Source organism: Homo sapiens, chromosome 9 (genome assembly GCF_000001405.40).
Source record: "Homo sapiens chromosome 9, GRCh38.p14 Primary Assembly".
NCBI lineage: Eukaryota > Metazoa > Chordata > Mammalia > Primates > Hominidae > Homo > Homo sapiens.
In genome coordinates, this window is record NC_000009.12 from 102,974,398 (window position 1) to 103,046,486 (window position 72,089).

Consider the following 72,089-nt stretch of genomic DNA (forward strand, 5'->3'; position numbering starts at 1 on the left):
AGAACAGCATAGGGCTAAGTACACCCTTTCATAACAGCACCAATCTCACCTCTAAGAGTGAAGCCCTCATAGCCTTATTACCTCTTAAAAGTTCTGCCTCTTAAATACTATTAGAATAGCAATTAAGTTTTAACATGGGTTTTTGAGGGGGGCAAAAATTCAAACCATATTATTCTGACCCTGGCACCCCCAAAATTCATGTCCTTTTCATGTACAAAAGACATTCATTCCATCCCAAAAGTCTGAGTTCAATCCAGGATCAACTCAAAAGTATAAAATCCAGAGTCTCATCTAAATCTGATATGGGTGTGACTCAAGGTGTGACTCATCCTAAGGTGAACTTTTCTCCAGCTGTGAGACTATGAAATCAAACAAGTTCTTTACTTTTAAACTGCAGTGATGTGACTGACACAGGGCAGATACTTCCATTTCAAAAGGGATAAATAAGCAAAAAGAAAGAGATAACTTGTCCCAAGTAAGTCCAAAACCCAACAGAGCACGCTACATTAAATCTTTTTGTCTTTTTGTTTTCTGTTTTTTTGAGACAGAGTCTCACTCTATTATTGAGGACAGAGTGCACTGGTGTAATCATGGCTCATTGCAGCCTCAACCTCCCAATGCCCAAGGAATCTTCCTACCTCAGCCTCCCAAGCAGCTGGGGCCATAGGCATGTGCCACCATATCCAGTTAATATTTAATTTTTATTTTTTTGTCAAGACAGAGTTTCCCTATGTTGCTCAGGCTGGTCTCAAACTGGGCTTAACTGATCCTTCTGCTTCAGCCTCCCAAAGTGCTGGGATTACAGGCGTAAACCACCACATCTGGCCTAATATTAAATCTTAAGGCTCCAGAATAATCTCCCTTGACTCCACATTCCACCTTCCAGACACACTAGCGTTCCCAAAGCCATGAGACTTTGGGAAGCCCCAGCCTGTGGCTTTACTCAGCTCAGCCCACACAGCGACTCTGATATGCAGGAGTCTTTTATCTGCAGCTCTCCCAGGCTCATGTTGCTCACTAGCAGTTTTATAGTTCTGAGGTCTTCAGAGAGACCCATCCCCCTCCCCTGGCCCTACTAGGCATTGGACCTAGGGAGGACTGTCTTTGACAGCTCTGTCCTTGCAGCTGATCCCTGCAGCATTCTTTGAAATGTAGCTGAAGGCTGCCATGCTTCCACAGCTTTTGCACTCTGCAGGCCTGCAAAGTTAGCAGCCCGTGCACATCGCCAATGTTTATATGACTTCTATATTCCAGAGTGGTGACTGGTGCTGCACCCAGGTCCACTTGAGCCATGATTGGGGTTGCCAAGCTATGCTGCACCAGAAGGAGAAGAACATACATTTGAGGTGACACAGGCAACAAACTCTAAGGTCCTACAAGAACCTCCCTGGAAACCTTGCCTTCAAGGCCTTAGTGCTGTGAGCCTGTGATGGAGGGGCAATCTCAAAAATCTTCAAAATACTTTCAGGCTCATTATCCCATTGTCTTAATGAATAGCTCCTAGTTTCTTTCTCTCCATACTAATCTTATCAAAGGGTCACTTGGCCACATTCTTTTTTTTCTCTTGAACAGATCTTTTTATTCTTTACATGGCCAAGCTCCAGATTTTCCAAATTTTTGTTCTGCTTACCTTTTGAAGATAAATTGTATCTTCAAATAATTTCTCCCTTCTCCCGTTTTACTATATGCAATTATGAGAAGCCAGGCAGCCCTTTCAACATTTTGCTTAGATATTTCTCCAACTAGATGTCCAAGTTCATTACTCTTAAATTTTGCCTTCCATAAAGCCCTATAGCACAATTTAGCCAAGTTCTTTTTTTTATTATTTTATTATTATTATACTTTAAGTTTTAGGGTACATGTGCACAACATGCAGGTTTGTTACATATGTATACATGTGCCATGTTGGTGTGCTGCATCCATTAACTCGTCATTTAGCATTAGGTACATCTCCTAATGCTATCTCTCCCCCCTCCCCCCACCCCACAACAGTCCCCGGTGTGTGATGTTCCCCTTCCTGTGTCCATGTGTTCTCATTGTTCAATACTGTGCAGCCATAAAAAATGATGAGTTCATGTCCTTTGTAGGGACACGGATGAAGCTGGAAACCATCATTCTCAGCAAACTATCACAAGGACAAAAAAACAAACACCGTATGTTCTCACTCATAGGTGGGAATTGAACAATGAGAATTTGGCCAAGTTCTTTGCCACTTTATTACAAGGATGGCCTTTCCACTAACTTCCAACACCACTTTTCTAACTTCTGTCCAAGATGTCACCAGAATGGCCTTTACTACCTGTATTTCTACCAGCATTATGATCACAACCGCTTAAGTAATCTCTAAGAAGTTTCAGACTTTCCTGGAAGCTCTCTTCTTTTACTAAGCTCTCATTAGAATTGCCCTTAATGCTTCCTTCATGGCAATCTAGGCTTTTTTGGCCTGTTTCTCCAAATTCTTTTACCCTAGCACATTTCCAATCCCAAAGCCAAATTTACATTTTCAAGTATTTGTTATATTAACACCCCAATTCCCTGGTACCATACCAATTTTTGTCCTAGTCCATTATGTGCTGCTATATCAGGATATCCGCAACTAGGTAATTTATAATGAACAGAAATTTACTGGCTCACAGTTTTAGAAGGTGAGATGTTTAATATTGAGTTGCTGAGATATTGAGCAAGGGCCTTATTGATGCTTCATCACATGATGGACGTACAGGAGCGCAAAGAGAGGGTGAGAGAGAGAGAGAGCAAGATGGGGCCAAACTCATCCCTTTATAACAACACCAACCCCACTCATGAGGGTGGAGCCTTCATAACCTCTTCAGTATCCCACTTATTAATACATTACAATGGCAATTAAATTTCACCATGAGTTTTGGAGTTGGGGGGAACAACTATTCAAACCGTAAAAGGGTCAATGTAGGTTGCTGAGAGGCCAGTGACCTTCATGTAATCAGTACTTATTTTTTCACTATATGCTCTATGTATGTCAAGAACATAATTGGAGCTAAAGATACTGCAATCAATAAAACAGATTAAAACCTTCCCTATCTGGAAATTGTGTTATAGTGCCTCTTAGGGGAACAGTGTGTTGAGGTGCTGATGAAAACAAGCATATAGATTGTATTAATAGAAAGATGGATTTTGTAGTAACAATACCATGAAACGGGGAATTAATTAATTTGATAACTTTAACAAGAAATACAAGAAAATAAGTTGGAGTAGTTTGTTTGTAGATACCTAACGTAGGTATGAAAATTACCAATAAAATATGATATAATCAAACTAATACTTTTATTTTAAGCAAAACATTCAAATCTTCACTCTGGCATAATTTTAGTTTTATCAGACAAGGTTAAAAGTTAGGTAACAAAAAGCCAGAATCCTAGAGCAAGCTAAATGTTACTTTGAGGAGAAGACAACACAATGAATTATTCACCTGACAGAAAGAAATCCCTCATCTATGTAAAAACATAGATGTATAAGACAAGAGAAAAATTTTCTAAAATAATAAAAAATAAATTTTCCAACTATATGTCCTCAAGATTGTGTTGTTAAGTGTATAATTTTCAGATAATGTACTTATAAATATTTTAACCCTCTTCATAGCTTCTCAAATATTCTGTTACCATATAGATCTACAAACAAAACAATACATATTATCATTAGAATTGTATACATTTTTCAGTAATACTGTAAAATGGTAGAGTAAGCTGGAAACAAAATTAAAACTTGGTTCTCAAATCTCCAGAAAATATTTTCATCCTAGATAAATACATCATGCGTATTCTTTCTACATAATGTTTTAAATTTTGTGTATAGATGTAAAACTAGCATTTTCAGCAAAAATAAATTCCTTTTAGAAATATGAACTAGCAATTAGACATCTGTTGTACTGTCTTTTCATTACATTCGTTTTTAAGAGTTAACCATAGAATTTGCATATTTGATATAAATACACAATTCATCATAAACAATTATTTTATAATTTTTCCAAATTCAATGTTATAATAATGAAGGCCAAGTTTTGCACTTGAGAACAATTTGAATGAATAATTTATACATTGCAAGTAAAACAATTATTATTTATATAAGTTTACATGTTAAATCTCTGAATAAAGTTATGTTAAACATATATCCATATTCACTCTTATCTACCATATCACACTGTTTTTCACACTCCATATTAAAGTATGTTTTTATGTTTATTTTCATGTGTAAAGTATCACCTGCTGGAGGACAGAAGCCATCTCTTTTAACCCAGTTTTCATTGGTTTAACTTTTATTGTTGTTTTGAACAAAATGGTCATAAATTATTATGACATATTTGAAGAATCAATAAGCAAAGAGACATCAGGTATAAACCACTGAATACAAAGCAATAATTATTAACATTTAATTAACTCTTAATAAATCAATATAATTTTATTTCTAATAAGAACATATAATTATGTGTATGATTTGGACTTTAATATGTTAATTTTAATATCTTATTATATTTTATAGATAAAAATACAAATTAAAAATTATTTGCCCTTTGTTATGTGACTTCAGGAAAACTCCTATTCAACATCAGCACTCATGCTGTTTTAGACCAGCAGTCTATAGTCAGCATCTTACTCAAGATTAGTTCCCAGGAAGTAGTCTTCAGTGTTTCTAGGATGGTTGAAAGGAGTTTACAAGACATCTCTGTTCTTTGTAAACTAACATTATGCTGAAATTTATAATGAAAGTGTTCTGAATCATAAGGAAGTCATTGCTTGTATTTAGGGCTTACCTGCATGGAGTTTATTATTGTTATTATTAGTACTAATATTATTATTAGTATTGTTGTTCCTCTGGCATTTTGCTGGACATGAGATGAAAAATGAAAAGGGTAAATATTATCCCCATATGCTATTATGAATTCTGTCCTTCATAGTTTGTCTTGTTCCATCTAATCTTAATTTCATCCACATTATAATCCCATAAACCATGTTTTTGAATTACAAAAATGTTAACTTTACAGTGCCCAATTTTAAGTTAAGTAAGTCTAATACTGAACCTGAAGAAACTCAGATGAGTAGAAACCTTTTGAAAGGTCACTTTTTCCATTCTTCTCTTAGAATATTCTCAAGGCGCAGTAGTTTTTTTGTTTTGTTTTGAGATGGAGTCTCGCTCTGTCACCCAGGCTAGAGTGCAGTGGCGCGATCTCGCCTCACTACAACCTCTGCCTCCCAGGTTCAAGCAGTTTTCCTGCCTCAAGCTCCCAAGTAGCTGGGAGTACAGGTGCCCACCACCATGCCCACCTAATTTTTGTATTTTTAGTAGAGTCAGTGTTTTGCCATGTTGGCCAAGCTGGTCTCGATCTCCTGACCTCAAGTGATCCACTAGTCTCGGCCTCCCAAATTGCTGGGATTACAGGCGTGAGCCACCGCGCCCAGCCAAGGCACAGTAGTTTTGAAAGACCTACATTCTCTATTAATATACAACATGAAATAGGTCTCGCTTTTTTTGCTATTACTTTGCTGATTTCTGAAGGACAAACTTAGTTTAAATTGCAGATTATGCTATAAATTTATATATCTCTGTGTGTGTGTATATATATATACACACACACAAACATATATATACACACACACATATAAATTTATAGCATGATTATAATGTTTGCAAATCACAAATGGGCCAAGAGACTTTTTTTTAAGAAAACATTTGTTATAGATGTGAAAAAATGAACTGGGCATCTTTAATATTCCAACAAATCATCTAGTCCAAAGTGGTTTCTGCAGAAACCCATATTCAGAAATACAATGATTTGACATTCATAGTACAAAAGACACTTGGATTTAACAGATATTTGCACTCAAAGAATCATCCCCAAACAAATAAGACAGATGTATATTAATACCAGAGTTGAAAGAAATAGTCGGAAAGGAATTTCAGGTACTAGCTAAAATCAATTATCCTTGAAGCAATGTATTTTGTTCTATCATTGCCATTTATATCACAGCTTTCCTGTGCTTGGCATGGCAGAATTTGCACATATGCTATGTTCTTTTATACATTCTAACAGTTCTTTTCACTGAGAGTTTAATTACTATCACTTAAGCAGAAAAACTTTGTAGAAAAAGAGAGTGAAGCTAATTAAATTTGCAGCTAAGCACAAAGGAAGGAAAGCAACCTTCTAGCTATGCAGTTTCAATTATTTTGTGGCCAAAATTATGTAATAATTCTATTATTTATAGATACAAGTCATCAAGAGTGAAATGTTTATCCAATCACCTTTATATTCTTTGGATTTTAACAGATATATAAAATGTAGTATGAAATGTATTCAGGGCATAATAACAATTCCCTGTATTTTATTTTCCTAGATTTCACCTTATAAAATAGTACTTCAAAATTATGAGTGAATTTTGAATGTGGATGTTTTCTGTGGTGCAGAATATGAAAAACATTATCAGTTTTCTTAAAACAAAAAGTATGATTTGTCATTACTGATAAATGTTTATATATAGTGATCATGATTCCTCTACTTGGGCAATCTCTTACAGCATTAAATCACCATTTAAGCCATTATCTACTCCTAACAGTATGATTAAAGCAATAGTTTTCAAAGTGTGGTCTCTTCACTGAGAGCATCAGTTGCATCTAGCAAGTCATTAGAAATGAAAATTCTCAAGCTCTACCCCAGACTCAATAAATCAGAAACTCTGGAGACAGGTTCTATCAATCAGTATTAAACAAATCTTCCAAGTGATTCTGATATGTGATAAGGAAATATTCCCAAATAAAAAAGATGCATATTATTGTAACAATACTGCAGAGAGCACAGGGCAGGGCAAAGTCTAGCAGAACTGTGGGACCAAGGATGCTGCAGTGACCCCAGACCCATAAAGCCTTTGGCAAAAAACTCCAGCCTGGGAGAGCTGCAGGCAAGCCACTCCAACCCATGAGAGCTGACATGTGGGCCGTGACCAGCAAAGCCACGGGAGTAAGTCCACCTGGAGGACTGGGGACCCAATCCCCACCCCAATGTGTCCAGAAGGTGGGACTTCCAGTTGAAGAAGAATATTGTGGAACCTTAATATTTAATATTTGCCATACTGAGTTTTGTATTTGGTAGAGGTCTTTCATCCCTTTAATCTCTTTCACTTTTCTCTTTTAGCATGGAAATAGCTATCTTGTGACTGCCCTACCATTGTAATTTGGATGTACACAACTTGTTTGATGTCACATGTTCACAGCTCGAGGGCAATTTGCCTTAGGATTAATCATATATTTGGTCTCACCCAAATCTGATTTAGATGATATTTAGATGAGACTTTGATGCCAGGCCAAGTTAAGACTTTGGGGGCTGTAGAAATGGAATGATTGTATTTTATATAAGAGAATATATAATTTTGAATTTCAGTGATGAATGCTATGGTCTGAATGTTGGTGTTCTTCCAAAATTCCTATGTTGCACGTGAGTCCTCAATGTGATAATAATAAGAGGTGAGGCCTTTAATAGGTGATTAAGTCATGAGGGTGGCACCTTCATGAATGAGATTATGTCCTCATGAATTGAATTAGTACAAGGCTTAAAGCTTATTAAGCCTTATACAAGAGACTTGAGGAAGTCTTTTTGCCCCTTCCACCAAGTGAGGACCCAGTAATTAGTCATCATTTATGAGGAATGGGCCCTCAGCACATAGAATATGCTGATACCTTGATCTCAGACTTTCCAGTCTGTAGAACTGTGACTAATAAATGTCTGTTGTTTATAAATTACTCAGTCTAACATATTTTGCTATAGCAGCTGGAATGGACCAACACATACATTAATTTACATCAGAGATGTTTATGACTAATCCTTCCACAGTAAGAAAATGTTAAAGTCCTTTACCTGTATGAATAATAAAAATATATTTTCTGTGTCTTTTCATATTCTCTGTTTTGTTGCTTAGCTCAATACTCTTTTGAGGGTTTCATGTAAACTCTAGTAATGTATGCCATGTAAGTGTTTTTATCTGCAATTATAAAATTACTTTGTATATTATTTTTCCTTCACTCTGCTATTGTAATGTAGTTTATAGGTTTATACATCAGGCAAACCAAGCCCAAAATTAATAGAAGAAAAGAACTAATAAAGATTAGAGCATAAATAAATAAAATTGAAATGAAGAAAACAATACAAAACATCAATGATACAAAAGTTGGTTTTTTGAAAAGTTAAACAAAATTGTTAAATTTTTAGTGATACTAAGAGAGAAAGAGAGAAGATCCAAATAAATAAAATCAGAGATGAAAAAACACACATTAAAACTGACACCACAGAAATTCCAAAAATCATCAGTGGTTACTATGATAAACTGCATGCCAACTAATTGCAAAATCTCAAAGAAATGGACAGATATCTAGACATACAACCGACCAAGATTGAACCATGAGGAAATTCAAAACCTGAACAGACTCATAGCAAGAAACAGGATAATATTCTATATATAAGATTTTTATATGCTAGAATATACATATGTAATATTTTATAAATACGTTATATATAAAATTTGTATAGTTTATATAGTTTATCTTTATAAGATCATACAATCTCCAGAAAGACACAATTTTTCTATTTCCTTCTTATTTGGATGCCTTTTATTTCTCTTTCTGGCCTAAATGTTCTCACTAAAACTTCCAGTATAATGTCACATAAAAGTGAAGATAGTGGGTGCCCTATCTTGTTCCTGATTTTAGAAGAAAAGCACTCAGCTTTTTGCTATTACGTTAGCTGTGAGCTTGCCATATATGGTCTTTATTATGTTTAGGTATATTTCTTCTATACCGAAATTGTTGAGAATTTTTATCATGCAAGTATGTTAAGTTTTATGAAACACTTTTTTCTCCATCTTTTGAGATGATAGTATTATTTTTTTAAAAATTAATTCATGTGAATACATGGTAGGTAAAAAAATTTAATTTATGTGGGTACATGGTAGGTGTATATATTTATGGAGTATGTGAGTTGTTTTGATAAAGGCATGCAGTGCCTAATAATCACATCATGGAAAATGGGGTATTCATTCCCCTCAAACATTTATCCTTTCTTTGTGTTACATATAATCCAGTTATACTTTTCTAGTTATTTTTAAATGTATAATAAATTATTGTTGACTGTAGTCACCCTGTTGTAGTATCAAATACTAGATCTTATTCATTCTATCTAACTATAATTTTGTACCCATTAAACATCCCTCACCATCCCCATTACTCTTTCCAATCTCTGGTAACTATCCTACTCTCTATCTACATGAGTTCAATTGTTTTAACTTTTAGCTCCCACAAAGGAGTGAGAACATGCAAAGTTTGTCTTTCTGTGCCTGGTTAATTTTACTAAACATAATGACCTCCAGTTCCATTCAGGTTGTTGCAAATGACAGAATCTCATTTGTATGTCTGTGTGTGTGGCTGGATATACTCAATTGTATATATGTACCTTTTTTTTTTTTATCCATTCATCTGTTGATGGATGCAGGTTGCTTCCCAGCCTCCAGAACTGTGAACCAATACATTTCTGTTCTTTATAAATTACCCAGTCTCAAATATTTTGTTATAGCAGCATAAATGGTCTAAGAAACTGGTACCAGAGAAGTGAGGTGTTGCTATAACAAATACCTAAAAATGTGAAAGTGGCTTTGGAACCGGGTAATGGATGGAGGCTGAACAATATTAAAGTCAATGCGGGAAAATCCTGTATTGCTGTGAACAGAGCATTAAAGAATATTCCAATGAAGACTCAGAGAATGAGACCTGTAGACAAAGCTTCAGTTTTAGAGGTTATCTAAGTAATTCTGAACAGAATGCTGGTACAGATTATTTAGGTGATTGTGAAGAGAATGCTAGTAAAAACATGAACAGAAAAGTGTCATACTAAGGAGATATTACCTGAAAATCAGGAATGTCTTATTGGAAACTGGAGGAAAAGTCATCCCTGTTAGAAAGTGGCAGCGAACATAGCTGAATTGTGTTTATGTACTAATGCTTTGTTGAAAGCAGAATTAAAGAGTGATTAAGTAGGATATCCGGCAGGAGAAATATATGTGTAAGCAAAGCATTTAGAGTGCTACATGGTTTCTCTTAACTGCTTATAGTAAAGTATGAGGAGAGATAAAGAAATTAAAGATGAAGCTTATAATTAAATGGTAACAGAACGGAAATATTTGAACAATTTTCTGCTTGGTTAAGTTATGAAGAATAAAATGTGATGTTTGGGAGAGAAAATCAAGGCTGTGGCCTTTTATTAAAGAGATTAATGACCAGGTGCGGTGGCTCACGCCTGTAATCTCTGCACTTTGGGAGGCTGAGATGGGTGGATTACGAGGTCAGGAGTTCAAGACCAACCTGATCAACATGGTGAAGCCCCGTCTCTACTAAAAATACAAAAATTAACTGGGCGTGGAGGCGCATGCCTGTAATCCCAGCTACTCAGGAGGATGAGGCAAGAGAATCACTTGAACCTGGAAGGCGGAGGTTAAAGTGAGCCGAGATTGCACCACTGCTCTCTAGCCTGGACGACAGAGCAAGACTCTGTCTCAAAAAAAAAAAAAAAAAGTGAGATTAACATGGATAGAAAGAGTCTAAGTACTATTACTCAAGAAAATGTGGTCATGACAGAAGGCCATAGCCCTACCCAGAACTGGAGCTGATTTTGGGAACAGTGAAAAATATAAAAGTACAAGCAGCAGCAGGAATGCCTTGCAGGCATTCCTAATCTCCAGTGTGGAACAAGGGAAGCCATTCCTTATTTATGTCAGAAGGGAGCTCAGAGAAGTAAGCCAACTAGCTTAGACAGGGGTAGAAGTTTGAAAGAAGCACCCAGCTGAAATTCATGATATAATCTCAAGTAGGTATGAACTCCGTTGATCAGAATCTGAAAGGGGAAAAGTGGGAGGGAGCAGGAATTGTGCTGCAGACAAAAGCACAGAAGCTAAGCACCCAGCATTGTAGTCAGACAAGGAGGGGCATGTCCTGAAAGCCATAGTAGCTATAAGCTTATGGCCTGGGCAGGTCTGAGTTCTGTGTGCAGACTGCCTGAATCTTAACCTGGGGCTACTAGTGAAGCATTGCAGGAGTGAGATTTGCCTTTCCAACGCCTGGGAGCTGGGTGAGACTTACTGCTGCCTGCTACCTCTCCACTCTCCTTGCAAACTCTTCTGTGCAGCAGAGACAGTTATACTCCCCTCTGGAACGTTACCTGAGAGGCCTGAGAACTAGCCATTGACACACACAGGAGCCACATCTTACCTGGCATGTGGAGGGTCAGATTACAGAGCTGTCTGACCTAGCCACCATCTGGCCCTCCACTTGCACTGGTAGCTTAACACAAAGGATATAAAATTGGGGGAGATTTATAGCTCTGCTCATTGCCTGAGGAACCACAATACCCACCCTGGGCAAGCAAGGGTATGCTCAAATCTCACTGCTACTACTGCAGCTGGTGCTTTTTGCAAGCACCACCTTCTCTCTGGAAGCCAACCTACACAGTCAATTACAGCATCTCTGGGTAGAATGACACCGTGCCTAGAAAGGACAAAATGAGTGTGCAACTTCAGCTATCACTATTGCCTACAAATCCCTAGATAACCAAAGGTTCTGGGTCTGTCTACATGATAAGTTCACTACTATTATAACCAGCATTCAAGAAAGCCAGCACGCTAAGCTTTTCTACAACCAAGGAATCTCAAAGTGTGTACATCACTCCCCTGCCACCCCTATTAGAATTGGTGCTGCTTCCCACTGTTGGGAGTCTTGAGGATAGGTTACACCACCAGATCCCTTGCAGATATTTCCCAGCACCAGCCTGGGGTGTGGCAGCCCCACTGGGTGGCTTGACTCAGAATAATAATAGCAGTCACTGTAGTCTGGCTGTCAGGAACTCCTAGTGCCAGGAGAAGGGAGGGAGCACCACATCAAGGGAACTCCCACGGGACCAAATAATCTGGATGGCAGGGCTTGGGTCCCAGATCATTTCATTGGTGGGAATTTTCTTATAGCAGAGACACAGTGGCAGTGCTGGGCTCAGCAAGGAAAGTCTGCACCTCTACCCTAGCAGTCAGGCAGCCTTGGTACCATGAAGGGTCTTAGAGAAGGGTTCGTCTTTCACCCTTTGACCACTACTGCAGACACAGGAGAACCCACAGGAGCTCAGCATGGATGCACTTACAGGCAGCCTTCCTGAAACACTTCAGGGTGAGTGCTTCTCAGGAGGAGCACTCTCCAGGTTCAGGCTTGCATTACAGGCAGTCACAGTTCCTTTCTATTTGGAGCATTAACACTTCTATAGATGAAAAGAGGTGCCTGTCTGATCTGTAATAGCCAGAACACTGCAGCAGAAGTGAGACCATGAAGTGAATAGCTTTTCTGCTGGCCTGGCAGAGGAGCTGAAGTAGCTCTCACCTTTCACCCTGATAAGACTTCAGTGCATCTAACTTGGGCTCCTGCAGCCATCTTCATCAAGACAGCGATCTCTGCCCACCACTGGGTATTGCAACTACCCACCCACCGTAGCTACAACAAACATGAAAAAATGCTCACCATCACTAATCATCAGGGAAATGCAAATGAAAACCACAGTGAGATCCCACCTTACTCCTATAAATACGGTCATAATTAGAAAGTCAAAAAACAATAGATGTTGGCATGGATATGGTGAAAAGGGAATACTGTTACACTGCTGGTAGAAGTTTAAATTAGCATAACCTCTATGAGAAACAGTATTGAGAGTCCTTAAAGAACTAAAAGTAGATCTACCGTTTAATCTAGCAAACCCACTAGTAGGTATCTACCCAAAGGAAAAGAGGCCTTTTATGAAAAGGACATATGCACACACTTGTTTATAGCAGCACAATTCACAATTGCAAAGACATGGGACAAACCTAAGTGCACATCAACAAATTGAACAGGTAAAGAAAATGTGAGATATATATATATATATATATATATATATAAAATGAAATAGTACCCAGTCATAAAAATGAATGAAATAATGTCCTTTTCAATAACTTGGATGGAGCTGGAGGCCATTATTCTAAGTGAAATAACTCAGGAACGGAAAACCAAATATTGCATGTTCTCACTTATAATTGTGAGCTAAACTATGAAAACGCAGAGACATAAAGAGTGATGTAATGAACTCCAGAGACTTGGGAGAGAGAGATTGGGATGGGGGTGAGAAATAAAAGCCTACACATTGGGTACAGCATACACTACTTGGCTAGTGGGTGCACTAAAATCTCAGAATTCGGCCTTATAGGATCCATCCATGTAACCAAAAGCCATTTGTACCCCAAAGGCTGTTGAAACAAAAAATATGAAATATATGTATGTATACATACATAAAACCAACTTTTAGTAAGTAAAAGCATGGTACTAGCATCAAAAAAAGACATATAGACTAATGGGACAGAATAAGGAACACAGAAATAAAGCCACACATATTAATATAAACTCAACCAATCTATGACCTGGGTACCACAAATATGCGATGGGTAAAATATGGTCTCTTTAAAAAATGTTATTTGTTAAACTGAATATGCATAATATTGAAAATGGACATTTGTCTCACCCTATATAAAATATCAACTTAAAATGAATGAAAGATTGAAATGTAATACCTGAAATTGTATATTGACTAGAAGAAAAATAGAGGAAATGCTTTTTGACATTGTTCTTTATAATTTAATGTGTTTCTCAAGTGATGAGAAACTCATTTAACCTACAAAGACACTCATATACTGAAAGTGAAAGAATGGAAGAAGGTATTCTATGTAAATGAAAATTAAAAGAGTGCAGTAGTTGTAATACTACTGCATATCATAATCAGATAACATAAACTTTAAGTCCAAAAATGGTTTTCAAAAGTACAAATAAAACCATTATATAATGATAAATGGGCCAATACAACAAGAGGATATAACGCTTGTAAATATATATGTCCCCAACACTGAAGCACCTAAGTATATAAGAAATATTAACAGAATTAATGGGAGAAATTGACTGCAATACAATAATAGTGGGGAACTTCAACATCACCTTTTTTTTTTTTTTTTTTGCATTGTACAGATTATCCAGACAGAAAATTAGCAAAGATGTATCAGGGTTAAACTTCACATTAGACCAAATGAACCTAACAGACATTTACAAAACATTCCATCTGATAGCTGCAGAGTACACATTTTTCTCAAAAGCACAAGAAACATTACCCAGGAGAGATCATGTGTTAGTTCGCAAAACAAGTCTTAACAAATTTAAAAACATTGAAGTCTTATCAAGTATCTTTTCTGATCACAATGGAGTACAACTAGAAATCAATAAATAAAAGAACTTTGGAAACTGCAAAAGTACATGGAAATCAACCAATATGCTTAATGGGTCAACAAAAGAATTAAAAAGAAAATATAAGGGCTGGGTGTGGTGGCTCATGCCTGTAATCCCAGCACTTTGGGAGGCCAAGGCAGGGGAATCACCTGAGGTCAGGAGTTAAAGACCAGCCTGGACAATGTGGTAAAACCCCGTTTCTACTAAAAATACAAAAAATTAGCTGGGCATGGTGGTGCATGCCTGTAATCCCAGCTATGCGGGAGGCTGAGGCAAGAGAATTGCTTGAACCCAGGAGGCAGAGGTTGCAGTGAGCTGAGATAGCGCCATTGCACTCCAGCTTGGGCAACAAGAGCAGAACTCCATCTCAAAAAAAAAAAAAAAAAAAAGAAAGAAAGAAAAGAAAAGATATTAAAAAAATGTGAAACGAATGAAAATGGAAAAACATCATACCAAAATCGATAGGATACTGCAAAAGAAGTTTTATAGTTCTAAGGAAGAAGTTTATAGTAATAAATGACTGCCTCAAAAAAGTAGAAAGATCTCAAATTTAGAATCTAAAATTACACCTCAGGGAACTAGGAAACCCAGAATAACCTAAACCAAAATAAGTAGAAGAAATAATAAAGACCAGAGCAGACATAAATAAAATAGAGACAAAAAAAAACCCGCTACAAAAGATCAATAAAAGAAAAAGCTGATATTTTGAGAAGATAAACAAAATTGGCAAAGCTTTAGTTAGATTAACTAAAAAAGAGAGAGAGAGATGACTCAAGTTAAGTCAGATTAAAAAAAGAGACATAATAACTGAAACCACAGAAATACAAAGGACCGTACGAGACTATTGTAATAAACTATATGCCAAAAAATTGCAAAACATAGAAGAAATGAATAAATTCCTGGGCACATGCAATTTACCAATATTGAATCATTAAGAAATCCCAAACCTAAACAGACCAATAATGAGTAACAAGATCAAAGCATTTATAAGGTCTCCTACCAAAGAAAAGCCCAGGACTTGACAACTTCACTGATGAATTCTACCAAATATTTAAAGAACCAAAACCAATTCTACTCAAACTATTTCAAAAAAAGTGATGAGATGAGAATATTTCCAAACTAATTCTACAAGGCCGGCAAGTACACAACAACAAAATGACTACAGGCCAATATTCGTCATAAACATAGATGCAAAAATCTTCAACAAAATACTAGCAAACTAAATTTAATAATACATTAAAAGATCATTTACCATAATCAAGAGGGTTTTATTCCAGGGATGTAAGTGTGGTTCAACATATTCAAATTAATGTGACACATGACATTAACAGAATCGAGGACAACAACCATGTGATTATTTTAATAGATGCTGAAAAAGGGTTTGATAAAATTTAACATCCTTTCATGATAAAAACTCTCAACAAATTAGGTATAGAAGGAGCATACCTTAATACAGTAAAACCCATATACGACAAACCCACAGCTCATATCATTCTGAATGGGGAAAACTTAAAAGATTTTTCTCTAAGATCTGAAACAAGATACCAATTTTACCCCTTTTATTTGAAGTTCTAGACAGAGAAATCAGACAACAGAAAGAAATAAAGGTCATTCAAATTAGAAAGGAGATGTCAAATTTTCCCTCTTTGCAAACAACATGATCATATATGCAGAAAACCCTAAAGACTCTATCAAAAACTGTTAGAAGTAACACATACACTTAGTAAAGTGGCAGGATACAAAATCAACAGACAAAAATAAGTATCATCTGTGTATGCCAATAGCGATTCATCTAAAAAAATAAATCATGAAAGCAATAGCAACAAATGAAATGAAACAAAATAAAAAGGGAAAAACTTAAGGAGTTGAATGATCGCTACAATGTAAACTATAAAACACTAATGAAGGAAAATGAAGAAAACACAAATAAATGGGAAGATACCCAGTGTTCATAGATTTAAAGAATTAGTATTCTTCAAATGTTCATATTACCCCAAATAGCATACATTCAATATAATATTCATCAAAATACCAATGGCATCTTTCACAGAAATAGAAAAACAATCATAAGCTTTGTATAGAAATGCAAAAGATCCTGGATAGCTAAAGAAATCTTGAACAAAAAGAACAAATCTGGAGGCATTATACTATCTGACTTCAAGACACACTACAAAGCTACAGTATCAAAAGTAGTATGCTGCTAGCATAAAACAGACACATAGCCATTGAAACGAAGACAAACAAACCTAGAAATAAATGCATGTACTTACAGCCAACCTATTTTTGAAAAACGCACTAGGAAAACGCATTGGGGAATGGTCAGTCTCTTCAATAAATAGTGCTGGGAAAACTGGATATTCTACAGGCAGAGGGAATGCAACTACACTCCCTACTTCTCACCATAAAGAAAAATCAACTCTAAATCCATTGAAGACTTAAAAAAAAAGACCCAAAACTATGAAACCCAAAACTATGAAATTACTAGAAGAAAACAGAGAAAAAAATTCACAAACCTGGACTGAACAATGATTTTTTGTTTAAGACCTCAAAATCACAGGCAAGAAAAGCAAAAATAGACAAATGGGATTGCATCAAATTAAAAAGCTTCTGCAAGATAAATGAAACAATCAATAAAGTAGAAACAACCTACAGAAGTTAAAAAGTATATATCCTACAAGGGGTTCATATCCAAGATACATAAGAAACTCAAACAAGTTAATAAAATAAAATGAAATAGTTTGATATAAACATGGGCAAAGTACCTAAATAGACATTTCTTAATACATACAAATGGCAAACAGGTATATGAAAAAACTGCTCTTGCAAATCAAAATGACAATGAGATATCACCTCACCACAGTTATAACGGCTATCATTAAAACAACAAAACCTACCAAATGCTGGTGAGAATGTGGATGAAGGGCACATTGTTGGTAGAAATGTAGATTACTATAGCCATTACATACAACAGTATGGAGGTTCCTCAAAAAAGTAAAAATAGAACCATCATACAATACAGCAATTCCATTACTGAGCAAATAGCCAAATAAAATAAAATAAGTATGTCAAAGACATATCTGCACTTCCATGTCTATTGCACCTTTTTACTGTGTTATCATAAAAAAGACTCAGTAAACACAAATTATAAACTATAAAACACTTACATATATACACATATACATTTAAAAACTAGAATATTTATGCTTGAAGACATAGTTACTAAGCTCAAAACAACCACAAAATACTTCTGTGTTATTGTAGTGTTGAAGCTGGATAGACATTGGCAATATCTTAAGATATCATAAAAATTATATATATGAGGCAGATATATTTCCATTAAGCCTCAAATACTAATACTATTTGCCATAAAACACAGTGAAATCTCATCTTGTTATAATAACATGCGTGAACCTGGATGACATTTTGCCAAGAGAAATAAGCCAGGCACAGAAATATAAACTCTGAATGATGTCACTCATTTGTGGAATCTAACACAAGATGATCTCACAGAAGTGAGGAGTAGAATAATGGTTACCAGAGGCTGGGGAGAATAGCGAAAGGGAGATATGGGAGAAGTTGGTCAATAGGTACAAAATTAGACATGAAAATAAGTTATGGTGTTCTATTACACAGTGGGGTGACTATAGCAAATAATACTGTATTACGTATTTTAAGGTAGTTAGAAGAAAATATTTGAATGTTGGTGTGGTTTGGATCTGTGCCTCCACTGAAGCTCATGTTGAATTGTAATCCCCAGTGTTATAGGTGGGGTTTGGCGGGAGGTAACTGGACATGGGAGTGGATTTCTCAGATAGTTTAGCACTATCCCCTTGGTGCTGGTCTCATGATAGCGAGTGAATTCTCGTGAGATCTGATTGTTTTAAAGTGTGTAGTACCCACACCCCCACGACCTGTTGCTCCTGCTCTGGCCATGTGACATGCCTGCTCCCACTTTGCCTTCCACCATGACTTCAAGTTTTCTGAGGACTACTCAGAATCCAAACAGATTCCAGTATCATGCTTCCTGTACAGCCTGCAGAACTGTGTGCCAATTAAACCTCTTTTCTCTATAAATTACTCAGTCTCAGGTATTTCTTTATAGCAACACAAGCATGGACTAATACAAATGTGATCACCACAAATAATAAATGTTTAAAGTGACGAACGTGCTAATTACCGTGGTTTGATTATTATACAATATATACATGCATTGAAAACCCACAACTGTACCCCATACATATGTACAATTATTACATGTCAATTATAAATAAAACTTTTGGAAATGATACAAAGTATTATACTGTGTAAAATGTCTTAGAATGCATTTAATAAGGTGATTTCTACATTTATATACCCTTTTTATTGTCTGAAATCTTTTGTGAAACAGAGGGAGATAAATTGATGATACATGAATAGAAAGACAGATTAATAAGTAGATATACAAATCATACATATAGACACATTATATATGCACATGCTACATAAATATGTGAAACACAGATTCACTGAAATTATTACAAGCTTGAAGAATCTACAATTATACATATTGATTTTAAGGATGAAATTATAAGCCATGTTTCTGAGTTAATAACGTATTGCAAATTCTTAGGAAATATATCTTGTTCAAGGACAACCTCCCCTAACCTTTACATTGTTATTATAGAAAAAATGAGTTAATGTATACAAATAACTGTATAATCTTTAAAACACTAAAAATGTGTATATATACACATTTATAAAGTAGAATATTTATGTTTGAAGACATGATTTCTAAGCTTAAAAACAACCACAAAAACATTAATATATGGTTATAGTGCTGATGCTGGATAGACATTAGCAATATCTAAAGATATTATATATATATTTATATGGCTGATATATATAAATATATGGCTAGTATATTTTGATATATTTCTATTAATCCTCATATTCTATAGTAGACTTTTAGTCTTAATATTTGATATGTTGTAGGCAAAATTTTAAGGCTCCCAACAACTTCAGAGTGTGGGCAGAATTTGTGAATAACAGGAGATAGCATTCCCATTATATGCTACATTATGAAGTACAATTGATCCTTAAGTTAAATACATTATCTAGGTTGCTTGAATCTAAGCATTTGAGCCCTTTAGGAAACAAAGGTTTTCCTCAACTGATAGTGGTTAGGAAGGCTGAAAAAAGATAAGACTGATTTAACTATGAGGACTCCATGAAATATTTCAGGTTTGAAGATGTAGGGGGATGTATTTGAGAAGGAACTTAGGCAGTTTCTAAGCACAGAAAGCAGCTCATAGCTGACAGCAAGGAAGAAAACAGAGATATCAGAATTACTGCCACAAGGACTTAAATTCCACCAGCTGAAATGTGCTTAGGCACTGATTCTTTCTTTGAGTCTCCAGGTAAGACACAGTTCAGCTGACAATTTGATTTCAGTCTTGTGAGACCCTAAGCAGAGGACCTAGTTAAACCTGCCTAAGCTTTTGAATTATAAAATTATGAGATAAAAATTGAGTATTGTTTTATGTCTTCAATTTGTAATAATTTGCTATGTAGCAATAGAAGACTGACACATGCTCATTATAAAAATATCATTGGCTAAGATATTACTAGATCATACACATTTAATTAAGAATGACAATAAGAGATTAATTAAAGAGATGATAATGCAGAAGGCAAGTATTGCCTGTTGCCCAGTCATTATTTAGATTTTAATGTATGATGATAGAGTCAATGCATTAGAGATTAATATTTTCAAAAGCCACTATAGACTATAAAATGCTCAACAAAATATTATAGAATTAGACATTATACTTTACTTATTAAACTATCACTTTTCAGGAAAACTTCAGTAGATATTCTCATTAAGTCAGATAGTGAAGTAATCAGATCACAGAAATCTAAATTATGGAAAGGCTCCCATCCCAGCTCCAATGCCTCTATAATTTATCATTGTGTAAGATCAGCTAGAAACTTTGAGTCAAACTACTAATATTTCTGTAGTTTACCCCTTATAGAAGCTTATATTTAATAAAATTATTTCTTAAGACAAAAAATAGCTAAGATATTTTAAAAAGAGCTAAATAAGAGCAACATGTTTAAATGCCTCTCTATATAGTACTAGTATTCATTTATTAGTGGGGTAAGATTATGAGTTTAATAAAAATGTACTAACTCATATATTTATAAGTTTAAAAAGCATATAGCTTTGTTTAAAATATTCTATGTATGAGAAAACAATACGTTTAAGATGAGAGAAAGACATGTAAAGTTATGCATTGATTTAACAAAAGTTACAGGAATGAAAGGGAATTTAGGATTACAGCTGATCCTCACAGATAAATGTTTAGACTTACCTTTTTTCCATATCAGTCAATAAATTACAATTACATGAAAAAAATAAAACAAATATTTTATTAAAGTGTAAAATCAATTGATTACTTTTAAAACTCCTAGCTAGATTTAGTCAGTAATAAGTGAAAGTAAATATTAATCTTAGAATTTTAGAGAACATAAAAACACAAGTGACTCCTTTTGTTTTACCCCTTTAATTCCAAGTGCTCTTGGCTTCTTTATGATGTCACCTTTCAACATCACCAGTTTGAACTTACAATACTTAAGTCCTGGCAAGTCATAAGTGGGGAAAATGTCTCTCCCAAGATTGTAAGTCAAATTTTATGTTTTAAAATAACTGAAATACTCGTTAGCTTTACATTTAACTTCTTTAGTATGAAGAGATATTTATTATATTATTATGATGCCATTCATAAGCAAAAGATAATGTGTTTAAGCAGACAAAGATTCTCAAGCAACATAATAGATTTTTTTGATTTAAGACATAGCTAGTGCATGCATTTCAGTAAAATAGATACCTGGCTTTGGATAAGTCTTTTTTGTTTGTTTTTTTACTGCTAGTCTTACTTGATTTTTTTATCACATTGCATTTTGAGTAATATAAAATAAAATAATTCATGATTTTCAGTCAGGGAACCACCTTGGAAATTTCTGTGAATATTTTTTGTGTATGTAATAGTGACTGAGGAGTGTGACTGAATTTTAGAGGAGGCATTATATCGCAGTGTTAACCTTTAGTAAAAAGTGGGGCAGCTCTATCCAAATGTGACCAACTGAATACTAGTGGTATCCCTCTTGCAAAATATTGAGTATGTGGAAGTACTTTGTAATGTAAAGCATATAATCCAGACATGAGAAGTTATATGACAGTAGTTTACTTATGCTTAATTTATTCTGTGTCAAAATAAGGTAGGTAAAGAGCACGTTTCAATTCTGTAAACCCTTTTACAGAGGACATGCAACAAAGGTGAAGGAATGGAGTTTTGTAATATAAAGTATGGGTGGGCCTTAATTTAGCAGTATTGTTAAAGGAAAGATAAAACATGAATATTAAAAATAAAATAGGCTTTCCATAGATACTGGTGCCCATTTTGTTATAAAACAATCATTAAAGTATAATTTTTGGTAAAGGTTTAAATGCATTTGTCATGATTACTTTAGAAGCTGAGTAAATTGATGCCTACTATGCAAAAATCTATGTTCTGGCACCTAACATGGCAGAATTACACTGTATTTTAATTACTTTCAAATATATAAGCACTGTAAAATATCGATGGTATTATTGTTATCATGAGCATCAAATAGCTTTCAGAGAACTTGACCACAATGGTTAGAAACCTCTTTTTGGTCTTATGGCTATTTTTTATGGTGTTATTCTAGTGTAATCCCAAAACATTCTGGTTTTTGTAGGAGGAAACTGATAGAAATCATAATCAAATGGCCTCACCATTAGCCAGAAAAGCATACATAAAAATTCTTAATAACAAATTAGCATATTTCTTTGAGTTCAAGTGACAGCTCCCAATTCATTGAACACGCAAAATTTAAGATGCAGAAAATTAATTTTCGACTCCATTTGTCTTTTCACTGAATTCTTCTAAGGATGGCAGAGCCTTAGTTTTGGACTTAACATTTCTGTGCCTATGGCTATCAACTTGTATGTGATAAAGAAAATTTTTCTGTTTGAACTCAGTTTTTCCTTTCCCACTTATTCCTTCTCTAATACCTTTGCTCTATCCAAACCTCAACTATACCATTTAATAGTTTCATCACTTCTGGCCTTGGCCTCAAATTTAGGTTGTGTTAGTCAACTCAGCCCATTTATAATGTTGAATAGAACTAAGATTTCTGAAACAGGTAGGAGAGGTTATCACAAAAATTTGGTGTGAGATAGGGTATCTAAATATATGAACATTTAAAATTCCAATATTAGCTTCCCAATCTCGTATCTAATGTATATTTTATGTTTTTCTCTCTATTGAGTAGCATTACTAAAGTCGTCTCTTACTATCCTGGTCTAGGGATTCACCTTGATGTAGACAAGGTTTTATAAATCCTGGCACCACTCACATCGTAGTCTAGAAAACTTTTTGTTGGAATAGAGGATTAGTAGGTGCTGGGGGTAGGGGAGATCCAGCATTCTGTCCATTGTAAGATGCATTATAATATTTTTAACAGTATCCCTGGTCTCTACCAACTAGATGCTAGTATCATCACACGCACATACACATAGACAATTGTGACAAGGAAAATGTCTTCAGACATTGCAAAATATTCTCTGGGTGAGGAGTTCGAAATAAATCCATGCTAAGAAACACTGCTTCAGAAAATGCTAGAGAAAGACAGAGAATCTTACTACACACAGAGCCATTCCTCAGCAAGACAGTAATCCTGGGGCAGTTGACCTTGCCTTTACACAGAGACTCCTCTAGCAAATACAAGAAGAGAAGCTCAGGCTGCAGTCAGTTCCTAGAAAACTTTCTACCATGTCTTTTATGGTCTTCTTTTCCCTGCAGCTGATGCAGATTCCAAAAATCTAGTCTACTAGCAAGATATCTGGCAATATGCATACAATCAGGAGGTCTATGAACAACTCACATGTAACTTGGGAAGATATATCATTTAAATCCTTTGACTTTGAATCCACTATATATTTTTAAAACACATCTAAGCAGAGATACAGTTACAGGCAAGAGGAAAGATGGGTGGATTTTGTATTTAGATTAAAATATAACCCAGACTAAAAGGAAAAATAATCAGAAAAACAAACTTGGTTAAAGGTTTACCCCTGAAAAAAATTTTTTATGGTGATAGAATAGAAATAGATTTTTCTCTTAAGAAATAAAGTCCCCCATGTCTCTTGCTTCTCTACTTTTTATTTCAGAAAACTTAATCCTAGTTTTCTTTTCAAAGTTTCAAATACATTATATTCTACATTGTTGACAATGGGAAACCTTTACCTCAGAACATGCACAGTTACTGAAAATGATTTTGAAGTGACTGAATATATAAGCTTGAAGTGAAGGTGGAATTTTAGCTTCTACATGCCATTTAATCTTGGTAAATATGAGGCCTTAATTACTGTGTTTCCTTATATATAACCAGACACTTTAATTTAATTTAAGCATTAGTCCTATTAAAAAACAACAACAACCTTTTGACTTAATAATCATTTTTCCCTCTTCTTAGGTTAAGTCATTAAATTAGATCTTATGGATTTAATTTAAAATTGTGAAAATACATTTACATTCATATAAATATATCTCAAAATAAAAATAAGGGATATACTAAGTTTATTTTCAATAAGACAGTTTGTAAGTTTCTTTAATAAGAATGTCAAAAATTGAATGCAAATGCACCCTGACCTAGATAATTACTTGACTGTACCAGAGAGGAAAGGAAAGAGATGCTCTCACCAGCAAAGCCAGACTTAAAGAGTGGGAAAGTGCTATCAAATCCAAAAGATCAAATTGCTTTAATTGCTTATCACACACATTTGCATAGTCAGTAGGGGCAAGGGTATTTGGTTTATTGCTGTTTGGGTTCCTATAAATGATTCTTACTAAAAATGCAAGAGGTTAAAATGTATTGAACTGTCACTAACTCTAATCTCATAAACACTAAGAAATACATAGAAAACTTTGATCACACAAAAAAGATACATTATGACAGATTCCAGTCAATCCAACTTGCTTTTCTCCAACCAATGACTGTTCAGTTACCCTATAGAGTCTTCCTTATTTTTGAAGTGAATACAATAAAATTATATTGTGTATGTGCTAGTATTTCTGGACTTTTTCTTTCAATATAATATTCCTTTGTATTCATTAAAGTTTCTATATTGCACATATAAGTAATTTATTCCTTTCGATTGCTAAGAAGTATTCCATTACATTTACATAGCACACTTAGTTTATCCATTCCTTTGTTGATGGACACTTGAGTTGCTTTTAGTTTGAGGTTATTGTGAATAAAATTGCTATGAACATTTTTGTCTAAGTCTTTCTGTGGACTTTTGTTTTCTTCCTTTTCTTTATTTCCTAGAGGAAAAGTTTTAATTCACTTATGCAGCTTTTATATGTATTTTAATAACTTGTTTCTGTATAATTTGCTTTTGTGTTATTTCAAGTTTTAATTAATTTTCCTAAATTTTTATCTTCTAATTTTGCTGGTATATAGAAATATACTTCATTTAAACTATTTATCATATAATCATTAAACTAGTATAATTCATTAAACTCTGTATCATATAAACTTATTACATTTGATTGGCAGCTTTAACAGTTATTATTATAGATGTCACTGGATATCATATTTACCCAACTGTATCCTCTACAAATAAAGACAATTTTACTTCTTCCTTTTCAATCTTAGTGCTTTTATTGCTTTATGAAACAAAATAGGATCTGGATTTAAATGCTGAATAGATACAGTAGGTTTATCTTTGCCTTGTTTCTGATTTTTAAGGAAAGACAGTCAATATTCCTCCAATAAGTTTAATTTTAAAAACAGGCATTATCTAGATGTATTCTATCAATCTGTGGGCTATGTTCTCTATTGCTGGTTTTCTCTGACTTTTTAATTACGAATGCATATTACTTTCTTTCAAAAATTATTCTGCATATACTGAAATGATCAGATGATTTTTCTTATTTATTTTGTCAATTGGAATGATTGCATTGGTTGATTTTAGGTCAAACCAACCTCATATTCTGGAAAGTAAACCAGATGATCATGATGTATTAGCAATTTTATATGTTTGTCAGTATGATTTTTTAAATTTTAAGAAATTATGTGTCTATAATAATGTGGGATATTCATCTGTAATATGCATTTTTAGAATTGACCTCAAAAGGATTTGGGTTATTTATATTAGCCTTGAAAATGAGTTGAAACATACTTACTCCTCCTCTACTTCTTTTCTTATATTGTTTTCCTAGTTTCAATGGAGAGATGTAAAACATTGATTTTAAACATTTTTTATAATATAAAATATTAAAACTGTAAGTTATTCTCTATGAACTTTTAAGCAGTATTCTATCATTTTCATAATTATCTTATTGTTCAGTTGCTTCTTTTTAAATAGGTTTTCATTGTGATCTCTTTTGGACCACTGGTTCTTTAAAAGGAGCTGTTTAATTTTCAAATATTTATATATTGTCTAGATAATTTTATTATTGATTTCAAATTCAATTGCTGGGTGATTAAATAATATGTCCTAGCAATTATAGAAGAAATTAACAGATCATTCTATTTTGAAAATCTATTTTGAAAATATCAAGTTTAATAGTGTTTCATGAACTTAAAATCTTTCCTCTTCGAGAGCATTTGGAATAATGCAGTTCATAATCATTGTTGGGTATCAACATTTCTTCTGTAGTATATAAATGTACTTTGACTGGATCTGAATTTAGAGATTCAGATATGATGGGGCAAGTAATTTTGGTGCATGTACTCAGTTTAAGAAAATGATAGGCTGGATAACTTATTGGTGAAAACATATTAAATATTATTCAGCTAATACAAATTTTTATAGCACGAAAAAATGTGCCACGTTTTATGCTGCTAGCTTCATTCTTTAGTCAAGGTATCAAGATACTGCTTTTCTATGCTTAAACCTTAAGTTTTACACGCTGTCAAATAAACACCACGTGTGTGTTTGTGTATGAGCACAAAAGCCTCAAACTCACTCATGACCAACGATGGCTCTATATCCAAAATATAATGAAACAATGTAAAATAATATTTCTCTAATAGATCTTAGGATTGGTCTCCATCACCAATAAATAAAAATTAGATCGTAAAACACTCCTTCGTGGGAACAAACATGTTAAGATAGTAATAAAACAAATGGGAACCTACAAATGGAAAACAATTTGCAATATAGTTTCTTTTTCAGATTTTCTTTAAAAAGTAATGAAATTCCTTACGAATTTTTGTGGTCCACACTGACATATACACATGCACACACAAATTCACAGGTGCACATATAGGCCATTTAATAATTTGGATTTGGTGGAGTTTTTTGAGACTATTTTGAGGATATGCTTTTACATAAGCGTAGAGTTTACAAAGTGATACCTTGTTTCAAATTCAATTAAGAGAGAATTTGGAGCATGAACTGGGAAAAATAATTCAACTGTGTTTTTGTAATTTTTTTAAATGTATATTTTCAGATGTGCAATTTGCTTATACACACACAATACATATAAACAAATTGCACATCTGAAAATATACACACATATATGTGATACATGTATGTATATATAGTTTGTTTGATCGACCATTATTTAGTACTGTTGTAATTTGAAAACACATTTGCTCATCTCTATTATCCTGGAGATGAAGTAATCTTATATAACAAAAGATATCTGAGATTGTGAAATATTTCTCTAGTTGTTGGTTGCAGGTACTGGAGTAAAATAATGACAGTTTAAAACAGTGATTTTTATATAAATTAACTAAAACCTTTCTTTTTTGTTTTAATAGCCAAAGAGTAAACTTTGGGCCATATGATAATTACATTCCAGGTAAGAAAGCATTCAATATTTATTACAAAACAGGTGTGCTTAATTTTATGGTAAGTATTATCCTCTATTCAAAGTGATAAAGCAAACATTGCCATGGAATAAAATTGATAATTAACTATTTCCCAAGGAACCTTTCTTACAGGCCCAGTGAACACCTTTAATATATGTTTTGCTTTGTTTTGAATCCAAGGAAGTTTAAGTAAACATGCTCAGTATATGAAAGCCGGAAATAGTTACATGTTAGAAGTCATACAATCAGATAATCTTACAGTTGAAAAGCAATGTAGAAATTGGATAAATAACTTCTTGTTTATGTCAGGAATTTCTTCTACAACATTCCTGATAGATTATAACCAGCTTATAATTGGCCCCAAATTTCTTTACTAGACAAGGCAAAGGTATTTGATTTTGAAGAACTTCAAATATCAAGTATTTTCCCCTCAGATACTGAGCCTAAATATAATTTTTTTCTGTACATTTTTCCCATTGTTCCTATTTTCTTTAGAAAACTCATAGGAAATGTCTATTATTTCCACACATTAATGCTGCATGTGTCTAAATACAAAGATGAAATCTCTCATTGGCCTCATTGGCAACTTAAATAACTTTAATCATTTGTATTATAGTTTTCAGATGACTTCACCTACCCAGTCACCATTCTGTAGGCTTTTTGTCATTTTCCTTTACAAAATATGTCACCTATAACGATACCATTCTTGGGTGTATAGCATTTGCCCCCTTTTTTTTTTTTTTTTTTTTTTTTTTGAGACAGAGTCTTGCTCTGTCGCTCAAGCTGGAGTGCAGTGGCATGATCTGGGCTCACTGCAAGCTCTGCCTCCTGGGTTCACACCATTCTCCTGCCTCAGCCTCCTGAGTAGCTGAGACTACAGGCGCCTGCCACCACACCTGGTTTTTAGTAGAGACGGGGTTTCACCGTGTTAGCCAGGATGGTCTCGATCTCCTGACCTCGTGATCAGCCCACCTCGGCTTCCCAAAGTGCTGGGATTACAGGCGTGAGCCACCGCGCCTGGCTGCATTTACTCTTGTAGCTTGGAAAGTTGTTACTAACTAAGGGGATCTTAAGTCTTAGCACTTAGATTAAATCATGTATTTACTGAATATTTATGCTGGCATTGTGCTAAGTACTATGGGAGCTACAGAAGTAGTTATTTTCTGTTATAATAAAATTGTATACTAACCAAAAGCATAAAGCAAAAACCTAGACTGGAAGAGATAGATTTAAAAGGAAGCAGTAAAACTGAGTCTTTCCATTTATATTATAGTTATGCTAGTTTTGCAATGACTACTTTATACAGTCATCTGTAAAACTGCTCAAAATAGAAAAATCAATTTTTATTTTCTCATATTGATAACAGAAAATTGCAAACATTACCAAATAAATGAAGTCATAATTTGAATCACTTGTTTATTCATTTACATGATATACGTTGCACGTAATGCCATTTCAGCTCTGATGGAATTCTATTCACTCCAAAATGTGTTTTTTGTCTCCCTTATTTTAGTCAGTGAATTAAGCAAAAAATCATGGAATCAGCAACACTTTGCCCTGTTATTTCCCAAACCACAACGGCCAGGAACCAAAAGGAGATCAAAACCTTCTCAAATACGGGACAACACGGTTTCTGTAAGCATTGGAAAGATTTTATAATTATCAGTAATAAGTAATAACTTAGTAATAATTATAACCATAATAAGTAATTATAATTAGTCTTAAGTAATCACTAAGTAGTAAGCTTGTGAAATCATGTATAGTTGTATGTGTTATAGATCAAAGCTGACCAACAAGTTTCTGCAATGATGGGAATATTTATCTCCGTAGTCCAATGAGGCTATTAAATACTTGAAATGAGGCTAGTGCAACTAAGGAATTGAATTTTACATTTAAATTACATTGAATTAAAGTAAATTCACATGTGGCTATGAAATGCCCTACTGAACAGCACAGTTAGAGATAATTCAAAGTCTACCACTTAAAGAAAATAGATATGTTTTATTTGCATTTTACTGTATACAGTTGCCCCTTTATTTCATATTAACTATTTTTTTCAGTAACCACACATTGTAAAAATTGTTTCCAAGGAGCACAAAATTATGGAGTTCCTGATGTTAGAGTTAGTGTGAACATTCAGGAAATGTTCTACAGCTGGAGAAATCCCTCATTTGAGTCATGGGATTACACTATACCTTTAATACTTCCTCAGTTCTGTAATATAGAATTCAGGACTCAGAGTATTGGAAAATAAATATTTCGCAATATTTCTGGAGTCAACATGGGATAAGCATATGCTCAAAGAAAAGTTTTCACAAAATAAATGTATCATTAACTTGTTTATTTTTAAAAATGTAACCCATTAGTAGTGAACAAAGTTCTTTTTTTCTTGCTGAATTTATTTTTCCATTTTTGTTAATATTTGTACAGAGATTAGCTATTTTTGCCATTCAGTTTTGTACATATTTAATTAGAAGTTGAAAACAAAATGCATAATTTCTCTCAAATTAACATTCCCTGTTGTAGATTTCATTATTTCAGTTACCAATCTGATCATACTCAATTTATATCTGCCAAGCAATAGGAGTTTCAGGCTTTTATCTTTAACCATGAGTAGCATTCTAAATTCCAGAGACTCTGAAAATGAAAATAGACTAAGATATGCCTCAATCTGAAACTATTAGATATTAGAGAATAGTTTCTGATTTACCTAGAAATAGAAGGTGAGCAAGATATTCCAAGAATTCTCAAGAACATACAGTTTAAAAAGCCTCCTATGATTGTGAAGATATGCCATGAGTCTACCAATTTGAACCTAAAATCCCGAGGGAGCTATGAAGATCCTATAAACTGAAAGTAAGCTCCAAATGAGGCATGATTATTCACTAGTTTAAAAAAAGGATGACAATAAAAAAGCAAAATAAAGGATGAAATCTCAAACTTCCCCATTTTTTAACAAAAGCTAAAATCTTTTTATGGTTGAAATTAAAATATATTTGGGATATATTAATACAAACTGTGTTATTCACTCACAAGTTGTTCATCATTATTGTAACCATCTTTCAGATAATTGATGAAGAACAATTAAGAGGAGATCGTAGACAACCATTATGGATGTACCGTTCTTTAATGAGAATTTCTGAGAGACCATCTGTTTATTTAGCTGCCAGGAGGCAGCCTCTCAAACCAACTCGTACTGTCGAGGTGGATTCTAAAGCAGCAGGTAGAGATAACTTACTGTTTTTATAGTATCTCTGTAATTTTCTGATTAGATTTCTATTAGAATTTTATCAAGTTTGGATTTTCCCATTTTAAGAAATATTTGAATATTTATCCCCAGAAATTGGTAAGAAAGGTGAAGACAAGACAACACAGAAGGACACAACAGATTCGGAATCAGAATTAAAACAAGGAAAAAAAGATTCAAAGAAAGGCAAGGATATAGAGAAAGGAAAAGAAGAAAAGCTAGATGCAAAGAAAGATAGCAAAAAAGGTAAAAAGGATGCAGAGAAGGGCAAAGACTCAGCAACAGAATCTGAAGATGAAAAAGGAGGTGCAAAGAAAGATAACAAAAAAGATAAAAAGGATTCAAACAAAGGCAAAGACTCGGCAACAGAATCTGAAGGTGAAAAAGGAGGTACAGAGAAAGATAGCAAAAAAGGTAAAAAGGATTCAAAGAAGGGCAAGGATTCAGCCATAGAATTACAAGCTGTAAAAGCAGATGAAAAGAAGGATGAGGATGGAAAAAAAGATGCAAACAAAGGTGATGAATCGAAGGATGCCAAGAAAGATGCAAAGGAGATTAAAAAAGGTAAGAAAGATAAGAAGAAGCCCAGTAGTACAGACAGTGACTCAAAGGATGATGTCAAGAAAGAGTCTAAGAAGGACGCCACGAAAGATGCCAAGAAAGTTGCCAAGAAAGATACTGAGAAAGAATCTGCTGATTCAAAGAAGGATGCAAAGAAAAATGCTAAGAAGGATGCAAAGAAGGATGCAAAGAAGAATGCAAAGAAGGATGAAAAGAAGGATGCAAAGAAGAAGGGCAAGTAGGCCTTGGATAAGAATTTGAACCGAAAGAATAATTCAAAAGCATATTTGATGAAACAATAGTGGTAGTCTGCAGCTGAATTTGTGAGAAAACAAGAGGCCTCAAAGAATTAAATAATTTTTAAAAGGTGGTAAAGAAGGATACAAAGGAGAACTCAGCAGAGATTTATAAAAATATATAAGAAAGATGTTAAGAAAAATTAAGGGGGGATCCATTGAAAGACTTGAAGAATACATATACTTATATTCGGGGATATGAAGGATTCAATGAATGATCTCTAGAAAGATTTAAAGAAGAATATTCAGATAAGGATGTTGAAGATAATGACACTAAATCTATGGACACACACACACACACACACACACACACACACACACACACACACACACACACACAGTTTAATGAAGGCTTAAAGAATCCAAGGAGACAGATGTTGTATCTATAGATTTAAAATAATCTCAAGCTGCATCCACAGATACAAAAAAATATAGGAGCCATGAAATGAAGTTAAACACCTTGTAGAAAGCCTACTTTCAAGTAAATATAGCATTCCTTTGGCAAAAAGAAAAAAAAAGTAAAAGAAAAGAAAAAAAATGTATTACCACCCGATGAGCCTACATCTTTCTTTCTGAAGTTTAAACAACCACAGTCATGTTTATGGTTGTTGGATGTGCCACTTCCAATCCAAAAGAAGCACACTTGGTAAGTCAGTTTTGTTTTGTTTACTTATTTATTTATTTATTTATTTATTTTTTGAGATGGAGTCTCTCTCTGTCGCCCAGGCTGGAGGGCAGTGGCGCGATCTCGGCTCACTGCAAGCTCCGCCTCCTGGGTTCACGCCATTCTCCTTCCTCAGCCTCCCAAGTAGCTGGACTACAGGCGCCTGCCACCAAGCCCAGCTGAATTTTTTTGTATTTTTAGTAGAGACGGGGTTTCACCGTGTTAGCCAAGATGGTCTCAATCTCCTGACCTCGTGATCCGCCCGTCTCGGCCTCCCAAAGTGCTGGGATTACAGGCGTGAGCCACCGCGCCCGGCCAGTTTTGTTTTATTTTAAGCCAGATTGAATTAATTATTGTCTTTTTCATTTTTGAGGGTACATAGTAGATTTAATAATAATTGAACCAAATTATAATTAGATAGGAGGAATAAGTTCAAAAGATCTATTTTATAGCATGGTGACTATAGTTAATGACAATATATTGTATTCTTGAAAAATCAATGCTAAGAGAATGAACATTGTGCTCTCATCGCATAAATGATAACCATGTGAGGTGATGCTTATGTCAATTAGCAAGATTTCAGGATTCCACAATGTATACATGCTTCATAACATCATATTGTACACGATAAATATGCTTTTACTGATCAAATTAAATAAATTTAAAATAATAAACATCAAACTAAAGGTTCAAATTGACACTGTTCTTATATTATCTCTGTAATTTTCTGAGTAAATTTCTTTTAGAATTTTATGAAGTTTGGACTTTCTCATGTTAAGAAATATTCAAAGAACATGGAGAGACAACGAAATAAATGAAGCTTTAAAAAGTGTCTGTGGAAAGGTTAAGGAAGTCTGTCATGAGGGAGAGGTTACTAGCTTATGATAGATGATATTATTACCAATTAAGCATCCAAAGTTTTAAAATAGAAAATATTAATCAATTTATTTTGATTGAAAGAAGGATGAAACTCAAAATTGTTTATTACCAACAAGAACAAATTTAAATGAGGCATATGAAAGAGCTACTTGATAAATGGCTAAATACTTCACAAAACTAAATTAACCAAAATTTAACAGAGTGTAACAGAGTAAGAATATATACATAATATTTATTTAGATGTGGAAACAATTAACTTACTGTCTCTAAAACAGTAAAACTCTGTATTAAACTCTGTTGTGACCCATAAGTCCTGTTGATTTGAGGAAAAAATAAAAAGCAGTATTAAGCAAAATGCAATATCCTTGAACTTCTCAATTAAATGACAATTCATTTATTTCTGATTTAACATTTTCTTAAATAAACTCAGTGTTGCTGCAGAACTTGCTAAATGATTTTCTCTTTTTATTCTTCCTGACACAAACTTTGGATGCAACATAAAGCTTCTCTTGGACATTAAAGGAAGGGTCTCCTAGTCTGTATGTTCCTAAGAGCTACCTTCCAAGGAACAGTAAGGAATAATTGTTTTTCTTTAACACTTAACATTGGGTCCTGTCCCTCCTGCATCAACTACTAAGAGTCAGTGGTTATTGTAACTCCTGATCTGCCAGGTGATCACACGTTGTTAGCCTGGGTCAGCTGTAATGGCAGAGGGAGTCAAATCCTGGCCCTTTGTTCTCCTCCCACTCCCTCTAGGAACCTGCTCATCATCTTCCTCTGCATATAGTAAAATTATGTGTTGAGATTGCTAAACTTTTCTGGAAATGTTACCATCTCTCTGAAGATTTAGGAAATCATTTCAAATCCTCTTTTTCCTCTATAAAAAGGCCCTTAAAATTATTTTCACCAATAGGATTCAAAAGTCAGGTTTTAGATTGAAATGTAATGTAAAATGACAGAAAAATTGAGCTTCTACCTTTAATATCCTACTGAGGTGCGCCATCACTAAATTTTCTTGTAGTTAAATTTAATAGCAGTGTCCTTTTATTCCAGTACCTCTTCATTTACATCTATGTTGTTTTCTCAGTTATTCCAATAAAAAATAAAAATGAAAAAAATGGCTTTACATACCATTCTTATGCTGTTGAATTTTATATTTAAATCTAGTATTTACTTATTTACTCAGTTCCATATTCCCATATCCAAATACTTACTTAAGCACCTAGTTGACTAGCTTCCAGGTATCTCAAAATTAACAAATCCCAAAGAGAACTGTTGACATCCCTCCAGCAATGCCTCTTTCTCCCCAAGTTCTGCCAAACCCATTAAATGACGTTGGTATCCAATCTGTAGCTTAATCCAAAATCAGTGAGTCATCCCTAATTACTCTTTTTTCTTCACCCTGCCTACTAGTAGTAAGTCCTATCCTGTCTACCTACAAAATACTCGAGTTGGTATAATTCATTACATTTCTACCACTTCTGTACACTAAAAGTCCAATCAACCATTATCTCTTACTTGAAAACTCCAAAGCCCTCTAAGTGCAGGGGAAGCCCCTGCTTCATGTCTCTCCACAACGCCATATCCCATTCTTCATATAGAAACCATCATGTTTCTCCCTTGGTCAAAGCTTTCTAGTGTACTGATGCCACACTTACCATCAACTTTTCTTTTGCTCTGGCTTATAATGCATTAATGATCTGTGTGCTGACTATTTCCCTGCCCTCATGTGACAACACTATTCCTTTTGTCTACCATGCACTTGTTGCATTGGATTTTTAAAAATATTTTACCACATGTAACCTTACAATATTAAGCCTTTACACTTGTTCCTTCTCCATAGAATGCAATTCTCCTAGAACATCACACTGTTGACTCCTTCAAAATAGTCATTCTCAGCTTACATTTTACATTTCCAGATATATTTCATAGACTAATTTATTTTTTGACACAGTGTCTCTCTCTGTTGCCCAGGCTGAGGTACAATGGTGTGATCACAGCTCACTGCAGCCTCAACCTCCCCAGGCTCAGGTGATTCTACCACCTCAGCCTCCCCAGCAGCTGGGACTACAAGAGCTCTTCACCACATCCAGATAATTTTTGTATTTTGTAGAGATGGAGTTTTGCCATGTTGCCCAGACTGGTCTCCAACTCCTGGGCTCAAGCAATCCACCCGCCTCAGCCTCCCCAAGTGCTTGGATTACAGGAATGGTACTATCAGAGACTAGATGTTAATAATTACATCATGGAGAATGGGGTAACTACCCCTTCAAAGATTTATCCTTTGTGTTAAAAACAATATAAATATACTCTTATAGTGATTTTTAAATGTACAGTTATTACTGACTATAGTCATTCCAATGTGCTATCAAATAGTAGGTCTTATTCATTTTTTTCTAATTTTTGTGCATTAACGATTCTCATCTCTCCTTCAATTCCCCACTACCTTTTCCAGACTCTGATAACCATCCTTTTACCCTCTACCTCTATAGTTTGTTTTAATTTTTAGATACAACAAATGAGAGAGAACATGCAATGTTTCTCCACATCTTTGCCAACACTTTTATCTTTGTAATAATAACCAATTTATATATATCACATATATACAAACATACATATGTGTACACACATACATATATGTGTATATACACACATATATGTATTATACACACATACATATATGTGTACACATTGAATTTATTACATTTTACATGTATGTGTATATATATATATATACATGTCAATATAACAAAAATAGAAAATTTAAAATAACCCATATCATTTTTGATGGCATCAAAATATGCAATAATTTTATTATCACTAATTGATTCAAACTTATTTTCATGAGAAATCAATACAATCAATTTTAAACAAATAAGAATTTACTGAAAAAGTGCATAGAAGTTGTCATATACCAAGTTAATTATGTACCAAGTGAAAAGTTTTATACCAAATTACTTTATAATCAAGAAAATCCTTGTAAAAGCAGTGGCAAAATACAAAATTATTGCATAATTATAATCATATTCAAGTTATCTCACAAATGCTTAATCCACAAAATCTTTTTTAAGTTAAAATAACAGCAGCAGGAAAAATGACTACTATTTATTTACTACTATTTGCTAAACGCTTTCCTCGTATTATCACTTAATCCTCACAATCCTAATATATCTCCATTTAATTGAAGCACAGAAAGGTCAAGTAACAATAAATTTGCACAGAGAGTGCAAAACCAGAATTTGAATCTGAATGAATCTCATATGACACCAACGTTTAGACTGTGGTTATGTAGTGTAATTGTTTGTGGATTTGGGAGAATTTTTCTTTAGCACCACAGGTTCAGTTTCTTCATATCCTATGTATCTTTATTTGCAAAAATGTATAGTTATGTTAAAATTACATAAAATTATATTATTAGTTTAAAGATCTACTACAGAATTTAAGAAGGCAGTTGTTCTATTCATAATTGCTCACAATCAGCCTCTCCTCCTACTACTGTTCCTACTCTCTATACCCTTTGTGTCTGCTCAGTAAGTATTGCACATTGCTTAGTAGTTTACATTAGTTGTATTTGCAGGAATGTGCTGTATTGAACAAATATGGAAATTAAAAATATGCATAGAATCCTAGATCAACCATTATGTAATAATAAAAAGGGACTAAGAAGCAGGATGTAAAACACTGAAGTCAAAGAAAAATGGAAGAATACTAGTGTATGCCTAAGAATATTGATTCTAGAAACCATTACAAAAAATAACAACTAGATATAAGATTATCTGCTAATGATTACTAATGTTCTCTAACCCCTCCAAGATAAGGACTTCCTTGGTATATATGCATTGAGAGAGTCACAGTTAACATTGAAACAGTACATACATGCATATACGCACATACAAATAAAAGGCTTTGTTTTTATTATTTCATTTATTATTTTTGCACCAAAAGGACAATGTGCATTGTTCTCCATTCTTTTCTTTTGTGAATTTGTAAGCTGTTTGAAGATTTTTTACCCCCCTTCATTTTGTTTAACTTTTAGTGTAACTTTAAAACAGGTTTTTCAAGTACTAGGGGACATGAAATACTTACGTTTCATAAAAAATGTTTTATATCAAACATTGTCACATAGCTTTGATGGCTAAGTAACTTACTGAATTTTGGTACTTTAGGTTGAGGAACTTAAGCTATTTCTATAGAAAAGGTGACAGTCATTCTGTAATGGTACTTGAAACCTGATAAAACCACATGAGTGACAAAAATGGGGTCCAAGTGAAGCTAACCGATTTTGAAAAATGGGGGAGGGAGTGATGGCTAAGAGGATAAGGCACCATTAATACAATTCCAAAAGGGCTCAACTTTGCAAGAGATGGCAAAATCCAAAACCATTGCTCTGTGGGTTTATACAATAAAGTGTTCTAAAGTTTATTTATGAAATAAACAGAAAATTTTGCCTCTAGAGAAAAAGGTATGTCTAAGGGTCATAAACATCCTAAACTTATATGCAAGTGTTGTAGCTATTTGCATAATTTTTATACAAAGTTTGGCCTCTTTAGAAAGTGAGAGTCCAGGAAAAATATGAAAGGAATTTTGAAAATGATATTATTCCAGTTCTCTTTGCAACATGTATCTTTGTCAAATCACAAAGTAATAACTTGCTAATACTTAGATCATTCTCTTTTTTTTTTTTTTTTTTTTTTTTTTTGATCGAGTCTCGCTCTGTTGCCCTGGCTGGAGTTCAGTGACATGATCTCAGGCTTACTACAGCCTCCACCTTCAGGTTCAAGTGATTCTCCTGCCTCAGCCTCTCTGGTAGCTGGGATTACAGGTATGCATCACCACATCCAGCTAATTTGTATTTGTTTTGTTTTAGTAGAGATGTGGTTTCACCATGTTGGTCAGGCTAGTCTCAAACCTCTGCCCTCAAGTGATCTGCTCACCTTGGCCTCCCAAAGTGCTGGGATTACAGGCGTGAGCCACTGTGCCCTGCCTTTAATACAGACAAATATATGAGGCAAACATACACAGCCCCTGGCCTCCTTTCAGTCATTTAGTATTTTTATATCATGTTCCTTCAGGTCCACTTTTTTAACCATTGGACAATGCCTCATTAGTAAATACACCAGATAAAATAATTCCGGTGTTTTGAACATATTGAATATGGTATCTGAAGACACCGAATATTTTCTAAGGGAGCACAGTTCCATTCTAAGCCTTGTATATAGTTTATGACAGTTTTTATAATTATTCTTTTTTAAATAATTCAAATGTAAGTTCTTCACTTAGCCTAATCTGAGCCCTAATCCATAATAAAATAAAATTGCTTGTGTAAATAAAGTAAAATATAGAATAAAAGTATTGTGGAAAGTATCCAGTGATAATATCTAAATAATAATTGAGTTTTCTTATCAGGCTGAACTATTTGGCAAACATATAAACAGAAACGTACTCCAGGTGTTAAATATGTTCAATAATCAATTTTATAGTTATTAATAAGTTATTATATGTGGTTTATTTTATACTTTCTCAGTTATTGGATGCAAAAGAAAATAGCTGCCATAGTCATCATATGAGCAGTTTTACGGTAGGCAAAATCAAAGATTTTCAGGGTATATACAGAGAAGATAGTGAGTAACAAATCACAGTATGGTGTAGTTTGGCATTCGGAAAAAAAGTTAAATTTATAAAAATCCATAAACTTTGAAAGTGCATTTCTGTTGGCTGGAAAAAAAAGGAAAGGGTATGATTTTATTGATAGCAAGATTAAGAACCAAAAATGCACTTAAAAACTAATTGTATATGTATAAATATGTATCATAAATAATATAAAAATATATATCATAAATAATATAAAAATATATATCATATAAATATATCATATATAAATATATATTATATAAATATATATTTAATATATTATATATAACATATTAATGTTATATATTAATATGTATATTATAAACATATAACATGTAAATATATATTTAATGTGTTATATATATTATATATAACACATTAAATATATATTTACATGTTATATGTTTATATAACCTATATATATTTAATATATTATATAAATATATATTATATAAATATATATTTAATATATTATATAAATATATATTATATAAATATATATTTAATATATTGTGTATCATATATACATAATACAGAAATATATATTTATCTATTATATATTATATAAATATATATTTAACATATTACATATATTATATTTGTAAGAAATAAATTATATTAAGTATATATTAAATTATATTAAAATTAATATATGTATATCTTACATATGTATTTACAATATATAAATATATTTATAAATATTTTATATATAATATGTTATATAGATATATATTTATATAAAAATATAAATATATTATATTAAATAATATATATGATATATAATATATCCTGTACATTATATATTATATATATTATGCATTTTATATATAATTATATATTATATTATATATAATTATATTTTATATTATATATTATATGATTATATTTTATATTATATATTATTATGTATATAATATGTATATAATATATAATAAAGATAATACAATGTATTATATATTATATATTATACATATAATAAATAATATATTATATATAATATTATATTATACATTATATATCATATCTATTATTTAATATAATACTATATATTATATATTATTATATTATATATTATTTAATATGATATTACAGTTATATTATAATATATTAAATATATTATTCATATTATATACATACTTTATATATCTATTTAATATTTCATATATAAATTTAAATATTTAATATATAAAATTAAATATAATAAATATATTTTATATTATATTATAATATATTAAATATATTATTTAATATATAATATGAATATTATATATCTCATATATAATATATAATATGAATATTATATATCTCATATATAATATATAATATATATGTATGTAATATATATCACATAATATATTACATTAAATATATTACATAGTATACATAATATTACATATATATTACATTGTATATATTACATAATGTATATAATATGTATATATTACCTAATATTACATAATATACATTATGTATATTACGTAATATAACATAATGTATGTTACGTAATGTAACATAATAACATAATGTATATTACATAATATACATAATGTATATTACGTAATATACATAATATGTATATTATGCAATATACATAATATATGTAATATACATAATATATGCAATATACATCATATGTATATTATGCAGTATACATCATATGTATATTATGCAGTATACATCATATGTATATTATGCAGTATACATCATATGTATATTATGCAGTATACATCATATGTATATTATGCAGTATACACCATATGTATATTATGCAGTATACATATGTAATATACGTATGTATATTATGCAATATACATATGTAATATACGTATGTATATTATGCAATATACATATGTAATATACGTATGTATATTATGCAATATACATATGTAATATACGTATGTATATTATGCAATATACATATGTAATATACGTATGTATATTATGCAATATACATAATATATGTAATATACTATGTATATTATGTAATATACATAATATATGTAATATACATAATATGTATATTATGTAGTATACATAATACATGTAATATACATATTCATATTATGTAGTATACATAATACATGTAATATACATATTATGTATATTATGTAGTATACATAATACATGTGATATACATAATTTGTATATTATGTAGTATACATAATACATGTAATATACATAACATGTATATCACGTGATATACATAACATGTATATCACGTGATATACATAACATGTATATCACGTGATATACATAACATGTATATCACGTGATATACATAACATGTATATCACGTGATATACATAATACGTATATACCTATATTTATATATAATCTGATATATAATATATATTATATACATATATTTATATATTATATAATATAATTATATGTTATAATATATATTATATATAACATATACAATATATTATGTTATATATATTATATATAATCATATTATATAATGTAATATATATTAAATATATATATATGCTTATTATATATTATATATTATAATTATATACTTATATATCATTAATATATATATTATATAATTATAATATATAATACATTATATGTAATTATATAACATATAAATATATATAATACATGTTTATATATAAATATATAAATATTATATATAAAATATATGTATATATACATAAAATAAATCTCCTTCAGCTAATTTTAACATAAATCACCTTTAAAGTATGTCTCTTGAGTGTTCCTTGGACTCTCTACTTGACCAGCGCTCTACCTTTCAGAGTAGCTCGTTTTTGTCTATGACTAATATGGCTTTTAGAAAATGTTTTTTAGAATATTTTGCCTTTTATAAAATGTGTTTCTTACATCTAGTTTTAAACTGTGCCAATATATCATCTAAAATTCTAGTTTCATATCTTGTTTTGTCCCCAAAATACCAATATCTATTATACTATTCCACTCTAAATACCTCTGTAACCAGATAAGATGGAAAGACAGAAGCTAATCTCAACTTCTAATTCCCATTAAGGCTCAGGTCTGGAAATTATATATATATCTAATTGTATATATATAATATGTAAGTATATATACATACATATGTATGTGTATATGTATCAATTATCTATCTATATGGATTTTGATAGATAATTGGTAATTCACAGTATCAATTATATATACAGATTTAGATAGATAATTGATATTATCTATATCTACATATACACATTTATGTCTCAGATATAAGTATAGACATAGAATTTTTCTATCTGGTATATTAAAAATGAGTTATTTTCTAATGGTTAAGAAACAGACCTGATGGAGCATAATGTATATCATATATAGATACCTAATTGGGAACAACTTAAATAAAAGCTGATAAATTATTGGGTAAACAGAGTGGCCTAAATAAGATTCAGAGAAAGCAGCAGTCACTGGCCACAGAGGTTCAGCACAATGCTCCAGGAAGAAGCTCTGGGACAGCTTTTCTCTCTAGCACATTGCCATGGAAGATCTATGCCTGCTGCTCTTTCTAGACAGAAAAATAAGACAGGATTTTAATAAATTATAATTTCAGTAGTTGTCACATGCATATGTGTGTCCACAAGCCATTTATCCCATCGGTGTTCTATTTTCTGCTATTTACTACTACTAGGGCATTTTATATTCTAGTATAGGATGTTTTGTGAGAGGAGCCACTATTTTTTAATCTCTATCAGTGACCTATTAATTTCAGGTTGTTGTTGTACCTGGTCATTAATCAATGTTTATAAAAGGAGACAAGAAAGGAAAATTAAAATTTCATATGGATTGATTCAGTTGATTTACAAGGAAAGACAACTTCCTCTTAGGAAGAGGTATTTTGTCTTAGGTAAAGTAACTTAATGGCATAACAGATGGCTGAACATGAAAGATGAGGCCCCAGTGCATAGCACATATGGAAGTTTACATTAGAAAAAAATAATTCATCTACATAAGAGATAAACTTTTTGTTTTTGAAAGGGAAGGAAAATAGCTGGCATTTCTTGCTGGAGAAAGTTATCACAAGTGGAAAGGTTACCCTAGAAACAAAAGATGTAAGTAAACTGAAATTTACCCTTATGTGTAATAGCCATCTAATTTTAGAACAATGATGTTTAATATGTAATTTAAAGGTTTTTTTTTTTCATGTTGTTTTCATCTGCTGTCCCATACCTGCAATAAAAGTCATTTGAGTAAGTGGCTTTGCTTTGATGATACTTAAGGGGAAGAAATGGAGAATTAATTGGGCTAAGCATGATAGTAAAGAGGAGAATGGGATTTCAAAAGGGGATTTAAGGTGGGTGGCATTTGAGAAGAAAGCTTAAAAATGAAAATTATTAGAATATGTCCTAGTAACACCCAACTTTCCCTAAATTCAAAAAATATTACAAAGTTGGAAAATATTAAAGTTCATCATAGTTTAAATTTTCCTATTTAAACAAAGTAAAGGGCATCTGCAGAATGTTGAAAGTTTGAAACTTCATGGACTTATTTATTTCATAAAGGGCTCTCTAACTTCTACACAAATTAGAGTTTTAGTTAATTGCTCCTAATTTGGTTTACTGAATAAATTGATCTGAAATAAAGTATGCTTTTCAATTATGTTTAGCAAGTTTCATTCATCTCTTCAGAAACTTCTGTTTCATTTCCTCCATTTATACAAACCTACATGTTAACATATTCACAATATCTATTTTCCTAAACCCAGGACAAAGAATATCAATTGGTCCCTCTGTAACTTTTCCTAGATATAGTTGGTAACTTTTTCTTAGAATGTATGCATTAGGGGTAGACTGGTTTGCTAGGACTGCCATGACAACAAACCACAGACGGGGTAGCTTAAATAATAAGCTGTTTTCTCAGTGTTCTGGAAGGCTAAAAGTCCACAATCAAGATATTGGCAGCGTTGATTTCTTCTCAAGCCTCTCTCCTTGGCCTCTATGTGGCTATGTTTTCCCTTTGTCTTCACATGGTCTTTCCTCTGTGTGGATCTGTGTTCTAATCTCTTGTAAGACCCGTCATATTGCATTACGGTCCATCTTAATGACCTCATTTAACCTTTATTACTTCTTTAAAGGCCTTGTCTACCCAGTCACATTCTGTGGTGCTGGAAGTTAAGACTTCAACATGTAAATTTCAGGGTAGACAATTTATCCCACAACGAAGGTATATGAGATCAGTTTTTTAGTTTTAATCACTCAGAAACCTAAGGTTCTGAAGTAGTATCTTCAGTTGAGGAATTTGTACTCATTTTTTGGTAGAAACTCTAATTTGTTTAAACAATGAGGAGAACTTTATGACATAATTGAAATCCATGTATTTTCAGACCTTCAGCATTTGGTAGATGCCCTTTACTTTACCACTGCTTCTGGGAGAAGGTTTAGCATCTCATTTGACTCTGATTTGATTGTGTTCCAGGACTACCGTGAGGATGGATTGGACATTACACCACACTGGAAAAGTGAAACATCTCATTCAGTTGGTGATCTTCCTGTCATGAAAGTTGCTTGACAGCTCTAATTACGAATTGAACACATTAAACACCTGGTGAAATTATCAATTAAAAACATCTAGTCACCATAGTTATTTGTGTCTAAGTTTCAGTGAGTTATGACCTACCTCATAACCATCTACACATGGTTGTCAATGGCACTGGTTTTGCTAAATTATTAAAACAGTCTTTGTTAAAATTACTTAATTTTCCTATCGTTCTACCTGGACCTGGTCTTCAGTTCAGTATGGAAGGTATGGAAGAAATCTGTTCTCCTTTACCACACAATTTCTTTATCAGAACTAGTAGCTTCTGTCATTATAAAGCTGGGTTAAAGTGCATACCACACTCAGGCTTGCTCAAAGTTTGCAGTCGTGTGTATGACATTATGCCCTGATTTCAACACTTTTCATTTTATGTTTTTCTATTTTTGTAATTTGGGTTGGTTCTTATATAGATTTAAAATTTTTCATTTACTGTAAGCTACCATTCCCAGAATTCCCTCTTTAAAAGATTGATTTCTGCTTGGATTATCTGAAGATATCTAAAGATAAAGAATTCAGGCCCCTAGTTCCTAGTTTTTCCCACTATATCATCTCTCTCCTTGACAGTTTGCAGTTTAGCAAATAAATTTTGTGGACACGTAGCCCTTTTGAGTTAACACAAAACCTTCATCAGTTTTCTTGTCAAGAAAACTAAAACCTATATTATTAATATCAAGCCATTAAAATTTCTTCTTAAAGGGATCACTTTTGAATTTTAAATATTCTTCAAAGCAAATTTACACCATTACAATCTGGCCCTGATTTTATTGTTCAATCTTATTCCCATATTTCTTCTTTTCATCTTTCTACTTTACTTTCTTTCCATCTTACTACTCCATTTTTTTCCTTCAATCCAACAAAACATGCCAACATTCCTTTTTTATTTTTTTGTAAACAGTTTTGAGGTAAAATTGATATTAAGAAGCTGAATATATTTAATGTACTTTATTTAATGAGTTTGGCATGTGAACACATCCTGAAGCCATCACTATAATCAGGGAATAGACATATTCATCTCCAAAAATTTCTGGGGTTTTTTGTTGCTTTCTTTTGTTTTGTGGTAAACACTTAACATGAGATCTGTCCTCTTAACAAAGTTTTAAGTTTGTAACACAATATCGTTGACTGTAGGTACTATACTGTTGAGCATATGCATAGAAGTAATTCAGCTTAAATAACTGTAACTTTATACCACATCCCCACATGCTCCTTCCCCTGGTCCCCAGTAACCGCCTTTGTACTTTGTATTTTCTAATTCCATGAGTTTGATTATTTTTGGTATATCATATATGTAGAATCATGCAGAATTTGTCCTTTTGTGACTGACTTACTCAGCATAATGTCGTTAAGGTTTATCCATCTTGTCACATATGGCAAATTTTCCTCTTTTTAAAAACTCTGAATAATAGTCTGCTGTATGTCTGTATTACATTTTCTTTATTCATTCAACTGTCAATGAATGAGCTGTTTCCATAGCTTGACTATTGTAAATAGTGCCACAATGATCATGGAAGTATAGATCTCTTAGAGATTCTGATTTCAATTATTTTAGGTAGATACCCAGGAATGAGATTGCTGGATCATATAGTCTTCTATTTTTAATTTGTGGAAAACTTTTCATACAATTTCCCGTAGCAGCTGCACCATTTTTGAATTGTCAGCAAGAGTGAGATAGGTTTCAAATTTTTCCGTAACTTCACTAACATTTGTTATGTTTTGTTGATAATAGCCACCCTAACCGATGCAAAGTGATATCTCATTATGATTTTATTTTGTAATACTCTGATATTGATGTTGAGCATTTTTTCATATACCCATTGACCATCTGTATGTCTTTTTGATACATGTCTATTAAGATTTTTACCCATTTTTAAATGAAATTATTATGCTATTGAGTTATATGACTTCCTTATATATTTTGTATATTTCTTATTATATACATGGTTTGCAAATACTTCTTTAATTTCATATGTTAAGTTTTCACTGTACTGATTGTTTCTTTGCCGTACAGAAGCTTTCTTAGTTTGCTGTATTTTCTTGTCTATTTTTTTATTTTGGTGGCATATCTAAGAAATTATTGCCTAGCCCAATGTCAATAAGATTTTCTCCTGTACTTCCTTACAGCAGTTTTACAGTTTTAGGTCTTACATTTAAATCTTTAATCTATTTTAATTTGATATTTGAGTATGGTATAAGGGTCCAATTTAACAATTCTTTTTTTTCCCCAAAATATATTTTAAACTTTCCGTCTTTGGTGTTTTTACCAAACTGTTTACTTGACCTGGAATATCACTTTCTTTTATTGAATTTGTCAAACATCTGTATATTTTCCAATGTCCCTATTTAGACAGTAGCTTCACAGGAAATTTCCAGATCATCTTCTATAATCTGTGCCTAATTCTCTAGATGGGTATCTGATAAGGAGATTGACATATTTCCCTATCTTTATAAGCAGGAATCAGCAAAAATATTTAAAATATTATAATTCTTTCTTAGGACCAGTATTTAAATTCTCCATCAATTTATCTAAACAAGGTTGACTTCATTGCAATTTGATCAGTGAAGCTGTGTCCGGACCAGTGCTCAAAATGCCCTGCACCTGGAGTAAATATTCTGCAGTCATCATTTTGAAAATATTAATATTTTAATTTTTGAGCATCTGTATTGCAAATGAAATCCCACCAGACAATGTGGGCTGGGAGGAGGTAGGGTCAGATCCAAGTGAGGGCCCTGAAGGATCTGGAGATGGGAAAGGTAGCAGCCTTCTCTGACTCAAGTAGCCAGCTCTATTGGGCCATCCAACAAGATTTGCTAGCACCTCTCATTCACTCCCATCCACATACTAAGCACATCCTCTCATGGCATCTGCAATCCCTTGGTGGTTTTCAAGCTGCCATGGTTTGGAGTGGTGAGCTTTGGGAGAAAGGGAGACTGACTTCCTGTCACTGGCCAGAGTTTTGCATTTTCATTTTGTATTGAGCCCCTCAAATTATGTAGTTGACGAGCCTCTAATATATCTCCCAGCAACAATCTAGTCAATGATTAATTCTATACTAATTATTCTAAGGTAATTGAAGTTCTCTTTTCCCCTGATATTCACACAGTTTTGTTGTGTTTTGTTTTAACACAGTCTCACTGTGGATTGCCCAGGCTGGAGTGCAGTGGCAGGATCATGACCTCCTGGGCTGAAGCAATCCTCCCACCTCAGCCTCATGAGTAATTGGAAACACAGGTGTGTGCCACCACGCACGGCTACTTTAAATTTCCTTATTTTTTTTTTTGAAGAGATGGGTTCTCCCTATGTTTCCCAGGCTTGTTTTGAATGCTTGGGTTCAAGCTGTCCTTCTGCCTTAGCCTCCCGAAGTGTTGGGATTACAGGTGTGAGCCACCATGCTAGCCTCACATGGCTTAATACCAAATTAAACAATAGCAACACAGAAGGTTAAAGACATTCCATAGCCATTGATTACATTTCTTTTTCTCTTAAATGGTTTCAAGAAATACTGTTATTGTATTAAATTGAACTAATATTATTCTGAAGACAATATTTATATGTGCCTAAATAATTAGAAAGCATATTATAAATGTAATCTGAGAAAAAATATTCTATATTTAAAAGTTGTAAAGAGACATTTCAATGTAATGTGGTAGACAGAACATGTGTCTAGATTCTAGACTTCCTATTTTCTACCTGTGTATTATTGAAATATTTTTGTTTCCAAATCTTAACTATTTATTTATTTATTTATTTATTTATTTATTTTTAATTTTTTTTAATTTTTTTTTTATTATACTCTAAGTTTTAGGGTACATGTGCACATTGTGCAGGTTAGTTACATATGTATACATGTGCCATGCTGGTGCGCTGCACCCACTAACGTGTCATCTAGCATTAGGTATATCTCCCAATGCTATCCCTCCCCCCTCCCCCGACCCCACCACAGTCCCCAGAGTGTGATATTCCCCTTCCTGTGTCCATGTGATCTCATTGTTCAATTCCCACCTATGAGTGAGAATATGCGGTGTTTGGTTTTTTGTTCTTGCGATAGTTTACTGAGAATGATTTATTTATTTATTTAAACCTAAAAACGTGCCTGAAAATTTACTTTCTCAATAAATCTTAGTCACTTTCTCTCTCTAAAATAATTATCTTCATTTTTAACTTGGAAAGCTTATTGAGCTGCTAATTAGCTCCTAAAATATGTCCCATAGGGCATGGATATAAATCAGAACATTGAAACAAAAAGAACAAAATTAATCCTCAAAATTAAGTGGAAAATTTAGACTTCCCAAAGGATCTGAGGAACGAGTAGATGGGGCCTTAGAGAAAAAAAGAGGCAAAAACAGAAGATGATATAACTGGCATTCTATACATATTGATGGTTAGGAAGAATCGCAGAAAGACTTTTTAGGAAAATGGGTGAACTTTTAGTAGTTATATGGTAATGGTATACAGTAACCCTCATTAAAATATCCACCATACTCTTAAAAGTAATAAGTAGGCAAAGCTTTAAGCTGTAAGTTTGTACAGAATGACTGATGTGTGCCATGGTGGAGTTCCATGGTAACTAATGAGCGTGGCATAGTTTATCAACTGGATAAATTCATCAGGAGTAGGAACTCAGTCCAAATCTGTAAGCTCCCTGTACTTGTACTTCTTTGCTGGAGAAAATGAAATAAGAACTAGCACTAAAAAATAGGAAATGCCTAGATCATATTAAATATATAACAGATACTATTATATATGACAAGAAACTACACTGAAACAGATTCTATCAACATACAAATAGAGAACCTGAGGCACAGAGAGGTGCTTTTCCCACTATCCCACAGATTATAAGGGGTAAAAGCAAGATTTGAACCATGACTCTTCATCTCTAGACCCCATGCTCTTAATCACTACATCATAGAACCTCTCTGCACTGATTCTTAGTTTGTGATATGGTTTGGCTCCGTGTCCCCACCCAAATCTCATCTTGTGGCTCCCATAATTTCCACATGTTGTGGTTTCAGATGGAGATGAGGAACTTGTTGAGAACCGGAGCAAAGGTGACATGTATTATGTTTTAGTAAAGAGACTGGTGCATTTCATCCCTGCTCTAGAGATTTGTGAAACTTTGACCTTGAGAGAAATGATTTAGGGTATCTGGCGGAAGAAATTTCTAAGCAGCAAAAGTGTTCCAGAAGTGACTTGGGTGCTGTTAAAGGCATTCAGTTGTACAAAGAAAGTAGAGCATAAAAGTTTGGAAAGTTTGCAGCCTGACATTGCCATAGAAAAGTAAATCCTATTTTCCGAGGAGAAATTCAAGCTGGCTGCAGGAATTTGCACAATTAACAAGGAGCCTAATGTTAATGGCCAAGACAATGGGGAAATGTCTTCAGGGCATTTCAGCAGTCTTCACAGCAGCCCCTCTCATCACAGGCCTGGAGATCTAGAAGAAAATAGTGGTTCCATGGCCCAGGCCCAGGATCCTCATGCTGTGTGCAGTCTGGGGACTTGGTGCACTGTGTCCCAGCCACTCAAGCTATGGTCGAAAGGAGCCAATGTAGAGCTTGAGCTGTGGCTTCAGAGGGTGCAAGCTTCAATCCTTGACAGCTTCCATGTGATGCTGAGACTCCAAGTGCAGAGAAGTCAAGAATTAGGGTTTGGGAACCTCCGCCTAGATTTCAGAAGATATATGGAAATGCCTGGATGCCCAGGCAGAAGTTTGTTGCAGGGGCAGGGCCCTCATGGAAAACCTCTGCTATGGCAGTGCAGAAGGGAAATGTGGGGTCAGAGTCCCCACACGGAGTCCCTATTGGGGCACTGCCTACTGGAGCTGTGAGAGGAAGGCCACAGTCCTCCACACCCCAGAATGGTAGATCCACTGACAGCTTGCACCATGCAAACGGAAAAGCCACAGACACTCAATGCCAGCCCATAAAGGCAGCCAGGAGAGAGGGTGTACCCTGAAAAGCCACAGGGGAGGAGCTAACCAAGACCATGGGGACCCATCTCTTACATCAACATGACTGGGATGTGAGAAATGGAGTCAAAGGAGATCATTTTGTAGCTTTAAGATTTGACTGCCCTGCCGGACTGTGGACTTGCATGGGGCATGTAGCCCCTTCGTTTTGGCCAATTTCTCCCATTTGGAATGACTGTATTTACCAAATGCCTGTATCTCCATTGTATCTAGGAAGTACCTAACTTGCTTTTGATTTTACAGGCTACTAGGCAGAAGGGAATTGCTTTGTCTTGGATGAGACTTTGGACTATGGACTTTTGAGTTAATGGTGAAATGAGACTTTGAGGGACTGTTGAGAAGGCATAACTGGTTTTGAAACGTGAAGATATAAGATTTGGTGGGGGCAGCAGAGGAACAATATGGTTTGCCTTTGTATGCCCACCAAAATCTCATCTCGTAGCTCCCATAATTTCCATGCATTGTGGGAGGCACCTGGTGGGAGATGGTTGAATCATGGGGGCAGGTCTTTCCTGTGCTGTTCTCATGACAGTGAATGGGTCTCAGGAGATCTGATGAGTTTAAAAATGGGAGTTTCTCTGCACAACCTCTTGTTTTTTGTTTGTTTGTTTTTTTGTTTTGTTTTTGTTGTTGTTTTTGGTTTTTTGTTTGTTTTTTTCCTGCTCTCATCCACGTAAGATGTGAATTGCTCCTCCTTGCCTTCGACCATGATTGTGAGGCCTCCCCAGCCATGTGGCACTGTGAGTCCAATTAAACCTCCTTCTTTTGTAAATTGCCCAGTCTGGGGTATGTCTTTATCAGCTGGGTGAAAACGGACTAATAAAGTTTGCTAACATGTAAAAGTAATTTCAATCTTTTTTCAGTTTTCCACAAATAACATGTGAATTACACTAACTGGGATCCCTTTCACTTTCTCAATCACCATGCGAAAATAAGTAACCAGAAGTTTAAAATCACTGCAATGCAATTTTTTTGCAATAGATTAAGAGTCATACCTCACACATTTTTTTTCTTTTCTCCCAATTGCTTGGTACAGTGTAGTATATTTCTCATGGTCCAGCAGCAATAAGATGGTATACTTTTAAATAATTTATACTTACCTATTTTATAGTAATCTCAGCCCAATATATTTGCTTTTTGAGGTGGTGTGGAAGTGATTTTGTTCATTCAGGATTGTTGAATGTAATATTTTCTAATTAATTGTTTTATCTTCTATAGACACTTAGATTCTTTACCATTTTTAAAAGTTTATTGCCTAAAAAAGAGTAATACTATCTATATTAGATTTTGCAATTATTATTGCACTACTGAGCCTTCTACAGTGGATTGGCAGGCTAACTCCACAACATACATTTTGACAGGTCATGTTTATTTAATAGGTGCCTTAGACAAGGCAGAAAATACAGAGGCAGATACAGACATGGAAAACATGTTTGGATGGTGTTTCACTCTGAATTTAAGTTAATTTTCAGTGACTTTAGAGTTTAAGTAACAGAAGGCTATTGTCACTGCTGGATGGTTTATTCAGAAATTTATTATATTTATCTTGGAGCTAATGAGTCAGTGTGTTCTTAGCCAAAACAAGCAACAACGGGGTCACATAAAGTATAGGAAACTGTATATAATGTACATTAATTAACTATATATGTATCCTTGAATAACACGTACACATTTTTATATGTACATTCTGGGCACTGCACTGGTAGCTTTAGACAACAGTAGCATCTTTGTAGTGCATGATCTTGACATTTAGTTGTACACTTGTAGCTTTACCAGATATGGTAGAAAATTCTGAAGCAGAATGAGATCTTTATGCATTGCTGGATAAAACATTTCCTATATTTTAATAGCAGAGCTGCTGATTTGCTTGAATGACACAGAGTAATTATGTCTGCACTTCTAGCTTTAACTTGTTAGTGCTCTTAGTTAGGCAACACTAGATAGGCTGCCCCAAATTATATTTGGGATTAGGAGCAAAAAAGAAAGCATAAAATATTCACCTGGTTGTCCTCAAATGCAGGAATCAGCATCATATGTAATCTCAAGTTGATTCCAGGATTGAATGATGTCTGAGATGTAAACACAAGTTTGCCCGCGAAAAGGTATTAAATTTTATTAAAACACAAATAAAAAGAAATGGTGGCTCTTACTATGGGCAATGTTTGACAGATTCTTAAATCAAGATAGTGAAAGTATTTATGAAGTTATCGCAAAGCCAAAAGGTAAGAAAGCAATTTAAAGGACCTAGGATTGGAGCACTGCCTCTGGAAATACTGAATACTATTCTATGTGAATATGTACTACATTTTATTTATTCATTCGTCTGTTGATGGACACTTAGCTTAATTCCATATCTTCGTTATTGTGAACAGTGGTGCAATAAGCATGGGGATGCAGATATCTCCTTGACATATTTATTTCATTTTTTTGTATATATACCCAATAGTGGAATTTCTGGATCATATAGTAGTTTTCTTTTAATTTTCTAAGGAAGCTCCACACTGTTTTTTATAATAGCTATACTAATTTACATTCCCAAAAACAATGTGCAAGCATTCAAAAATGACACTCAAAAAAGACAGTGTTGAATTTTAAGAATTTATATCTTACACAACTTACTAAAACTCCATAGAGAAATAATTAAGATTGAAGCTGCTGTTTGAACAATAGGTCTATCTAGAGTCGTCTCTAAATTAATCCAAACGAAGGAAAAAAAGCTAGATTTTTCCCAGTTAGGCTAAAGCTATCATTTGAGTCTACCAGCCATTTAATTAAGTTCCAGCAATGTACATTTTTGGTGGAGTTGAAGACACTTCATGTCAATGCCAGTGATGCACAGTTAAGCTGACACCAAGTGCTTACACAGAAATTGTGCGATGGTAAGTGTGCATTGTTGTTTAAAGCTATTAAGAGCTAGTATAATTTGATATTTAACAGCAGATAAGTGATGTACATAGAAAATAATTTAAATAAAAAGCTTTGTCTTCTTATTCAAATATTCTGTTTTGGTAAGCCAGCCTAAACCATGCTGCAAATCGTTTTACCTACTTTTGAAATGAGTTCTGCAACAGCGCAGCCAGGTGACATCAGAAGATGGCAGAATAAGAGGTTCATCCACTCATATCCCCCCCATAACCACAATAATTTGGCAGCCATCCAGGTACAAGAGTGACTTTGTGAGACTTCAAGGATTCAGGTAGGATCTTGCAAAACAATAATGGAGCCCATATTAAGGCTGGTGTTTTGAGAAGATCAACCCATGCTTAAGTGTCAAGGTCATCAACGATCTTCCTGGATACAGACGAATAAACAGCCTAATATGGCCTTGGTCCTGCCACCAGAACTATCTGCTAAGGGACCATAGAGGAGCCATGCCCTCCCATGCCTCCAGTAACAGACCTGTTGACCTTAATCTTGGTTGTAGACCTTGAAGCAAACTGTGACCTGGCTCTAGCCCCTCCTAGCAGCAGTATAGGATCAGTCTTTTCCACCAAAGAAGTCAGTGGAAGACATGCCTGTTGGTGGCCCCAAAAGCAGGACTGTAGTCCTTAGTCTTACTGAAGATCTAGAAGCACCCTTGTGATCCAGCTTCAGCCCTGCTCAGTTATTAACCATGAGAAATTCTGCCCACCCTGGAACATAGCAGGCAGTACATTTGTACTTCTGGAGGTAGGCCTGTAGACACCAGTTTGACCATGGCCCCAGAAGTGACACTGTGACTCAGTTTCAGCTCCTCTCAGCTGTAGCCTGGGGCTAGTTCTGCCCACCCAGAGACCCACCAAATGACTCACAAGATGCATTCCCAGGGATGGTGTTGAGTATCTGTTTGGATGGAACATTTTTCAGGATATATCATACGATAAGATACAAACAAATCTCAACAAATTTAGGGAGATTAATAATCTTGTCACCCATATTGATATGAAACTAGAAAACAATAATAGGAGAAAAATTGGAAAATTCACAAATATGTGGATATTACACAACACAAACCTGAACAATAAATGGGTCGGCCAATAAGGAAATCAAAGTAATATCAAAAGGTATCTTGAGACAAAAGTAAACAAAAATCTCCACACATGCCAAAATGTATGGTATGCAGCAAAAAGCAGTTCTAAAAGGGAGGTTTACAGCAATAATTGTCTACATTAAGCAAAAAGGAAGATCTCAAATAAATCCTAATATTATACCTCAAGGGACTAGGAAAAGAATGAACAAACTAAAACCAAAGTTATTAAAGGAAGGAAATAATAAAGACCAGAGAAAAAATAAATGAAATAGACACTAGCAAGACAATGGAAAAGCTCAACGACAACAAGGTTGGTTTTCTGAATGGTAAACAAATTTGACAAGCTTTTAGCTAGGTTAGCCAATGGAAAAAAGAATGAGAAAGACTCAATATTATAAATGGATGAAAAGAGATTACAAATGATGATACTAAAATACAAAAGATTATAACACAATAAAAGACTACTATGAAAATTTATATGCCAATTAGTTGGATAACTTAGAAGAAATGGTTAAATTCCTAGAAACATATAATATACCAAGACTGAATCATGAAGAAATAGAAAACCTAAACAGATCAATAAAGAGTAAGCAGATAAAGCAGTAATCAAAAACCTCCTAACAAGGAAAACCCCAAGACCAGATGGTTTTATGGTGAATTCTACTAAACATTTAAATAATGAACACAAATTCTCAAACTCTTTGAAACAATAAAGAGTAGGAGCACTTTCAAATTTATTTTGTAAGTTCAGCATTACCTTCATACTAAACCCAGATAATGACACCAGAAGAACAGAAAATGATAGGACATTATCTCTTATGAATATACATAATACAAAAATTGTCAACAAAACACTAGCAAATCAAATTGAACAGCACATTACAAAAATCATACACTATGCTCAAATAGTATTTTCTTCTGAGGTACAAAAAAATCATTCAATATATTTAAGTCAATAAATGTGATACACAACTTTCACAGAATAAAGGATAAAATTGTTTGATCATCTCAATAGATGCAGAAAAAGTATTTGACAGAATTGAACATATTTTCATGAAAACAAGCTCTCAAAAAATTAGGTATAGAAGGAATACACCTACATCATACTCATTGGTGAAATGCTGAAAGTTTTTTCTCTAAGATCGGGAATAGGACAAGGGACTGACTCTCACTAATTCTATTCAGTATAATACTGGAATTCCTAGCCAGAGCAATTAGGCAAAAAACAGAAATAAAAGGCACCCAAATGAGAAAGGAAGAAGTAATAGTGTCTCTGCAGATGACATGATCTTATGTATAAGAAGCACAGAACACTGTATCAAAAAACTATAAGAAGTAATAAGTGAATTCATTAAACTTCCAAGATATGAAGTAACATAAGAAATCAGCTGTGTTTCTATACTTACAACAAGCTATCTGAAGAAAATTAAGAAAAAAATTAATTTACAATGGAATAAAAAAATAAAATACTAAGAAATGAATTTAACCCAGGAGGTAAAAGATCTTTATACTAAAAACTATAAAATATGGATGAAATTGAATAAGATAAAAATAAATGGAAAGACATCACATGTTCATGGGTTTGGGGAATTAATATTGTTAAAGTCCCCATGCTACCCAAGTAACCTAATCATTCATTGCAATTCCTATCACAATTTTAATGGCATTTTCACGGAAAGAGAAAAAAAAAATCCAAGACTTGTATGAAACCACAAAAGTGAGGACATCACACTTTCATATTTTAAACAGTATTGCAATGCTATAATAAAACATTATGGTACTAGCACAAAAACAGACACACAGACTGATGGAACAGAATTGACAGCCTACAAATAAACCCAGGCACGGCTGGGTACAGTGGTACCTGCCTGTAATCCCAGCACTTTGAGAGGCTGAGACAGGAAGATCATTTGCGGCCAGGAGTCTGAAACCAGCCTGGGCTACATAGTGAGACCCTGTCTCCATGAAAGAAGAAAAAGAAAAAAGGAGTAAACCCCATGTACATGGTCAACTAATTTTTTACCAAAGCACCAAGAACACACAATTTAAAAAAAAAAAGTATTTTTAATGAATACTGTTGGGAAAAGTATATCCACGCACACAAACAGTGGAAATGGACCTTTGTCTTACACCACACATTAACATTAACTCAAAGGTGATAAAAGAATTAAGTGTAAAATGTGAAACTTTAGAACTTCCATAACACAATATAGAAAAAAGTTCCTTGCCATTGGTCTTGACAATAATTTTTTTGGATATGACACCAAATGCACAAGCTAAGAAAGCAAAAATCATCAAATGTGATTACATCAAAATAAAAAGCTTCTGTACAACAAGTGAACCAACAGAGTGAAAAGCAACCTATGACATTCCAGAAACTATGACATTGCAGAAACTATGACATTGCAGAAACTATTTGCAGACCATATATCTGATAAGGAGTAATATCCAAAATATACAAGGGACTCATTCAATTTAATAGCAAAAATAAGTAACTAAATTAAAAATAGACAAAGAATATGATTTTTTACAAATAAGATATACAAATACCCAACAGATGCAAATGCAAATTAAAGGTACAATAAAATATTACCTTACCTGTATTAGAATGGCTATTACCAAGAAGACAAAAGATAATAAATGTTGGCAAGAATATGGAGAAAAGAAAATCCTTGCACACTGTTGTGGAGAATATAAATTGGTACAGCCGTTATAGAAAACAATATGGAGGTTCATAAAATATTAAAAAATAGAACAATCATATTACTGAGCAACCCCACTTCTGGGTATCTATTCAAAAGAATTTAAATCAGGATCTCAAAGAGATATCTGCACTCTCATGTTCACTGTAACATTATTCACAATAGCCTGGATGTGGAAACAACCTAAATGTTCATCAATGGATGAATATATAAAGAAAATGTGAGACATACAGATAATAAATAGTAGATACACACACACACACACACACACACACACACACAGTGGTCTATTGTTCAGCTTTGAAAAAGAAGAAATTCCTGCCATTTGTGACAACATAGATGAACCTGGATGACAATTATGCTAAGAGAAATAACCAGACACAGTTATACAAATACTGTATTTCCTCACCTATATTTGACATCTAAAAATGTCATACTCATAGAAATAGCGTGTAGAATGGAAGGTGCCAGGGGCCTAGTGTTGGAGAAAGAGGAAAATATTGGTCAAATCATACAAAGTTTCTATTATGTTGTTAATAATTTCTGAGGATCTAATGTACAGCAAGATGACTCTAATTATAATAACTCTGTGTTTTATTCATAAAATTTGCTAAAAGTGTAGATCTTAAGTGTTCTCACCACAATGAAAAAAGAAGTGGAAGCCATGTAAGGTGATTGATGTGTTAATTAACTTGATTATACTAAGCATTTAACAGTGTATACATATATCAAATTATCACATTGTACACTTTCAATATATACAATTTTATTGCCAATTACATCTCAATAAAGTTGGCAGAAATAAACACTGCAGTCAAAGGCTTGCTATGATTCTAATTCCTCATCTGACTCTTAGATTTTAAAATTTGTGTAAATGTAGAAAAAGAGAAACGACAAATCAGAACAAACCATTCTACCAATCCATGGAAGACTCTCAGTGCCTCAAACTTCATCCTGTATATGGCAAGGCTCCTTTCCCCTGGTTATTAGAAGTGATACCACAATCTATAGCTTTTTTTCTGGGGGATCAGAGACTTGAGAAGTGAAATGTAATAAAAATGAGTCTAATGTTTATCTGGAAATAAAGGCTTATTATTATTATCATCAATATTATTATGTATTATTATTTATCAAAAAGCCAAAGCTAAGAGATTAAGAAATGGATCAATGATTGCCAGAAGATGATGGATGATGAAGTAGTCAGCTTTAAAAGGAATACATTGGAAGAACATTTATGGTGACAAAACTGCACTGAATGTTATTGGGATGGAAGACAAGTGACTCTAAGCACATGTCAAAATTCATAGAACTGCAATACTAATAATGAGCTTGAATACATGAAAACTAAAAATAAAGATAAAAGACACATAAAGGATGGTGAGAGATCCTAGGATGGCATGCAACCATGACAAGAGAATGTTTTATACACATATGACATAACTGTATTATTAATAGAAGGGTTACAGCAATAATGGGATACCTAACTTTGAAAAACGGTGTTTTGACTGGAAACTATACAACTAAAGACAAATGGAACTTTTTATATAAACTGCATTCAAAAGTTAGTTGGTAAATTTGTATTTTGTGAAGACACAGATTACCAATTCTGCTTTACATATGGACTGGATTGAACAAATAATTAAGTGGATGGCAAATGTTGGGAGTCAAGTTTCCCACTCTCAGGGAAAGAAGCTACAGATAGGCAAGGAGGAAAGGCTAGTCTGGACCTGGTGTTCCTCAATCAGAGTCAGAGATATTAGTATGAACTCAGGTTTACTATATGAAAATAGATAACTAGATAAATGATAGATATAGACAGATAAACATATAGATATGTGAATATTCATGAGTTAGTATATACAAATAAATTAAATGGCTTTGTACTCTAAGAGGGCTTAGACACAGTGATACCCCAGCAGCAATGAGCATACCCAGCATTCAGATACTTATGCAAAAATACCATACACCAATAAAAATAATCAGAATTATTGATAAAGTGATTGATTCTGGGACTGGGACATGGAAAATGTAAGACAAGATGAGAGCATCCTGTAGTATTGGAAAGTAAAAATGTGCTCAAAAAGCAAAGAAGGGCACATTTCAAAGTAACACAGGAATTCACCCTAAGGATTCTCCAGGAAAGATTCCCCACTGGAACAATTTCTACAACAAAAAACCAACATAGTATTGGATTACATAGCCAAGTTTAAAATATATGAGTCCCTACTAATATAAATTATTAAGTAATTAAGTAAGTGGGGGAGAAGAGACAAATCCTCCATACAGAAAAAAATCTCAAATACTATACGTATGTATACATGACTTCCCTCTCAATGTGATGGAATTTAAACCCTTCATGAATGTGAGCAGAACTTAGTGAATAATGTCCAAATAATAAAATATCACAAAGGTGAAAACAGTAACTTTGTAGTGATGAAGGCTTTCAGATACTAAACCAAATGATAAAAGTTAATTCTACCAGTCATGTTGTGTGGATATACCATAGCCCCTGATAGGATATAACGCAAAAAGGACTTTGCTTGTGTGATAATCTTCTCCAAAACCCATCACCAAGTCTAATCATTAGAAAAATTTCAGACCAACCTAAATGGAGGAATGTTCTACAAAATATTAACCAATAGTCCTCAAAATTTTCAAGTACATGAAAAACAATGACTGGGAAATTGTCACAAAATAGAAGAGAATGACAGAAGAGACATGACAACTTAATCAATATTGTATCCTGACATAGAAAAAATCATGAGTAAAAAAACTAGTGAAGTATGAGTACATTATGGAATTTAGTTAATAGTATTACACCAGTGTTACTTTCTTAATTTTGACAAATATGTTAAGATAATGTAAAATTATAACAAGAGAAACTTAAACTGAATAAGGAATATATGAGAACTCTTTGCAATATGTTCACAGTTATTCTATATATTTATAATTATTCCATAATTTAAAAAGGTTATAAAGCAGTAAATTTTATTTATTGTACATTAATAAAATTCATAGTTAAAAATTGTATTATTCTTATTGTAATTGCTTTATTTTTAATTATTATGAATAAATGATAGTTGTACATGTTTATGGGGTACATATGATCTTTTGGTACAGGTATACGATCTGTAGTGATCAAATCAAGGTAATTGGAGTACCTGTTACCTCAAGTATTTATCATTTCTTTGTGTTAGGAACATTACAATTCCACTCGTTTAGTTATTTAAAATACAAAATAAATTTGTTAATTATTATCAGCCTATTGGGCTACTGAATACTAGATTTTATCAACCTACATTAAATATTATTTAGTGTACTTTAACTGTCTATGGAATGAGACATAATGACAGATTAATATCACCTAATTGAAAAATGGAGAAAAATACTTTCTCTGCACATCTCAGTTCAGTTTGCATAAATATTTAATCTCTCTACAAATAAATGCATTTGCCATAGTTCACTGCACAGTTTCATGAAATATTCACATTGGTTTTAGGTCAGTACTTACAATCACCATTTATAAAGATATTTTACAAGAAAACATCCATAGGAAAAAAATTATTTTCAGACATTGTTTGTAACCTATTTTAACCTTATGTTAGAAAATCTGAACATTGCGGTTTTAAAATATATTTTGATGTCTAAAGGGCAGACTTCCTCATTACCCTTCCATTTGAAATTGTCTTGAGTAATTTTGCAAGCATATTATTCCAGAAGTATTATAGAATCAGTTTATTAAGTTTTATGTAAATTTCATTGGGTTCTGTAATAGGAAGACATGTATTGAATTTAATTTCATAGATTCGATTGATGTAAAAACATATAATCTCCTAGGGCTAAATGCATGTCATTTTTTTTTAATTTTATAGTTTTAAACAGCATAGTTCCTGAATTGTCCTTTTTAAATCTCTTTTTAGGATAACAATTTTGTGCACTCTTCTCACTGCTGTGAGTTTTTATTTCACATCACTTTCCTATCTATCACTCTAGTACAAAAAAACTACAAGTTTTGTTTATTTGTTTCACAACAAAACATCCAGCTGAACCCCTTATTGTTTCTGTGCTTATTCAGCTGATTATCATACGATATTTTTATGTAGATAATCCTATCACCTGCATGGTGGGGAATTTAAAAAAAAAAAAGACACACTTCTTTGCTAATATTTACACCCAAAGTAATATTCTTGGAAAATTGCATTTCCTGTTTTTCCCAGAGTAATTAATAATAATAATAATAATAATAATAATAATAATGCCACCTGGCAATAGCTTCCAAAGTTTAATTAGAACACCTTCAAGGTTCCATGGTTTCAAAGCATTGCTTGCTTACTTGATTTGTCTATTTTGCGTATGCCATGTATGATACATTTTTGTAGATTATACAAATAATCCCAACCCTTATAATTTTATCAGTGGACTTTTCAAGGTGTCTGCTTTGCCTAGTTATCCCTTTACGTATTAACAAGTGTTCAGAGTAAAATAATATAATACATGGAGTATCAATAGTGTCTCTGTATTAGTCCATTTTCTCACTACTATTTAAAAAACTGCCTGAAACTGGGTAACTTATAAAGGAAAAATGTTCGATTGACTCACAGTTCCAAATGGCTGGGGAGGCCTCAGGAAACTTACAATAACGGCAGAAAGCAAAGGAGAAACAAGTACCTTCTTCACTTGGTGGCAGGAGAGAGAGTGCATGCCTGCAGGGAAAACTACCACTTTTAAACCATCAGATTTCCTGAGATCTCCCTCACTATCATGGGAACAGTATTGGGAAGCTGCCCCCATGATCCAATCATCTCCCACCATGTTGCTCCCTTGACACGTGAGGATTACAATTCGAGATGAGATTTGTGTGGGGACAGAGGGCCAAACCATATCAGTCTCCGAAGTAAAAGAAGTCCAGCTGTGTTTCTGACTCTTCTTCCTTTTCTGTTCCTGTGTTGGTCTAATACTAATTTTCCCCTGCTAACACACAGTCATCAATTGTGACATAACTGCATCAGCTTTCAGTTTGTTCTAAGTATATTAGAAGCAAAACAAATTATAGGAAGCATAGAACGTGATGAATATTTTACTGCTAACCTCTTGTCTTTGTTGATATTTTAATAGGGAATTGCTAAAAATTTAAGTAGAATATCATTTGGAGACTATACTAAAATATCTTATTGAGAGATATCAATAACTTCCAGTCATTAAATCCATTTGAAGTTTTTCCATTTCTATGACCTGACTAGACAGTACTAATAGTGAGCATATCCTTCTGAAAGGACTCTCATGTTTAACATTGCAAAACAATGGTATTGTCATATATTTCTACTAAGCTTTGTTCCTTTCCATTTCCATTGTCACCCACTTCTCCTACAGCTGCTCTTTAAATCTTGAAATACTTCTAGTCCTTTTAATCCCCATCCCCTACCTTTCTCCCTCTCTCATTAATATATATAAATTATATAAATATATATAAATATATAAATATATATAAATATATAAAAATATATATTAATATATTAATTATATAAAATACATATTAATATATTAATTATATACAAATATATTAATATAGTAATTATATGTATATTAAAATATACATTATGTATATACATAATGTGTATATTAATATATACATATATATACACCTATCAAAAGATCCTATGCACTCCCAGGACTTGAACTACCATCTCTTAAATATCTAACTTGGGCTTTAACCTCTTTCTTAAATGCTCTATCTCAATATTCTACCAGTCCCTCAATTCCTTAATTTGTTGCTTTAGAGGTACCTCAACCTAAACATGTCCCACGTTAACTTTATTTTATTCCTTTCCAAATCTCATTTTTTTCAATATGTTGTTTCAGAAATTATAGCCACTCTTCAACTGATTGCACCAGCAGAAACCAGAATAATATTATTTATTTATCATTAAGTTCTTTTTCCAGGTCTGTCCCCCGACGTTCTCTCATGTGTATTTACTCCTTTATAGGCCTATTGCTATCACCATAGACCATGGCTCAAAGTGAGTCATACGTGGACTGTCAAAATAGCCTTCACTTTTATGCCTCTACTCAATTCCCTTACAATCTACTCTTCCCAATGGTAGGCAGAAAGGAAGTGGTATTTTTAGTACAAATCTAACAGTAATCTTCCCGATTAAATTACATAATTGTGACCGTTTTTCTAAGATAGTGGAGTAGAGGCATTGCTAGTGTACCTCTCCCACTTGGAAGGACAAAATAGTGTGTAGAGATTCACAGTGTGAACTGTTTTCAAGAAGCAATGCAGGAACTGAACAGGAAATCCAATGGAATCCACAGAATCTTTTAAGGAAGTGGGAGGCTGCAGCTACACTGTGAGACAGGCGAAGGGCTGTGAGTCCCAAGTGTGAGAAGGAGAGAGTTTGTCTCTGGGATACACACCCCCACCAGGGTCCCTAAAAGTCAAGGCTACTGAGGAAGGCCCTAACCCTACCCAGTGCAGGAAACAACTTGGGGATAGCCATGGCATATAAAAGTAGGAGCAACTGCAGGAAGATAATTGCATGCACTCCCAGTTTGCAGCATGGACTGAGGGAAGCCACTCCTTTCTTGTACTTACAGGACACCCTGTAGAGGACAGCCAAAAATAGTTCAGGCAGTGGTCGCAGGTTGAAAGAAGCACCCAGCTAGATTTCATGATATAACCTCAGGTGGGGATGAACTCCCTTGAAATGGGGGAGTGAAAAGTGGGCTGCAGCTGCAAGTGCAGGAGTCACAAGTGCAGGAGCCACAAGCCTAGAAGCCAGGCACCCAGCTTTGCAGCAGATAAGGAGGGACAAGGCCTGCAAGCTGCATATGCTATCTCAGTGGGAAAGCTTATGACTCAGCGCAGTTGCCAGTTCTCAGTGTAGGCTGACTGGAACTTAGCCTGCTGCTAAGTGGAACACTGCCAGAGTGGATCTGCCTCATCGTGTGTGTTGGATCTGTGTGGGGCTTACCTCAGCCTGCTATTCCCCACTCCCTGTGTGAGCTCTTCTGTCCATCAGAGGCAGCAACTCTCCCCTCTGGAACATCAAGCCAGTGGCCTGAGAACTGCCCCTGTCCCCCAACACCCACAGGGGCTGCAGTTTGCCCTGCAGGAAGAGACTCAGAGTGCAAACCCACAAGACCCAGCCCCCACCCGGCTTTGTCCTGCCATTCACCCTGGTAGCTTACCACAAAGGACTGAAATTCTTGGAAGCATATGGCCCTCCTCATCACCTGAAAAACCAGAGTGCCCCTCCTGGGCAACATAAGGCAAGCAAAAATTCCACTACTACTGCTGCAGCTAGTGTTCTTTTTCAAATACCACCTTCTGTCTGGAGGCTAACCAAAACAGTCCACTACAGCATCTCCTGGTAGAGTAACGTTTCACCCAGGAAGGAGAAGATGGCTGTGTGATCTCAGCTATCATCACTGCCTGCACCACTCTGGCTAATTAGGAGGTCCTGAGCCGGTCCACTTGACCAGTCATTGCTACTATAACCAGTTTTCAAGAAAGCCAACACACTACGCTTATCAATAACCAAGGAATCTTACAGATTCTATGTCACTCCCCTATCACCCGTATTAAAGCTGGTGCTGCTTCCCACTGCCAGGAGTCTTGAGGCCAGGTCACATCATCAGATCCCTTGGAGACATTCCCCAGCATCAGCCTGGAGTGTGGCAACTTCACTGGGAAGCTAGATCCAGAGGAGCAACAACACTCACAGTAGTCTGACTGACCCCCAGGAACGCTCACTCCTAGGGAAAGGGGAAGTGTACTACATCAAGGGAACACCCCGTGGGGCAAAAAAGGATGTACAGCAGACCTTGAGCACTGGATATTTCCATAGGTGAGAAGTTTCTTTCAGCAGAGGCAAAGTTATAGTGCTGGGTTCAGCAGGGAAGGTCTTCAGTTCTAACCCAACAGTCAGCTCCCTGGTGTGCACCACAGGCACAACTGGGGGCCTCTCCCACAGGAACTTGGCATAAGTGCAACTCTATATGCCTTTCTGGAACATGTCAGATTGACTGTATCCCTACAGGAAGAGCACTCTCCAGGGTTGGAGAAGAGTCCGAGTCATAATTCCTCTCTACTTGGAACATCAACATTCCTACAGCTGACAAGAGCTGCCTGTTTGATCTGAGTAGCTGGAGCACTGGGACAGGAGTGTTTCTGAGAGATGAATAATGTTCCAGCTGACATGGCAGGGGAGCTGAGGTGGCTCCAACCATTTCCCCTGATAAGACCTCAATGTAACTCACTGAGAGCTCCTCCAGTCACCTCTGTCAAGGCTGTGACCTCTGCCCATCATTGGGTATTGCATTTATCCATCTGCTTTGGCCACAGCTGGTTCCTTCTGAGGGACAACTGCCCTACTGGCTGGAAGTCCAAATCATCAAAACAGCAAATAAAATACTGGGGAAAAATCAATAAGTAAAAAGTATGTAAGTAGAATGAGATAAGCTTCAAGAAACCTCTATCATTCCAATCCCACAGGAAACAATGAAATTGTTCACACACCAAGCATATTACTACTACAACCAGCACATGAGGAAGCCGTTGTAAAAAGACACTGTATTACCATTGAATTCTTACAGTCTTCATGCCTGAAGGCACCAAAAATAGAATTAGGCTATAATTAACTAAAAGCATTAAAGTCACATTCATAAGGGGTAAAAATAAATTAACAAACATATAAACAAAAAAGAAACAGTCAAATCAAACATAAATTCAACAATAATTAGAAGAAATAGTCTACCCAAATGAAAAGGAAGCAGAAATATGGCAAATGGTAATATGGCAAAACAAGGTTTTATAACACCATCCGAAAGATCACACTAACTCAGCAGCAATAGACTCAAACCAAGATGAAATCTTTGAAATATCAGATAAAAAACTCAGAAGGTCGATTATTAAGCTACTCAAGGAGATATCAGAGAAAGGTGAAAGCCATCATAAAGAAATGTTCAAAGTTCATGATATAAGTGAAAATTTTTCTAGAGAGATGGATATCATAAAGAAAAACAATTGGAACTTCTGGAAATGAAAGACAAACCTAGGGAATTACAAAATGCAGTGAAAAGTTTTAACAATAGGCTAGAACAAGTAGAAAAATGAATTTCAGAGCTTGAAGACAAGACTTCTGAATTAACCCCATCAGTCAAAAATAAAGAAAAAAAAATCAAAAGAAATAAACAAAGTCTCCAAGAAATATGGGAGTATGTGAAACAAACAAACCTAAAAATAATTGGTGTTCCTGAGGGAAAAGAGAAAACAATAATTCTGGAAAACTTATTTCAGGAAATAATTGGGGCAAACATCCCTTGCCGAGCTAGATATATAGTTTCAAATCCAAGAAGCTCAAAGAACTCCTGGGAAATTCACTGCAAAAAAGATATTCTCCAAGGCATATAGTCATTAGGCTACCTAAAGTCAACATGAAGAAGCAAATTCTAAGAGTAGTAAGACAAAAGCATTGGGTAACTTACAAAGAAAAACCTATCAGACTAACAGCAGGCTTCTCAGCAGAAACCTAACAGGCCAGAAAGGATTGGGGTCCTATCTTCAACTTCCTTAAATAGAATCCTAAATAGAATAATTATTAGTCAAAAATTTTGTATCCAGCAAAACTAAGTTTCATAAATGAAAGAGAAATAATGTCATATTCAGAAAAATGCTGAGAGAATTTGTCACTACCAAACCAGCACTACAAGAAATGCTAAAAGGAGTTCTAAACTCTGAAACAGAAGGCTGATCTGCATCAAAATAGAAACTCTTGAAAGCTTAAAACTCACAGAGCCCATAAATAGATAAATTAAAAAAGGAAATAAAAACTATCTAGGTAACACTTAATATGATGAAGAGAACAGTACCTCACATCTCAATATTAACATTGAATGTAAATGGCCTAAACTTTTCACTTAAAATATACAGAATTGCAGAATGGATGAAAAATTATAAACCAAATATGTACTGTCTTCAAGAGACTCATCTAACATGGAAGGATTCATATAAAGTCAAGTTAAAAAGGTAGAAATATATATTCCATGCAAATGAAAAACAAAAACAAGCAGTAGTAACTATTCTTATATTAGACAAAACAGACTTCATAGCAACAATAGAAAAAAAATGATCACCATATCATGATAACAGGATCAAGCCAACAATTCCACATTTATATTCACCTAACAGTGGAGTTCCAAGATTCAAAAAACAGTCACTACTAGATCTGAGAAATCAGATAGAAAGCAGCACAATAATAATGTGAGACCTCAATACAGCACTGACAGCACAGGGCAGATCATCAAGACAGAAAGTCAACAAAGAAACAATGGACTGAAACGACATGCTGGAACACATGAACTTAATGAATATTCACAGAATATTCTACCCAAGAACTGCAGAATATATTATTCTTATCAGCACATGGAACATTCTCCAAGATAGGCCATATGCTAGGCCTATCTTGGAGAGATACATTTTTAAAAAATCAAAATAACATCCAGTGTCTTCTCAGACCAGAGGAATAAAACTAGAAATCATCTCCAAAAAGAACCCTCAAAACTATACAAATACATGAAAACTAAATAATCTGCTGCTTATGATACCTGGGTTAACAATGAAATCAGATGTAAATTAAAAAGTTATTTGAATTGAATAATAATGACCCTAGTTATCAAAACCTCTAGAATACACCAAAAGCAGTGCTAAGAGGAAAGTTTATAGTACTAAATGCCATGGCATAAAATTTCATAAATATTTATATTTGCTGTACATTTTAATTATATATCTAGCATTTTTTTCTGTTTAAATGTAGACAATGCTAAAACTTGCCTATTGATTTAGATATTCTCAAGAAGGTGACATTTGTTACCATCAGCTGTTAAAACATTAATTATTTTATGATATTGCATTGTTTTTGTTAATTCTGAATAAACCAGTATGTCCTAAAAAAAAAAAAAAAGTCTTAAAGAGGGTCAGACGTGGTGGCTCACACCTGCAATCCCAGCACAATGGAGGGTCAAAGCGAGTGGATTGCTTGAGGCAAGGAATTTGAGACCAGCCTGGGCAACATGACAAAATCTTGTCTCTACAGGAAAAAAAAAAAAACAAAAGAAACCCTAGCCAGGCAAGGTGGCATGCTCTGTGGTACTGGCAACTCCTCAATCTGAAGTGAGAAGATCCCTTGAACCCAGGAGGCAGAGGTTGCAGTGAGCGAGATCACATCACTGCACTTCAGCCCGGGGGGGTGACAGAGTAAGACTGCCTCAAAAAAGAAAATAAAAAGTCTAAAAGAGCACAAATTGACAACCTAATGTCACACCTCAGAGAAATAAGAACAAACTAACCCCAAAGCTAGAAGAAAATAAGTAACAAAGACCAGAGCAGAACTAAATGAAATTCAAACAAAAAAGATACAAAGATCACTGAAACAAAAAGCCACTTCTTTAGAAAAATAAACAAAAAAGATAAACCGTTAACTAGGTTAACCAAGAAGAGAAGAGTGAAGATCCAAATAAGCTGAATTAGAAATGAAGCGAGACATTACAACTGACACCACAGAAATACAAACGATCATTTGAGACTGCTATGAACAACTTGATGTATACAAATTAGAAAATCTAGAGAAAATAAATTTCTGGTAACATACAACCCTCCTATGTTAAATCAGAAAGAAATAGAAGCCCTGAATAGACCAATAACAAGCAGTAAGATTGAATCATTATTTTAAAAGATTGCCGCAAAAGAAAATCCAGAACCAGATGGATTCATAACTGAATTCTACAAGACCTTCAAATAAGGATTGGTACCAATCCTACTGAAACTATCACAAAAGATTGAGAAAGTGGGAATCTTCCCCAATTTACTATATGAAGCCAATATCACTCTGATACCAAAACCAGGAAAGGACACAACAAAAAAAGAAAATTACAGATCAATTTTTATCATGAATATAGATTCAAAAATTCTCAGCAAAATACTAACTAACCAAATCCAACAGCACTTCAAGGGATTGTTTAACACACACAAGAAAATAAATGTGATATATCACATACACAGGATTAAAAACAAAAACCATACGAACACCTCAATAGATGCAGAAAAATCATTTTATAAAATGCAATACCCCTTTATGATAAAGACTTGCCTCAAAATAATAAAAGCCATATGTCAAACATACAGCAAACATCATAATAAATGGGAATAAGTTGAAAGCATTCTCTGTGAGAACAGGAACAAGAAAAGGATGCCTACTTTTACCACTCCTATTCAACATAGTTCTGGAAGTCCTAGCTAGAGCCATTAGGCAAGAGAAAGCAATAAAGAACATGTAAATTGGAAAAGAGGAAGTCAAACTGTCACTGTTTGCAGGTAATATGAAAGTATATCCAGGAAATCCTAAAGACTCCTCCAAAAGACTCCTAGATTTGATAAATACATTCAGTAACGTCTCAGGTTACAAAATCAATGTATACAAATCAGTAGCACTTTTATACACTAACAACAACCAAGCTAAGAATTAAATAATAACAATACTTTTTACAACAGCTGCCATCAAATAAATGAAATATCTAAGCATATACTAAAGAAGTTGAATTATCTCAAAAAGGAGAAATACAAACACTGCTGAAAAAAATTAAAGATGACACAAATGTATGGAAATGCATCCCATGCTCATGGATTGGAGAATCAATATTGTGAAAATGACCATATGGCCCAAAGCAATTTACAGTTTCAATGCAATTCCTATCAAAATACTGACATAAGTTTCACAGAATTAGAAAAAAAAAATCCTAAAATTAATATGGAACCAAAAAAGATCCCAAATAGCCAAAGCAATAATAACCAGAAAGAACAAATCTGGAGGCATCACATTACTAGACTTCAAATTCTACTACAAGGCTGTAAGTTACCAAAACAACAATGATACTGGAATAAAGGTAGGCACATAGACTGGTGGAACAGAATAGAGAGCCCATAAATGAAGCCAAACATGTACACCCAGCTTACCTTTGACAAAGCATACAAAAACATAAATAGGGGAATGAATATACTATCTAATAAATGGTGCTGGTAAAACTGGCAAGCTGCATATATAAAAATGAAACTGGATCCCTAGTTCTCACTTTATACAAAAATCAACTCAAGATTGATCAAAGACTTAAATATAAGACCTGAAACCATAAAAATTCTAGAAGACAGGTTGGAAAAGCTCTTCTAGACATTGACCTGAGCAAAGAAGTCATGACTAAGACCTCAAAAGCAAATGCAGCAAGAACAACCATAAATAAATGGGACCCAATTAAACTAGATAGCTTGTGCACAACAACAGAAATATTTAACAATAATTAGAGTAAACAGACACCCACAGAGTTGGAGAAGTTATTTGCAAACTACACATCCAACAAAGGACTAGTATATAGAATCTACAAGGAATTAAAATCAATCAGCAAGAAAAACACAAATAATCCCATCAAAAAGTGGGCAAAGAACAGGAACAGACATTTCTTTTTTAATATTATTATTATACTTTAAGTTTTAGGGTACATGTGCACAATGTGCAGGTTAGTTACATATGTATACATATGCCATGCTGTTGTGCTGCACCCATTAACTCATCATTTAGCATTAGGTATATCTCCTAATGCTATCCCTCCCCCTCCCCCCACCCCACAACAGTCCCCAGAGTTTGATGTTCCCCTTCCTGTGTCCATGTGTTCTCATTGTTCAATTCCCATCTATGAGTAAGAACATGCGGTGTTTGGTTTTTTGTCCTTGCGATAGTTTACTGAGAATGATGATTTCCAATTTCATCCATGTCCCTACAAAGGACATGAACTCATCTTTTTTTATGGCTGCATAGTATTCCATGGTGTATATGTGCCACATTTTCTTAATCCAGTCTATCATTGTTGGACATTTGGCTTGGTTCCAAGTCTTTGCTGTTGTGAATAGTGCCACAATAAACATATGTGTGCATGTGTCTTTATAGCAGCATGATTTATAGTCATTTGGGTACAAACCCAGTAATGGGATGGCTGGTTCCAAAGGTATTTCTAGTTCTAGATCCCTGAGGAATTGCCACACTGACTTCCACAATGGTTGAACTAGTTTACAGTCCCACCAACAGTGTAAAATATTCCTATTTCTCCACATCCTCTCCAGCACCTGTTGTTTCCTGACTTTTTAATGATTGCCATTCTAACTGGTGTGAGATGGTATCTCATTGTGGTTTTGATTTGCATTTCTCTGATGGCCAGTAATGATGAGCATTTTTTCATGTGTCTTTTGGCTGCATAAATGTCTTCTTTTGGGAAGTGTCTGTTCATATCCTTTGCCCACTTTTTGATGGGGTTGTTTTTTTTTTCTTGTAAATTTCTTTGAATTCATTGTAGATTCTGGATATTAGCCCTTTGTCAGATGAGTAGGTTGCGAAAATTTTCTCCCATTTTGTAGGTTGCCTGTTCACTCTGATGGTAGTTTCTTTTGCTGTGCAGAAGCTCTTTAGTTTAATTAGATCCCATTTGTCAATTTCGGCTTTTGTTGCCATTGCTTTTGGTGTTTTAGACATGAAGTCCTTGCCCATGCCTATGTCCTGAATGGTAATGCCTAGGTTTTCTTCTAGGATTTTTATGGTTTTAGGTCTAACGTTTAAGTCTTTAATCCATCTTGAATTAATTTTTGTATAAGGTGTAAGGAAGGGATCCAGTTTCAGCTTTCTACATATGGCTAGCCAGTTTTCCCAGCACCATTTATTAAATAGGGAATCTTTTCCCCATTGCTTGTTTTTCTCAGGTTTGTCAAAGATCAGATAGTTGTAGATATGCAGCATTATTTCTGAGGGCTCTGTTCTTTTCCATTGATCTATATCTCTGTTTTGGTACCAGTACCATGCTGTTTTGGTTACTGTAGCCTTGTAGTATAGTTTGAAGTCAGGTAGCGTGATGCCTCCAGCTTTGTTCTTTTGGCTGAGGATTGACTTGGCGATGCGGGCTCTTTTTTGATTCCATATGAACTTTAAAGTAGTTTTTTCCAATTCTGTGAAGAAAGTCATTGGTAGCTTGATGGGGATGGCATTGAATCTATAAATTACCTTGGGCAGTATGGCCATTTTCAAGATATTGATTCTTCCTACCCATGAGCATGGAATGTTCTTCCATTTGTTTGTATCCTCTTTTATTTCATTGAGCAGTGGTTTGTAGTTCTCCTTGAAGAGGTCCTTCACATCCCTTGTAAGTTGGATTCCTAAGTATTTTATTCTCTTTGAAGCAATTGTGAATGGGAGTTCACTCATGATTTGGCTCTCTGTTTGTCTGTTATTGGTGTATAAGAATGCTTGTGAGTTTTGTACATTGATTTTGTATCC

General features: G+C 33.9%; 1 protein-coding gene across 1 annotated transcript, besides 1 other annotated feature; it reads left to right on the top strand.

Annotated features, from left to right (window-relative positions):
• Positions 777-977: a silencer, noted in NCBI's record as "peak7310 fragment used in MPRA reporter construct". NCBI's record gives its function as "represses an SCP1 promoter by STARR-seq MPRAs in K562 erythroleukemia cells {active_cell/tissue: K562}" and the evidence as "EXISTENCE:reporter gene assay evidence [ECO:0000049][PMID:32103011]".
• CYLC2 (cylicin 2) lies at positions 20,936-44,091 on the top strand. Its single transcript, NM_001340.5, has 8 exons — positions 20,936-21,000; positions 27,181-27,221; positions 28,745-28,866; positions 30,298-30,454; positions 30,572-31,981; positions 37,585-37,700; positions 42,491-42,564; positions 43,928-44,091. Exons 1-5 carry the CDS (start codon positions 20,984-20,986, stop codon positions 31,279-31,281), a joined length of 1,047 nt encoding a protein of 348 aa, NP_001331.1. The 5' UTR covers positions 20,936-20,983; the 3' UTR covers positions 31,282-31,981; positions 37,585-37,700; positions 42,491-42,564; positions 43,928-44,091.
• Positions 44,092-72,089: the final 27,998 nt, after the last annotated feature.

Bases quoted from the DNA above. Each gene is read 5' to 3' on its own strand.
- CYLC2 (NM_001340.5), top strand. The intron at 27,222-28,744 runs GTAAGAAAGCAT...CCCTTATTTTAG, and splicing joins ATATGATAATTACATTCCAG to TCAGTGAATTAAGCAAAAAA. The intron at 28,867-30,297 runs GTAAGCATTGGA...ACCATCTTTCAG, and splicing joins TACGGGACAACACGGTTTCT to ATAATTGATGAAGAACAATT.